At 42.5% G+C, this 72,089-nt stretch overlaps 4 protein-coding genes across 6 annotated transcripts; 2 read left to right on the top strand and 2 right to left on the bottom strand.

The window, feature by feature from the left end:
* Positions 1-10,550: 10,550 nt before the first annotated feature.
* Positions 10,551-12,082, bottom strand: LOC143100085 (BPTI/Kunitz domain-containing protein-like). The gene is made up of 4 exons (XM_076263024.1): positions 12,058-12,082; positions 11,878-11,939; positions 11,336-11,503; positions 10,551-10,949 (listed from the first exon to the last, which is right to left on the bottom strand). The coding sequence occupies exons 2-4, from the start codon at positions 11,936-11,938 to the stop codon at positions 10,759-10,761; spliced, it is 420 nt and encodes a 139-aa protein (XP_076119139.1). The 5' UTR covers position 11,939; positions 12,058-12,082; the 3' UTR covers positions 10,551-10,758.
* Positions 12,083-27,554: 15,472 nt separating this feature from the next.
* LOC143100083 (GTPase IMAP family member 9-like) lies at positions 27,555-41,217 on the top strand. The gene is made up of 7 exons (XM_076263023.1): positions 27,555-27,610; positions 28,151-28,705; positions 34,811-35,518; positions 37,618-38,322; positions 38,769-39,425; positions 39,786-40,040; positions 40,328-41,217. The coding sequence occupies exons 4-7, from the start codon at positions 38,175-38,177 to the stop codon at positions 40,504-40,506; spliced, it is 1,239 nt and encodes a 412-aa protein (XP_076119138.1). The 5' UTR covers positions 27,555-27,610; positions 28,151-28,705; positions 34,811-35,518; positions 37,618-38,174; the 3' UTR covers positions 40,507-41,217.
* A 3,645-nt stretch (positions 41,218-44,862) lies between these two features.
* Positions 44,863-48,617, bottom strand: LOC143100082 (uncharacterized). Of its 3 annotated transcripts, none has more exons than XM_076263022.1 (10): positions 48,397-48,617; positions 48,140-48,283; positions 47,581-47,646; positions 46,838-47,456; positions 46,665-46,741; positions 46,352-46,538; positions 46,140-46,261; positions 45,758-45,984; positions 45,385-45,531; positions 44,863-45,224 (listed from the first exon to the last, which is right to left on the bottom strand). In XM_076263022.1, the coding sequence occupies exons 7-10, from the start codon at positions 46,151-46,153 to the stop codon at positions 44,968-44,970; spliced, it is 645 nt and encodes a 214-aa protein (XP_076119137.1). In that variant the 5' UTR covers positions 46,154-46,261; positions 46,352-46,538; positions 46,665-46,741; positions 46,838-47,456; positions 47,581-47,646; positions 48,140-48,283; positions 48,397-48,617; the 3' UTR covers positions 44,863-44,967. The 3 variants fall into 2 exon arrangements, 1 of the variants encoding a protein (XP_076119137.1); XR_012981826.1 differs by having other exon boundaries at positions 44,863-45,144.
* Positions 48,618-53,931: 5,314 nt separating this feature from the next.
* On the top strand, positions 53,932-60,266 carry LOC143099507 (E3 ubiquitin-protein ligase TRIM35-like). The gene is made up of 4 exons (XM_076262469.1): positions 53,932-54,330; positions 55,548-55,778; positions 57,022-57,121; positions 59,317-60,266. Exons 1-4 carry the CDS (start codon positions 53,932-53,934, stop codon positions 60,264-60,266), a joined length of 1,680 nt encoding a protein of 559 aa, XP_076118584.1.
* Positions 60,267-72,089: the final 11,823 nt, after the last annotated feature.

The raw sequence follows: 72,089 nt of genomic DNA, 5'->3' as shown, positions 1-72,089 counted from the left end.
AATTTCAGGGGATCCTCACCAAAATTGGCAGAGACGATCTTCAGACCATGCCTTATCAGTGTTGGTAAACCCTAATAGCAGCCATCCTTCAAGAACCTCTGAATTAGAAGTTGTGCAAAACACTAGGGATTGCAACATCTAGTCTAGTCAAGATTGCAACTTCTAGTGGGACAGTCCTGTTATCTTTTATGGACAGTAGGAACACTTGACCTTATCTCATCAGATAAGATGCTGCATCATGTTTGTGTGTCTGAATGTTGCTAAAAGGAGAACATGGCAAGTGTTGTGCAAATGAACCTTCTAATAGTCAGTTGAGTCTCTGCAATGTAGCTGGGAGGAACACAGACATCCTCCACGGCCAATTCCAGTTAGTGTTTGGTAGGCCTGAATCTTAGTTACTTGTCACATACAAATGGTAAGTTTAAAAACGCTAAGTTGATCGTTAAGAACGCTTCGTTGATCTGATTGGTTGATTTGGCCTGTCTATCACCAACATAGGTGGTGATAGACAGATGGTTTATCCAATCAGCTAACCAATATTTTCGCCCCTTCCCAAACGTTAGCATGATTCTGAAATGAGCACAGAGCTCTTTCACAAACATAAAATGTTTGAGCGGTCAAACAGCCCTGAGGGTCATCAGGTCATTACTGGCAACTTGTACAGTCACCAAGGCATTCAGAGTTTCTGCTTATCGCCTTTGCTTAACCTCGCCTTACAATATGCATGTGTTGTCCTCGGGGCCATTAACTTCTTGTCCCGTCTATTACTGAAATAATTTTAACCAACTTGCTGCAAATAGGGGTCAATGTTGGACTATCTACATGTTCATTTGGACACTCTGAAGGCCATACTCAATGTATGGTTACACTGCAAAAAAAAGCCTTTCCAAAAATAATAAAAAAATGATACAATTTTGGGAAAAAGTGACTTATTCTAAGCAAATTTATCTGCCAGCCAGCGCAGCAAGAAAATGGCACGTAATGGTTAAATTGACTTGAAACAAGAAAAAATATCTAGGAGCTCATGGACCTAAAAAGTATTGATTTAGGTAAATTATTGCTTATTTTAAGTATTCAGGTTAAAATATTTAAGTTAACTATATGTACCGCAGAGCGGTACAAAATATGACCGCCGCCCAGTCCGGCACATTTTTTCCACAAATAGATTTCACATGTAAAATACATTTTATACAACCCCACCCCCATCTTGCCTGTTCATAATTCTGAGAAATTGTTGAATTGTGTGCATGTGCGCGTATACGTGTTTATGTGTGTGTGTGTGCGTGCATGTGCTTGTGGGTGTGCCTGTGTGTATGCATGTGCATGCATGCATACATATATCTACTGTGTGTGTATGTGCCATATGTATGATTACTGTGAATGTATGTGTGTGTGTGAATATCTGTTTATGCACATGTGTGCATATGGAATTGGTTAACATGACCCCAGGAGGCAAACACATGCAAAAAATTGGTCATCCTAGGCCCTATGGTTCTCAAGATATTCACAGAAAACTCTGTTGGTGTACGGTCACTAAATGTACACATAAATGAATTTATTGTATGGCCCCGCATGAACGAAAATCCACGAAACTTGGCATGCATTCAGAGAGTGTCACCGACATTCCCAACACAACTCCACTCATTTAGGTCTTGCTTTAAAGCAGAGATTTCACAGAAGTCATCTATTTTTCAACTTGCCAAAATGCTGGTGGTAGATTATGACAGTGTAACATCCACATTCGGGGAAGTGTGTACTGCTCTCATGTTGTTTCTGACATTGCCTGTGACTGTGGCAACAGCTGAGCGATCTTTTTCCAAATGTTCAACAATTGCTGGTGTACAGGCTATAATCAATTAGCTAAATCATTTGTCCAGCCAAATTTTTTTCGTGTTACATTCAAACGCAAAAGGTGCTTTGATATCTTTTTTGTTTAAACGTCGGCAAGCAGGCATGCTGCGGTTGCAATGAATGAGGATAATTGGTTTTATCTGCGGTGTTATTTTTTGCATTTTGAATGCATTTTCGCTCCAGTCTCAACAGCACTTTTTTGCACGGTGCTTTCTTAAAGAAGCTGCACCATCTTACAACAATTGCATCTACATTTATATATTAGAATGTTTTGTCAAGTGTACACACACACAAGCACGCACACACACACACACACACACACACCCACACACACACTCACACACACACACACCCACACACATAACATAAACATAACACAAACAATCAAGAATTTCTCAGAATTATGAACAGGCAAGATGGAGGTGGGGTTGTATAAAATTAATTTTACATGTGAAATCTATGAACTAATCATGTTTTGGTACTTGTTGTCTAGCAGATACCAGTGAGAATTGAGTGTGGATAATGCAATTTAGTGAGACAGTTAGAATCATATAGGCCTTTCAGCATGATTTCTTTTTGTGGAAAAAATGTGCTGGACTGGGCGGCGGTCATATTTTGTACCGCTCTGCGGTACATCTAGTTTTTTTACAGATTTGTTTCCATAGGAGTTGGCATGACAGACTCCACCATGAATTCAGTCCAGGACAAACTAAGGAACACCATGGAGTACCTGAGCTCTGCCGACTTTAAGAAGTTCAAGCACCATTTGAAGGACATATACCAGATTCCATGGGCAAAACTTGAGAATGCAGATCTTTCAGACACTGTAGAGTTAATTGTGCAAACGTTCACTAAGGAACTTTCTGGTCCGACCGTGTTTAAAATCCTAAAGAAGATGAACCTAAACCAGATGGCCAACGACTTGGAGGACGAGCTAACGAGAGACAACTCTGGTATGGAAACATTCAACACAGGTTGGAATCCATTCTTCACTGACAGCTCGGAGGAACCACACCTCGTAAAACGTCATCAGAACACAACAAAGACTTCCTTCTTTTCCCCCTTCCCCTCTACACATATTGCCAGTTTCCCATACATGGACTAATACGGAGGGCCTAAAAGGAAAAAAAGTTTCTCATTCGTAAAGGAACTACTGTGGTGATTATCACAGAAATGTGTTAATGTTTATGACTCACCTAGAAGCATAAGCACATGCTTGAAGCATAAACACTGGACACATACTGATTTTTAGTTATGACCCCAACACTGCACACACATACTGATTTTTAGTTATGACCCTAACACTGCACACACTAAGGGCCCTATCATGACATTCTAAAGCGCATCGTCACTCGTCAAAAGTGTATTCAAATTTAGTAGGATGTCCAGTTCACATTGGGAGGGGTTTCGTTATCAAACGTGGAGCGCATGGCGCAACAAGGTGTTCCTAGGTTTTTTTAATCAGTCATATGGGTGTGTTTGGGGCGTAACATCATTTAAACCAATAAGAATGACATCTGTCATTCCCTTTAACGGTGCAAAGCGCGATATGTCAAATAAATGCATCGGTATTTTGGCATTCAACGGCGCATATTGAAGGAGGCTGCTTGCGAGACCGTATGGAATAGTCATTCCTAAACCATGCTTTACTAAAACCTAGCATAGCCTTCACACATTTGCACTCATCTATTATTTGAACTCATTGGCAAAGTGAAACTTCACCAAGGTGTCAGTCAACGACAAGACAGTTATATGCAGTTACTTTCACTATTGACTGACAATGGGTTACCATCGAAAACATAGGCTGGAAAAAGCAACACTTACCCTAATGTTGCTCAAATGACTAAATAAAACAACATTTATCCTGCAGAGGAGTTGCTTATATCTCGTGACAGTGCGTCTTCAGCTGTGCTCCATACGTGTCTCTCGCCTCTCCCCTAATCACTTTTAACTGTCATTACCAATTTGCAAATGATGGCGAATAACTACTCATCATGAGATGTACAGTATTTCGTAATATCTTTATTCTAATTATGTTTCCCATTGTAATCGTGCAATTTGTAATGTTTTGCATGGACGTGCGCTGGTGTGCGTTCATGAATGATAGAAGGTTGGTGCGTGCACCTGCCAATATGACTGTTGACAATGCGCTCTTAAAATAACATATAAACAACTCGCCATTGACTTCTGACCAGGTTTAGGTGGTGTATGATAGCGATTTTTAGACAATTTTTTTGACAATTTTTATGAACAAAAACATCTCTGTCAGTTCCATGCCGTTTTCAACAGCTATCAAAAACAAAGGTCATTTTTGGATGGATGGATTTTTTGTGAATGTTTCTTCTTCTACATAAGATTTTAGTCATCTTTAGTTCATGTAATACTTTATTGTCAATGCACAAATTAAGTAACAGTAGTCTGAAACGTAATTGTTAATGCACAAATTAAGTAACAGTAGTCTGAAACGAAATGCTGTTTTACATCTAACCAGTGGTGCAAATAACTGACATGTCCAAATGGGCCTTGATGAAATGCGTCGCTAGACTATTCGTACACATTTTAACGGGCCAAAGTTGAAGAGCTGTTGTCCGTTATTGTTCGTGCAAATATAGGCTGATTCATGTTCCCTTGCATTGTGTAACTGAGGTCCATGGCTAGTCTGGCTTTCACCAGACCAAGCTCAATCTTTTAAGAAATCAAAAAATAAATAGCGGGCAGATCAGGCTGGGTTCACCCAGCCTAGTCCATAGGTACCCGATATTGTTTAATTTTCCGATTGAGATATCCACGCTCTGGCTATTCTAAATGCAAAAATGCATCAGTGAGTTATGACAAAACTGTAACTAACAAACTAGATCCTAATAGAAAGCTGTTAGCTTCCCTAAGCTACAGGTAGGCTTATAAGGTAGGCCTATTTACAACATAAATTGTCAATGGCTATGCTGGCGACACAAATAAAATTTCCTTTGGAAACCAATGGCTTACGCCAATTACAGTATCAAGCGGACTTAAACTGCCATATCGTGGCGAAAAGTTGTAATACAATTCACACAGCTCCATGAGTTAAGGAAAGCGCGAATGAAGTAGCCACTTCTAAATGGGACCCACTACACAGTAGCTTAAGGTGTGTTGCTAAAGCAGCCATAATGAAATGAAGGTGTCATTGTTTGGATACTTCACACACACGTGCTTTTTAATTTCACAGACTACAACTACCAAGCTGGAATCAAAGCACATCGATTCCCCTCTCACACCCTGCACGCACTTAAAACAAAATAAACAGGCGTCTCAGTCTCACGCATGTATAGGCAAAACTGTATCAGACCGGTGTAACGTTGCACAGAATGATTTTTGTAGCACGTGCAACAAATGACAGTCGAAAGATACAATTACAGTGCTGCTATCAATTTGCTTGGTATAACCGCATTTATAGTTTTCTACAAATGCAATCAATCAAATTGGCCTCCATCACTCAACCAACGCTAAAGGTAACATTACCTAGGTCCTTATTGATATTATAAGATTAACGTACCTGCAGTAAAAACCAAGCATGTCCGATAAACATCCTCAGATTTATTTCGGCTTCAAGAAGAAATGGGAATTACATTTCATGTGAACATCGTCCTATCCTTATTAGACGTTCTCTGCGGTAAACTAGTCCTTGTAGGAAGCGTCCATTGTTTTTTCCAACCCACTTTTAACTTCCAACAAAATTACGTCTCACTGCAACGATGCGCCATCTAGTGGACAAACGACAACTTATCGCCAATACTGGAAATGCAGCCATGATGATGATGATGAATATTTATTTTGGCTTTCTTTTAATCCTACTGAATTTGTAATTATGTATCGGCCGTTCTAATACCGATAGTATGTGGGTGCCTGTGTGTGTGTGCATGTGTATATGTGTGCACCGCCATCTACAGGCCAATGAGTGTACAGTCACTAAATGTACACATAACCTAATTTTTTTTAGACCCCCCCATGGATGAAATTCTACGAAACTTGGCATACCCCCAGAGAATGCCAGGTCAAGTGGCCCCCGGGGACGAAACGAAATTTTTCCGTAAAAGTCTAGTGGGGCTACATACCCACCAAATTTCATGTGCCCCGGTGGTTCGGTGTCCCGGGTATCGTTGACCAAAAATTCAGGAAGTAGATGACGAAAAAAAAAAAAAAAAAAAAAAAAACTTTGACAATCCCTATATGATCGCTTCGCTGGCTTCGCTAGCGGCGGTCATAAATACTGGTATTGTTATACACATTGGACAATAACCTCCAGCATCATCAAACATTTTCTGAATGGCTTTTTAAAAAAATCTGATACTGCATGGCGTAGTCCACCTTACCGTGATCACAGTATTCCTAGCTTACCCACCTCTTATTTTACCACTACACCCCTGGATGGATGAGATTACAAGTGATGATACTCCAACATCCTCAAAGAGCATTTCACTGTTATTACTTCTCCTGCTGTTACACACCACCGTCAATAATAGCAGATTTTACCCTTTAGGCAAGTCCCTCCACTCGGCGGCCATATTGCAACACTTTTTGGGCACTCATCGGGCATCCATCTCGGCAGAAATGCGCGTGCGCAAGGCTTCACGACACCAATCTTGCTCCAGCGGCGAGTTCACAACACTTGGCACGATGTCTTCACAACACAGTGAACACACCATATGGAAGAGAGAGAGTTCACCGGAGCGACAAAGATGTGGAATTTAAGTATTTTTTATTTAAGGTCTCAACATAAGGACTAACGTTTCGACGTGTGCCACGTCTTCATCAGAGTCAAGTATGGAAGGCATAGGTGGTGGTACCTTATTAAGGTGATCAGGATCACCTTACAGGTGTATAGAGGGCTGTACCCCAACCTTGCGGCTACCATAGAAGTAGGCTACACTCAAAAAACCAGCCCTGAAAGTATATACAAAACAATTAATCATAATACCAGTATTTGAATACACAGACTATGTATAAAAATACACACAATTTATAAAAACACAGAGTAAATAGACATGGAAAATCAAGTACACAGTAACATTTAAAATTTAAATTGTATGGAGTCATTAAAGACAAGTGCAAAATGTTCATAAGATATCAGGCTACGCACATAGACCTACAAAAAGCTCTCTAGATCTTATGCTTCTAATAATTGAGAAAACTAAATGTGAAAAAGAAAAACTTAGTACTGAGATCAATCGCATTGAGACTGAAATGAAAAGTAAAATGGACGTGGAAACATTTAATGAAGTCATTGGTAACATCTCCACTACCCTGGCGCTATACGTTAAAGACATCCGAACCTATAAAATGAAAAAATATGAAAGAGACACTAAAGATTATGCGGATGGACATGTGTTTGAATGGCAAGGCAACAGACATAGGATCCCTCCACACCATCGTCCACCAAGAAATAACAAACATCTGACTCTCTCGACTGCAAGCGAGAGAGATTCTTCTGACGATGTGAGTGATGCTGGAGGTTCCACCAGATCCATGCCTTTTTTAGCCCAAGGCCACTCTCGACAGAGAAGAAGACAAGGCGGGGTACAAGGGGGAAGAGGAGGCCTACCCCCGCAACTCACACGTCGGTCTCCTCGTTACAACAAGATGAGACCGTGATCAACATTTCGGACCTCGAGCTTTCTGAAGATGAAAGATCAGTGCTTCAAAAAGGACTGTCCTTTGCTCCTTCTAACCACCATGACCCTTTCTCCCTTAAAGTGGACTGTTTCAAGTTTTTCAGACTTCTCCATCTTAAACACTTTTTTTCCAGACCTAATGTCTTATCCAACAGCGACATTGTCTGTAGAAACTATGATGCCACCAATGTTAGTAACATTGTTTTCAGAGAGGTGACTCCGTTTAAAAAGAAGTCACGGTTTCTACCCTCTTCCAATCTTAACCCTACAATCATGACTTTCAGTCAGTTAGTAGAACACGACTTGGCTAAGTTGAGCCGGTCAACTACTTCTAGAGCTAAGAAGAATATGAACAAACATGAAATAGAAACTCTACGAAATCTGGAGTTGAGACAAGACATCATCATTCGCCCTGCCGATAAGGGGGGCACTGTTGTTGTAATGAGTTTGGTGAACTATGAGTGTAGCATATTAAAACTATTGGAAGATGACAAACAATACAAGCCTTTGCCTTCTAACCCTACTTGTGACATAAAAAGTATGATTGACGTATTTATTGACACATCATTTAAAAGAGGTTGGATAACAGACAAGTTAAAGACCACCCGTTATGTCCAGTTTTTTATGGTTTGCCAAAGATCCATAAACGCTTAATTGATCCACCTTTACGTCCTATTGTGTCCAGCATAGACAGCCTTACTGAACCCTTGTCTCAGTTCGTTGATTTTTTCCTGAGAAAATATGTACATGATTTACCATCTTACCTTGGTGACACCAATGATATGTTGAATGCTATCAATAATTTAAAATGTGGAGATCGATCATGACTTTTTGGTGTCTCTGGATGTGACAAGCCTGTATACTTGCATACCGCACCACATCGGTGTACAAGCCGTGTCTTATTATCTTAAACAACGCCCTGCAGATATTCTACCTCCTTCTGACTTTCTGATAAACTTAGTCGAACTAATACTTTCTAATAACTTTTTTAAATATTCAGGAAAGTTCTACCTACAACTTCAAGGAACGGCGATGGGCAGCGCATTCGCGCCATCATATGCTTGTTTGGTAATGGGCCTTTGGGAAGACAAGTATATACTTACTAATCTCAATCCTTTCCATTCTAAGATCGCGCTATGGCGTAGATACATTGATGACATGACAGTGGATGAATTAAATTACTTTTTAATTTATGCCAACTCTAGCACTGACTATTTGTCTTTTACTATGGAGCATGACTCTCACTCGATTGACTTTCTAGACCTAACTATTGTGAAAGATGTTAACTAGATGTTGGGGGGGGGTGCACTTAGGCGGGTACAAGGTAGGATCGCCACTGAACGACACTACCGCCCCAACACTGCTAGGACACTGAGGGCCCTATCATGACATTCTAAAGTGCATCGTCACTTGTCAAAAGTCTATTCAAATTTAGTAGGATGTCCAGTTCACATTGGGAGGGTTTTCGTCCTCAAAAGTGGAGCGCATGGCGTAACAAGGTGTTCCTAGGTCTTTTAATCAGTCATATGGGTGTGTTTGGGGCGTAACATCATTTTAAACCAATGAGAATGACATCTGGCATTCCCTTTAACGGCGCAACGCGCGATATGTCAAATAAATGCATCGGTATTTTGGCATTCAACGACGCATTTGAAGGAGGCTGCTTGCGAGACCGTATGGAATAGTCATTCTTAAACCATGCTTTACTAAAACTTAGCATAGCCTTCACGCATTTGCACTCGTCTATTATTTGAACTCATTGGCAAAGTGAAAATAACTTCACCAAGGAGTCAGTCAACGACAAGACAGTTATATGCAGTTACTTTCACTATTGACTGACAACGGGTTACCATCGAAAACATAGGCTGGAAAAAGCAACACTTACCCTAATGTTGCTCAAATGAGTGAATAAAACAACATTTATCCTGCAGAGGAGTTGCTTATATCTCGTGACAGTGCGTCTTCAGCTGTGCTCCATACGTGTCTCTCGCCTCTCCCCTAATCACTTTTAACCGTCATTACCAATTTGCAAATGATGGTGAATAACTACTCATCATGAGATGTACAGTATTTCGTAATATCTTTATTCTAATTATGTTTCCCATTGTAATCGTGCAATTTGTAATGCTTTGCATGGACGTGCGCTGGTGTGCGTTCATGAATGATAGAAGGATGGTGCGTGCACCTGCCAATATGACTGTTGACATGCGCTCTTAAAATAGCATATGAACAACTCGCCATTGACTTCTGACCAGGTTTAGGTGGTGTATGATAGCGATTTTTAGACAACTGCGCCAGGGCCCGCCCTAGGTTGTTAATTGCCACACCCCTGGGCGCAATGCTTAAAAAATAAAGGTGCAAAATACCGAATTCAACTTCGCGCGACTGAAAAACGAACTGTACGCCATGCGCTGGTGCCCCAAAATATAGCCCTGAGAGTGTTTCCATGATGTAGTTGTCTGTAGTTCTGCCTGTTTATCAACATTCACTATGATGCTGAATTAGGGGTGTGCTTTGATAGCGTCAAAATACTTTTGTCCATTCTGAAATGTTTAAAGTGTTTCTATTAGTTCTTGGAAGATATACTGACTGGTCCAGATGCTCTGTGATCTGTGATGATAGAACTGTCCTGGTGTTTTCTGGCAGGTGTTTAACTGTTTTTTTTTTTACTTTGGGTTTTGCATCACTTGGCAACTCAAAGATTTCTCTACGCTCATCAGCTAGCTAGCTGGCAAATAAGCCAAGCTAATGTGACAGTATATGGTTCTTTGTCATCTGTGATTGAAGTGATTGAAGTTAAATGTTAATTTCGGTGGGAGCAAATAGGCACAATTTGCTTGTTTAATTTCTGAAAAGGGTTGTCCTCTGTAGATATTTATTTTTTAAATGATAAACACCAACATTATCATTTATAAAGAAAATCATTTTGCAGACCCCTTGACTATGAGTCACTGACTCATGACTATGGGTCCCTGGACCCCACTATGGGAACTACTGGCCTAGGTGATGTGACTTTAAAGTTAAGATCAACATTTTCACACATAACAGTGGTTTGATGCAACAGTGAATTTGTTTTATTTCTGTTATCATGATCACCTTGTCCCATGTTCCCACAATGCATTTGTGATGAGATATGAGATCCTATGGAATGTTACACAAACTCAACATTGTGCTTAAAAACACAAAACTTACGTCTGGTCACATTTTTTAAACAAATTTGTTGATTGTGTATACATCATCAATTCGTATTGACATAATTTTAAATCTTTTGCTGCAGTGCACTCAGGCAGGTGTCGGTGCACTCCTTCTCGGACCGGTAATTGTTGCGGTTGCCCAGGCAGCCTCCATACATGAACTGCTCACACTTGTTAGTCACAGCATTGTGAAACCAGCGGGGGATTAATGCGAGACAGGGGCCCGGATCCATCGGGGCCACACACTGATCTAGATCTATACAGTCGCATAAAATATACAATTACGAACAAAATATGCACACATTTATCATACATTGCACACACACACTCAAATACACATGAGTTACAAGAGTAGGGGATGGAGACAAATTGAAAAACAAAATGTATTTTTTGCAGAGAGAATGTGTTTTAGTTTTTTTGTTTTGATTAGGGACAGAAAAAGAGTGAGTGAGTGTATGAGTGTATGTGAGTGTGTGAGTGAGGGAGTGAATGAGTGAGTGGATGTGAGTGAGTGAGTGAGGGTGATGGGTGAGTGAATGAGGGTGATGGGTGAGTGTATGTGAGTGAGTGAGTGAGTGAATGAGTAAATGAGGGTGATGAGTGAGTGAGTGAGGGGCAGCATGTAGGACGTGGCTGAGGCACCTATGCAAGTGTCGGTGCACTCCTTCTCAGACCCGTAATTGTTGCGGTTGCCCTGGCAGCCTCCATAGATGAACTGCTCACACTTGTTAGTCACAGCATTGTGAAACCAGCGGGGGATTAATGCGAGACAGGGGCCCGGATCCATCGGGGCCACACACTGATCTAGATCTATACAGTCGCATAAAATATACAATTACGAACAAAATATGCACACATTTATCATACATTGCACACACACACTCAAATACACATGAGTTGCAAGAGTAGGGGATGGAGACAAGTTGAAAAACATTTTTTTTTTTGCGTAGTGAATGTGCATGACTGAACGGCGGTCATATTTTGTACCGCTATGCGATACATCTAGTTCTTTACATGGTTGCTAAGTCTTCTAAAGATAACATTAATACCAAAATATTTTCAGCTGCTGTATTAACAGCACCGTTTATGTACTGAAACACATTTGTTTTACTGATAAAAAAACTTACAGGTTGTATGTAAATATTACAATTCTACTTAACTACATACATTCTACATACACATACCATTAGGTGCAGCAAGTGTGATCCATGGCATCACAGCCAATAGAACAACCAGGCCTGTCATACTGGGAAAAAACACATACAGAACCATTGTAACCAGTGTGTGTGTGTGTGTGTTTGTGCGTGTGCGCTAGCAGTTATATGAACAGAACTACAGTATATGTCTGCATGATGCAGTCTTACCTCTCAGTGTTCTCCAGGTTTAGTTGAAGATGTAATTCACACACACGGGACACACATTTATATTGGCCTTATCACAGACAGGAAGTGACTGTGTCTGGGGCAGGGGATTGGGAGGAAGGATGTGTCTTGATACTCCGTGTTTGAATATTTACTGTGCTTTCATTAGTTGTGGTGTGGGGTTCTTGCCTGAGTACTCTCCCCTCAAGAACATTTGTAGTAAACATTTGAAGTAAACATTTGTAGTAAACATTTGTAGTGAAACCTGAATGGGTACATGTGAACGTTTCTTGGTGTTTTATACCCTCAAGGTTGTCTTCAAGGCAGCGCTCGTACATGAACGCATTTTGAGTAAAGAATGGACAAAATAAATAATAAATTATCATATGATATATATACCGACCATAAAGTTGTATCTAATCTAATACCTAATGCTTTAGTTGATGTGTTGTTCATGCTTGAGGTCATGAATGAGAGACTATGAAGTCATGGTAATTCCTGATGATTCATAAGATATAAAAGAATGAAGTAATGCATAAATCATGAATTAATTCATGCATGAAATCATGAATATTCATGTACCCTTATCGTAAAGTGTTACTCTAAAGATACATATGCATGGTATAGTGACACATTTTCCTAACACAAGACAATGCAATAATCTAGCTCCTTCTGGACTGAGTAGTCCTGTACTGCCCTACTGCCCTGTCAGTTTAAGCGACAATGATTAGAAAAAAAATCTGAATTCAGTCTGAATCTCTTTGAAAGAGCAATATGGCCTACTCATTTTTTTCCTTTTTCAGTATAGGCAACACGTTAGTAAAGTAATTTTAATTACTATAAACCACATTCTAATGCCACCTTAGAATTCATTCTCTTGGAATATGAGGATGATTGTGATATGAGCACAGAGTTGAACTACACAGTAAAAAATGTTTGAACTGTCATCATGAATCGGCATCAATGGCAACTTCATCAGTGTCATCTGATGATGAGAATAGCTGTGCTTATCGTTGCCTTTGCTCAACTGTACTTTATCTTGCAGCTCTGCATGTGGTAGATAAGGCCACTGTGTAATTTCTCCCAACCACAACCCAAGGACACAGGATATAGCTTCTTTATCTTTTCTTACTGAAATAAATGTACCATGTACAAAGAAATACTGTAATGTCAAACGGTCTTTTGAAATGTTGGATTATATCTACGCACCAAACGGATTCATACAGTGGGCAGTGCTTCGACTTGGCCAGCTTCACTCGCGGTCCGCGCGTGGGATCACGCGGTATTACGCGACTTTAATTTGTATTTTCCCAGTGAGACGCTGCAACAACCCAAACAACCGGTAGATGGCTCAAGTGAGCAGGGTGTCTCGTAAAAAGAAATGGAGCCTGGAAAACCCTACACAGACTTCACTACAGACTTTAGCAGACTGGTTTAGAAATAATTTAATAGCCAGAAATATGCCTGCCCTGCCCTAATAAAAAAATATTTGGTTAACTGCGAGTGAATCCCGTTTGCAGCCGTATAAGAAACGCAGGACAAATTAAACATTCTGGTTTTCTCCGAGTGCAACGATGATAGACAGACATCATTTGGACAAAATATAGAGCATATTAACCTCCGTTGCTCTGCCAAATAAACGATTTTTGATGGTCACAAGTTTACTTCATTAGCGGTTTATTTTTTTGATTATTAAAGAGTGTTTTTCATTTAAAGGTTTGACAAACGGTCTTTTGAAATGTTGGATTGTATCTACGCACCAAACGGATTCATATGTTGTAAAAGGGTCTCACTGTGGCCAGAGAACGTACTGGAAGATTTATATACAGCTTCAGTGCTATATCAAAGTCAAAAGTGCTATATATGCAGTCAGTTTATTGTTACCATTAAGCTATATTAAATGTAAATGTTACATTGCTTGATAATGCATGTACATACTGCACCATACATAGCAACTTTGTCTTGTTTTCATCTTCTTGCTGACTTGTTATTTCTAGACATCAATGTACCAATATAAGAATGAGAATCTAATTATTAACTTAAATATTTTAACCTGAATACTTAAAATAAGCAATAATTTACCTAAATCAATACTTTTTAGGTCCCTGAGCTCCTAGATATTTTTTCTTGTCTCAAGTAAATTTAACCATTAAGTGCCATTTTCTTGCTGCGCTGGCTGGCAGATAAATTTGCTTAGAATAAGTCACTTTTCCCCAAAATTGTATATATATTTTTCTTTTTTGGAAAGGCTTTTTTTTGCAGTATGGCCTTCAGAGTGCCCAAATGAACATGTAGATAGTCCAACATCTAACATCCAACAACTTTTTTGCAGCAAGTTGGTTAAAATGATTTCAGTAATAGCCCGGACAAGAAGTTAATGGCCCCGAGGACAACACATGCATATTGTAAGGCGAGGTTAAGCAAAGGTGATAAGCAGAAACTCTGAATGCCTTGGTGACTGTACAAGTTGCCAGTAATGACCTGATGACCCTCAGGGCTGTTTGACCGCTCAAACATTTTATGTTTGTGAAAGATCTCTGTGCTCATTTCAGAATCATGCTAACGTTTGGGAAGGGGCGAAAATATTGGTTAGCTGATTGGATAAACCATCTGTCTATCACCACCTATGTTGGTGATACACAGGCCAAATCAACCAATCAGATCAACGAAGCGTTCTTCTAATGCCATCTTTTAACATACAAGTTAGGTAAGTAGCTAACGTTAACGTTTTTAAACTTACCATTTTTATGTGACATGAACCTTATCAACGACAATCCCCACCAAGTTTTCATGGTAGGCTACGTTTCTGAAGAAAGCATATTCCTTCTTGTTAAGTAACTAAGATTCAGGGCTACCAAACACTAACTGGAATTGGCCGTGGAGGATGTCTGTGTCCTTCATTCCTCCCAGCTACATTGCAGAGACTCAGCTTCCCCAGGAGTACTCGAATATTCGGATAAAACTTCAACGATAGCTATGCTCATCTCATCCGTGGACGTCGCCATGTTGTTTAGATTAAACATTAGCTTCTCGTTGCGTCACACCTAAACCCGCCTCAAAACCAACGCTGATTGGACGTTCGTTTGGCGAACTGCTCCAAATTTTCTCTATCGGAGAGATGCCAGACTGATCTGCGAGTGAAAATCCGAAGCTTGCGAGATCAGGATGGTCTCACGAGGCTAGTTTTAAACCCCCACCGTCGACTTCAAGGCAGCGCTGTGACCGTCAACTTCAAGGCACCTAACCTTAACCCTAACCCTATAGTGCCTTCCATGCAGCGCAGCCTGGAAGACGACCTTGGGGGCTTAAAACACCAAAGACCTATACGGACGGGGAGGGATGTGGAAAACGATTAAGAGATTAAGAATTAAGTTAAAGTTATGTATGTATTTGCAAGCTAGTTTGGTTGTTCATAAGTTTACATTGTCCATGTAGGCTTATGCAGGTGGTTAACATAACTTTTCATAGTAGGCCTATCATCCCTGTTTACAGTATAACCTCAACTTAAGGGTAGGCTACTCTGCGAGAGCGCAGTTTTGCACATAGCAATATCTCGCAATGTTACTAAGAGTGTTTTTTTTCTTCAAAATCCTGTTTAACGTTAAATACAAACAAACAAACTGCCAAAAACTAATTATTTCAGCTAAACCCATAATCATAATGAGAGGTGAAGGAAAAACGAGTGCATGTGTCGCAGAAATTCCTAGAATGTTAGAGACGGCCATGCCTCAGCAAGACTTCACCACCACACATTGTGTACAGTCTGCAGTGCTAACGTAAAAACTTCCCACGTAATAAACCACCAACGTAATAGAAATCTGCATGTTTTAAACCCACCAACGGACTTGACAGTCAACAGCAAAAGGATGTCTCACTTGTGTGTGCGTGTGTGTGTGTTTGTTTGTTTGTATATTTGTATGTGTGTGTGTGTGTGTGTTTGTTTTGTGTGTGTGTCAGTTATGGTGTTTGGGAATCCATGTCGCGTGGTCAGCAACTTCCAGTCTGCGCACAACACCGATAAAAACCTGATTATGATGAGTACTACTCCGAAGATGGGGTACGAGCTAAGGAGAGCCACGACAGTGTGTGGTGAGTCCAACCAGTAATTAGAACAATAAAATCTAATCAAATATGATGCAAGATTGCAGTTGGGGTCGGTAAAGGATAGTAGCACAAATTTCAGGGGATCCTCACCAAAATTGGCAGAGACGATCTTCAGACCATGCCTTATCAGTGTTGGTAAACCCTAATAGCAGCCATCCTTCAAGAACCTCTGAATTAGAAGTTGTGCAAAACACTAGGGATTGCAACATCTAGTCTAGTCAAGATTGCAACTTCTAGTGGGACAGTCCTGTTATCTTTTATGGACAGTAGGAACACTTGACCTTATCTCATCAGATAAGATGCTGCATCATGTTTGTGTGTCTGAATGTTGCTAAAAGGAGAACATGGCAAGTGTTGTGCAAATGAACCTTCTAATAGTCAGTTGAGTCTCTGCAATGTAGCTGGGAGGAACACAGACATCCTCCACGGCCAATTCCAGTTAGTGTTTGGTAGGCCTGAATCTTAGTTACTTGTCACATACAAATGGTAAGTTTAAAAACGCTAAGTTGATCGTTAAGAACGCTTCGTTGATCTGATTGGTTGATTTGGCCTGTCTATCACCAACATAGGTGGTGATAGACAGATGGTTTATCCAATCAGCTAACCAATATTTTCGCCCCTTCCCAAACGTTAGCATGATTCTGAAATGAGCACAGAGCTCTTTCACAAACATAAAATGTTTGAGCGGTCAAACAGCCCTGAGGGTCATCAGGTCATTACTGGCAACTTGTACAGTCACCAAGGCATTCAGAGTTTCTGCTTATCGCCTTTGCTTAACCTCGCCTTACAATATGCATGTGTTGTCCTCGGGGCCATTAACTTCTTGTCCCGTCTATTACTGAAATAATTTTAACCAACTTGCTGCAAATAGGGGTCAATGTTGGACTATCTACATGTTCATTTGGACACTCTGAAGGCCATACTCAATGTATGGTTACACTGCAAAAAAAAGCCTTTCCAAAAATAATAAAAAAATGATACAATGTTGGGAAAAAGTGACTTATTCTAAGCAAATTTATCTGCCAGCCAGCGCAGCAAGAAAATGGCACGTAATGGTTAAATTGACTTGAAACAAGAAAAAATATCTAGGAGCTCATGGACCTAAAAAGTATTGATTTAGGTAAATTATTGCTTATTTTAAGTATTCAGGTTAAAATATTTAAGTTAACTATATGTACCGCAGAGCGGTACAAAATATGACCGCCGCCCAGTCCGGCACATTTTTTCCACAAATAGATTTCACATGTAAAATACATTTTATACAACCCCACCCCCATCTTGCCTGTTCATAATTCTGAGAAATTGTTGAATTGTGTGCATGTGCGCGTATACGTGTTTATGTGTGTGTGTGTGCGTGCATGTGCTTGTGGGTGTGCCTGTGTGTATGCATGTGCATGCATGCATACATATATCTACTGTGTGTGTATGTGCCATATGTATGATTACTGTGAATGTATGTGTGTGTGTGAATATCTGTTTATGCACATGTGTGCATATGTAATTGGTTAACATGACCCCAGGGGGCAAACACATGCAAAAAATTGGTCATCCTAGGCCCTATGGTTCTCAAGATATTCACAGAAAACTCTGTTGGTGTACGGTCACTAAATGTACACATAAATGAATTTATTGTATGGCCCCGCATGAACGAAAATCCACGAAACTTGGCATGCATTCAGAGAGTGTCACCGACATTCCCAACACAACTCCACTCATTTAGGTCTTGCTTTAAAGCAGAGATTTCACAGAAGTCATCTATTTTTCAACTTGCCAAAATGCTGGTGGTAGATTATGACAGTGTAACATCCACATTCGGGGAAGTGTGTACTGCTCTCATGTTGTTTCTGACATTGCCTGTGACTGTGGCAACAGCTGAGCGATCTTTTTCCAAATGTTCAACAATTGCTGGTGTACAGGCTATAATCAATTAGCTAAATCATTTGTCCAGCCAAATTTTTTTCGTGTTACATTCAAACGCAAAAGGTGCTTTGATATCTTTTTTGTTTAAACGTCGGCAAGCAGGCATGCTGCGGTTGCAATGAATGAGGATAATTGGTTTTATCTGCGGTGTTATTTTTTGCATTTTGAATGCATTTTCGCTCCAGTCTCAACAGCACTTTTTTGCACGGTGCTTTCTTAAAGAAGCTGCACCATCTTACAACAATTGCATCTACATTTATATATTAGAATGTTTTGTCAAGTGTACACACACACAAGCACGCACACACACACACACACACACACACCCACACACACACTCACACACACACACACCCACACACATAACATAAACATAACACAAACAATCAAGAATTTCTCAGAATTATGAACAGGCAAGATGGAGGTGGGGTTGTATAAAATTAATTTTACATGTGAAATCTATGAACTAATCATGTTTTGGTACTTGTTGTCTAGCAGATACCAGTGAGAATTGAGTGTGGATAATGCAATTTAGTGAGACAGTTAGAATCATATAGGCCTTTCAGCATGATTTCTTTTTGTGGAAAAAATGTGCTGGACTGGGCGGCGGTCATATTTTGTACCGCTCTGCGGTACATCTAGTTTTTTTACAGATTTGTTTCCATAGGAGTTGGCATGACAGACTCCACCATGAATTCAGTCCAGGACAAACTAAGGAACACCATGGAGTACCTGAGCTCTGCCGACTTTAAGAAGTTCAAGCACCATTTGAAGGACATATACCAGATTCCATGGGCAAAACTTGAGAATGCAGATCTTTCAGACACTGTAGAGTTAATTGTGCAAACGTTCACTAAGGAACTTTCTGGTCCGACCGTGTTTAAAATCCTAAAGAAGATGAACCTAAACCAGATGGCCAACGACTTGGAGGACGAGCTAACGAGAGACAACTCTGGTATGGAAACATTCAACACAGGTTGGAATCCATTCTTCACTGACAGCTCGGAGGAACCACACCTCGTAAAACGTCATCAGAACACAACAAAGACTTCCTTCTTTTCCCCCTTCCCCTCTACACATATTGCCAGTTTCCCATACATGGACTAATACGGAGGGCCTAAAAGGAAAAAAAGTTTCTCATTCGTAAAGGAACTACTGTGGTGATTATCACAGAAATGTGTTAATGTTTATGACTCACCTAGAAGCATAAGCACATGCTTGAAGCATAAACACTGGACACATACTGATTTTTAGTTATGACCCCAACACTGCACACACATACTGATTTTTAGTTATGACCCCAACACTGCACACACTAAGGGCCCTATCATGACATTCTAAAGCGCATCGTCACTCGTCAAAAGTGTATTCAAATTTAGTAGGATGTCCAGTTCACATTGGGAGGGGTTTCGTTATCAAACGTGGAGCGCATGGCGCAACAAGGTGTTCCTAGGTTTTTTTAATCAGTCATATGGGTGTGTTTGGGGCGTAACATCATTTAAACCAATAAGAATGACATCTGTCATTCCCTTTAACGGTGCAAAGCGCGATATGTCAAATAAATGCATCGGTATTTTGGCATTCAACGGCGCATATTGAAGGAGGCTGCTTGCGAGACCGTATGGAATAGTCATTCCTAAACCATGCTTTACTAAAACCTAGCATAGCCTTCACACATTTGCACTCATCTATTATTTGAACTCATTGGCAAAGTGAAACTTCACCAAGGTGTCAGTCAACGACAAGACAGTTATATGCAGTTACTTTCACTATTGACTGACAATGGGTTACCATCGAAAACATAGGCTGGAAAAAGCAACACTTACCCTAATGTTGCTCAAATGACTAAATAAAACAACATTTATCCTGCAGAGGAGTTGCTTATATCTCGTGACAGTGCGTCTTCAGCTGTGCTCCATACGTGTCTCTCGCCTCTCCCCTAATCACTTTTAACTGTCATTACCAATTTGCAAATGATGGCGAATAACTACTCATCATGAGATGTACAGTATTTCGTAATATCTTTATTCTAATTATGTTTCCCATTGTAATCGTGCAATTTGTAATGTTTTGCATGGACGTGCGCTGGTGTGCGTTCATGAATGATAGAAGGTTGGTGCGTGCACCTGCCAATATGACTGTTGACAATGCGCTCTTAAAATAACATATAAACAACTCGCCATTGACTTCTGACCAGGTTTAGGTGGTGTATGATAGCGATTTTTAGACAATTTTTTTGACAATTTTTATGAACAAAAACATCTCTGTCAGTTCCATGCCGTTTTCAACAGCTATCAAAAACAAAGGTCATTTTTGGATGGATGGATTTTTTGTGAATGTTTCTTCTTCTACATAAGATTTTAGTCATCTTTAGTTCATGTAATACTTTATTGTCAATGCACAAATTAAGTAACAGTAGTCTGAAACGTAATTGTTAATGCACAAATTAAGTAACAGTAGTCTGAAACGAAATGCTGTTTTACATCTAACCAGTGGTGCAAATAACTGACATGTCCAAATGGGCCTTGATGAAATGCGTCGCTAGACTATTCGTACACATTTTAACGGGCCAAAGTTGAAGAGCTGTTGTCCGTTATTGTTCGTGCAAATATAGGCTGATTCATGTTCCCTTGCATTGTGTAACTGAGGTCCATGGCTAGTCTGGCTTTCACCAGACCAAGCTCAATCTTTTAAGAAATCAAAAAATAAATAGCGGGCAGATCAGGCTGGGTTCACCCAGCCTAGTCCATAGGTACCCGATATTGTTTAATTTTCCGATTGAGATATCCACGCTCTGGCTATTCTAAATGCAAAAATGCATCAGTGAGTTATGACAAAACTGTAACTAACAAACTAGATCCTAATAGAAAGCTGTTAGCTTCCCTAAGCTACAGGTAGGCTTATAAGGTAGGCCTATTTACAACATAAATTGTCAATGGCTATGCTGGCGACACAAATAAAATTTCCTTTGGAAACCAATGGCTTACGCCAATTACAGTATCAAGCGGACTTAAACTGCCATATCGTGGCGAAAAGTTGTAATACAATTCACACAGCTCCATGAGTTAAGGAAAGCGCGAATGAAGTAGCCACTTCTAAATGGGACCCACTACACAGTAGCTTAAGGTGTGTTGCTAAAGCAGCCATAATGAAATGAAGGTGTCATTGTTTGGATACTTCACACACACGTGCTTTTTAATTTCACAGACTACAACTACCAAGCTGGAATCAAAGCACATCGATTCCCCTCTCACACCCTGCACGCACTTAAAACAAAATAAACAGGCGTCTCAGTCTCACGCATGTATAGGCAAAACTGTATCAGACCGGTGTAACGTTGCACAGAATGATTTTTGTAGCACGTGCAACAAATGACAGTCGAAAGATACAATTACAGTGCTGCTATCAATTTGCTTGGTATAACCGCATTTATAGTTTTCTACAAATGCAATCAATCAAATTGGCCTCCATCACTCAACCAACGCTAAAGGTAACATTACCTAGGTCCTTATTGATATTATAAGATTAACGTACCTGCAGTAAAAACCAAGCATGTCCGATAAACATCCTCAGATTTATTTCGGCTTCAAGAAGAAATGGGAATTACATTTCATGTGAACATCGTCCTATCCTTATTAGACGTTCTCTGCGGTAAACTAGTCCTTGTAGGAAGCGTCCATTGTTTTTTCCAACCCACTTTTAACTTCCAACAAAATTACGTCTCACTGCAACGATGCGCCATCTAGTGGACAAACGACAACTTATCGCCAATACTGGAAATGCAGCCATGATGATGATGATGAATATTTATTTTGGCTTTCTTTTAATCCTACTGAATTTGTAATTATGTATCGGCCGTTCTAATACCGATAGTATGTGGGTGCCTGTGTGTGTGTGCATGTGTATATGTGTGCACCGCCATCTACAGGCCAATGAGTGTACAGTCACTAAATGTACACATAACCTAATTTTTTTTAGACCCCCCCATGGATGAAATTCTACGAAACTTGGCATACCCCCAGAGAATGCCAGGTCAAGTGGCCCCCGGGGACGAAACGAAATTTTTCCGTAAAAGTCTAGTGGGGCTACATACCCACCAAATTTCATGTGCCCCGGTGGTTCGGTGTCCCGGGTATCGTTGACCAAAAATTCAGGAAGTAGATGACGAAAAAAAAAAAAAAAAAAAAAAAAACTTTGACAATCCCTATATGATCGCTTCGCTGGCTTCGCTAGCGGCGGTCATAAATACTGGTATTGTTATACACATTGGACAATAACCTCCAGCATCATCAAACATTTTCTGAATGGCTTTTTAAAAAAATCTGATACTGCATGGCGTAGTCCACCTTACCGTGATCACAGTATTCCTAGCTTACCCACCTCTTATTTTACCACTACACCCCTGGATGGATGAGATTACAAGTGATGATACTCCAACATCCTCAAAGAGCATTTCACTGTTATTACTTCTCCTGCTGTTACACACCACCGTCAATAATAGCAGATTTTACCCTTTAGGCAAGTCCCTCCACTCGGCGGCCATATTGCAACACTTTTTGGGCACTCATCGGGCATCCATCTCGGCAGAAATGCGCGTGCGCAAGGCTTCACGACACCAATCTTGCTCCAGCGGCGAGTTCACAACACTTGGCACGATGTCTTCACAACACAGTGAACACACCATATGGAAGAGAGAGAGTTCACCGGAGCGACAAAGATGTGGAATTTAAGTATTTTTTATTTAAGGTCTCAACATAAGGACTAACGTTTCGACGTGTGCCACGTCTTCATCAGAGTCAAGTATGGAAGGCATAGGTGGTGGTACCTTATTAAGGTGATCAGGATCACCTTACAGGTGTATAGAGGGCTGTACCCCAACCTTGCGGCTACCATAGAAGTAGGCTACACTCAAAAAACCAGCCCTGAAAGTATATACAAAACAATTAATCATAATACCAGTATTTGAATACACAGACTATGTATAAAAATACACACAATTTATAAAAACACAGAGTAAATAGACATGGAAAATCAAGTACACAGTAACATTTAAAATTTAAATTGTATGGAGTCATTAAAGACAAGTGCAAAATGTTCATAAGATATCAGGCTACGCACATAGACCTACAAAAAGCTCTCTAGATCTTATGCTTCTAATAATTGAGAAAACTAAATGTGAAAAAGAAAAACTTAGTACTGAGATCAATCGCATTGAGACTGAAATGAAAAGTAAAATGGACGTGGAAACATTTAATGAAGTCATTGGTAACATCTCCACTACCCTGGCGCTATACGTTAAAGACATCCGAACCTATAAAATGAAAAAATATGAAAGAGACACTAAAGATTATGCGGATGGACATGTGTTTGAATGGCAAGGCAACAGACATAGGATCCCTCCACACCATCGTCCACCAAGAAATAACAAACATCTGACTCTCTCGACTGCAAGCGAGAGAGATTCTTCTGACGATGTGAGTGATGCTGGAGGTTCCACCAGATCCATGCCTTTTTTAGCCCAAGGCCACTCTCGACAGAGAAGAAGACAAGGCGGGGTACAAGGGGGAAGAGGAGGCCTACCCCCGCAACTCACACGTCGGTCTCCTCGTTACAACAAGATGAGACCGTGATCAACATTTCGGACCTCGAGCTTTCTGAAGATGAAAGATCAGTGCTTCAAAAAGGACTGTCCTTTGCTCCTTCTAACCACCATGACCCTTTCTCCCTTAAAGTGGACTGTTTCAAGTTTTTCAGACTTCTCCATCTTAAACACTTTTTTTCCAGACCTAATGTCTTATCCAACAGCGACATTGTCTGTAGAAACTATGATGCCACCAATGTTAGTAACATTGTTTTCAGAGAGGTGACTCCGTTTAAAAAGAAGTCACGGTTTCTACCCTCTTCCAATCTTAACCCTACAATCATGACTTTCAGTCAGTTAGTAGAACACGACTTGGCTAAGTTGAGCCGGTCAACTACTTCTAGAGCTAAGAAGAATATGAACAAACATGAAATAGAAACTCTACGAAATCTGGAGTTGAGACAAGACATCATCATTCGCCCTGCCGATAAGGGGGGCACTGTTGTTGTAATGAGTTTGGTGAACTATGAGTGTAGCATATTAAAACTATTGGAAGATGACAAACAATACAAGCCTTTGCCTTCTAACCCTACTTGTGACATAAAAAGTATGATTGACGTATTTATTGACACATCATTTAAAAGAGGTTGGATAACAGACAAAGTAAAAGCTTTTCTAGTTAAAGACCACCCGTTATGTCCAGTTTTTTATGGTTTGCCAAAGATCCATAAACGCTTAATTGATCCACCTTTACGTCCTATTGTGTCCAGCATAGACAGCCTTACTGAACCCTTGTCTCAGTTCGTTGATTTTTTCCTGAGAAAATATGTACATGATTTACCATCTTACCTTGGTGACACCAATGATATGTTGAATGCTATCAATAATTTAAAATGTGGAGATCATGACTTTTTGGTGTCTCTGGATGTGACAAGCCTGTATACTTGCATACCGCACCACATCGGTGTACAAGCCGTGTCTTATTATCTTAAACAACGCCCTGCAGATATTCTACCTCCTTCTGACTTTCTGATAAACTTAGTCGAACTAATACTTTCTAATAACTTTTTTAAATATTCAGGAAAGTTCTACCTACAACTTCAAGGAACGGCGATGGGCAGCGCATTCGCGCCATCATATGCTTGTTTGGTAATGGGCCTTTGGGAAGACAAGTATATACTTACTAATCTCAATCCTTTCCATTCTAAGATCGCGCTATGGCGTAGATACATTGATGACATGACAGTGGATGAATTAAATTACTTTTTAATTTATGCCAACTCTAGCACTGACTATTTGTCTTTTACTATGGAGCATGACTCTCACTCGATTGACTTTCTAGACCTAACTATTGTGAAAGATGTTAACTAGATGTACCGCAGAGCGGTACAAAATATGACCGCCGCCCAGTCCAGCACATTTTTTCCACAAAAATAAATCACGCTGAAAGGCCTATATGATTCTAACTGTCTCACTAAATTGCATTATCCACACTCAATTCTCACTGATATCTGCTAGACAACAAGTACCAAAACATGATTAGTTCATAGATTTCACATGTAAAATTAATTTTATACAACCCCACCTCCATCTTGCCTGTTCATAATTCTGAGAAATTCTTGATTGTTTGTGTTATGTTTATGTTATGTGTGTGGGTGTGTGTGTGTGTGAGTGTGTGTGTGTGTGTGTGTGCGTGTGCGTGTGTGTGTGTGTGCCTGCGTATGTGCCTGTGCATGCAAGTGTACATATGTCTACTGTGTGAGTATGTGTCATACGTATGATTACTGTGAATGTGTGAAGGTGTGATGAAAACACCTAATTTTTGCTTTTTAATTTTTAACTAGGTGGTGCTATACATGAAATAAGTGGTAATGGGATGGGTTGACATGCCCCCTTAAGACCAACATACATAAAAAAGGTGGACCTCCTAGGCCCTACGGTTCTCGAGATATTCACAGAAAACTGTCTCCGGCCACCTACAGGCCAGTTGGTGTATAGCAACATAAATTAATGTATTGTGTGGCCCCCCATGAACGGAATTCAACGAAACTTGGCGTGCATACAGAGGGTGTCATAATGATCCTACACTTCCAATTTCGTGCAGTTTTGACTATGTTAGGTCACAGATACCTGCGATTACAACACCTCATTTTTACTTTTTTGTGTTTAACTAGGTGGCGCTATACATGAAATGAGTGGTTATGGAATGGGTTGACATGCCCCCTTGAGATCAACATACAAAAAAAAATGGTCCTCCTAAACCCTTCGGTTCTCGAGATATTCACAGAAAACTGTGTCTGCCCTACTCTCCTTTTGGGGGGTACAGTCCAGCGGGGGGGCTACAGATCAAAACAAAAAACGATGGTTCCATGCTATCCATGTGGGGTTACATGCCCACCAAGTTTCGTGTACCCCGGTCAGTGTCCCGGGAATCCTTGACGGAAATTTGGGCATGCGAAAAAGAAAAAAAAAAGAAAGAAAAAAAAATTCTGTCCAAACCTATATGACCGCCGCTTCGTTGCGCGGCGGTCATAATAAATGAACATACAGAGTTTCGATGTACCTTTTGAAATAATGGCACAAATGTCTTGAAATGTCCAAACTGTAGAAATGCCCCTTGTATGAAAACGGAATGCCTCTGAAGACACATGACCACCGCACTGCTGTCTGCTTTGCAGCAGCCTGTTCTGAGTCATCGCTGCTCCAGTGCCCCCCCTGCTGGCAGTGCTGCAAGGGTAAAAAAGGCATCCGTGGCCTATCAGACTGGACTGAAGAGTGGCCGGGTAGATCCCTTCTTGATAGGAGAAATGTGGGTGGGAAAAGTGACTGAACAGCGCTCTCCCACATCCACTGCTCCACGGGCACTGGATTAAGGGCTGCCCACTGCTCCAGGTGTGTGTGGGATTAGGGCTGCCCACTGCTCCGGGTATGTGTGTGGGATTAAGGGCTGCTCACTGCTCCGGGTATGTGTGTGGGATTAAGGGCTGCCCACTGCTCCGGGTGTGTGTGTGGGATTAAGGGCTGCTCACTGCTCCAGGTGTGTGTGGGATTAAGGGCTGCTCACTGCTCCAGGTGTGTGTGGGATTAGGGCTGCCCACTGCTCCAGGTGTGTGTGGGATTAGGGCTGCCCACTGCTCCCTGAGTGTGTGTATATATGCGCAGGCTCCGAGTGAGCTCACAGCTCTAAGTATGTGTGTACCAGATTGAACATTTCCTACAGGACAAATAAAGTATAGCTTAAAACTAATTTAACTTGAGACCACACCAACCCAACCCATTTCTGACATAATAGAGAAGGAGCTAGGGTACAGGGTCTACAACACTGACATCTACTGGTCAACCACTGGAAGTCCATGTCACTGTTCTAAAATCAAACTCTTCATTTGCTTTGCTCATTTGTGAATAAAAAAACACCACCAAAAAGCCTATACTTCTTGACATCCCGCCAATGACATCCAACAGTGATGTTTAGAATAGGCTGAATTAGATTTACTTTCATTAATTGGACTGGCGGGGTCATAACCATTTCATAGCCTACCTTTCACAGTGAGTGTGTGTGTGTCTGTCTGTGTGTCTGTGTGTGCAAGTAAAATAATTAACAAAAAATGGACAAGCTAGTCAGTCTCCACATATGACTTCCTGTAAAGGGGAAGATTCGTTAGTCAACAATGTTGCTGGGCAACCATATGCTCTATGTGTTCTGAATGGATGATCACTGCTGATGATTAAAGGTCTTCAGAAAAAAAGAAATGGTTCCCAATATCAATGGGAATGTGCTAGAAAAACAACACCTTGCCCAGCAACAGATGTTCTTTCTCCCGGAGTCTAACTGGGTGAGCGAGTTAACATTACGGTCGGCCATTTGTCCTTCTGAAGACACAGGAGCTAGCAAGAGGAGGAGAACTCTGCTGATTTGTGAATAGATGTTGAGAACACAGTTCAGCCCTTCTGGTGAGTCTCATTTGTGCTACTGATTTCTCACAGATGGCATTGAGGAAGTGAGAGAAAGAATCACAAATCTCAGATGTGCTGCACACTTACAGTAAGGATATGTGACCTTGCATTACATCTGACTATAATACAGTGGATATGAATTGGTTGATTAAATTAAATTAAACATGTTGAGGTTAACTCACACTGAATATCTCCTCTCTCTCGGTTAAATCAGGTTATATTTACTGAACTAACAAAAGTGCTCAAAATGTTGTGCTGCACAGCAGTGTGTTGAAAAAACTAAATAATCAAACTGGTTTTGTGACATTTGTTCTCGTTGCATTTCCTCATGGTGTGATTGTTCCAAGCTGCAAGCAGGCAGAGTAGTCATCATTGTTGGGGGCGGGGCCAAGTAGATCCCCACATAAAGTGTAAACATACAGTACAAGCAATTTTCTTTTCCTTATGAATATGGAACTTTGAGAATCTAAGGTTGTGTGTACTGTGTAAGAAACCACTTTACAATTGACATTTTATTCCTACTGGGGTTTTTTTCAGACTTTTTTGCATATGAGTTGATATGGCAGGTGCCACTATGAACTCACTCCAAAACACACTGAGGAGAACGATGGAGAACCTCAGCCTGGCTGACTTCAAGAAGTTCAAGTATCATTTGAATGACATGGGCCAGGTTCCATGGTCAATGCTGGAAAGAGCAAATTGTGATGAAACCATAGATGTAATAGTGGAAACCTATTCAAAGGATGATTCTGGCCAGGTAGTGTCTCAAATCCTACAGAAGATGAACCTGCACCAGATGGCAAAAGACTTGGAGAAGGAACTAGCTGGAACCAGAAATAAGTCTGACTCGAAATCTGTCAGCACAGGTTGGAAACAATGTGTCAACTCTGATTAAATACACTGCATACCACACACTGGCCTAATAAACATATATTCTATTCTTCTTCTTCTCCTCCCTGTATTCCCTCTCTTCCTCCGGCTCCTCTCCCCTGTCTGAGTTTCCCTCCTCTCATCTGAAATGTGTGTCTTTCTCAGGGGGATGTAGAGGCAGCAGCTGCAGCAGTAACAACAGGCCTCTCCCTCTCATTGCAGGTGAGTGGTGGAAGAAACTGCCAATTGTGTCACAGTCATTTTGATAGCACAATAAAGATGGTAGATACACTAACACAGTCGTGGTAGATACATTAACACAGTCGTATCGATAACACAATAAAGATGGTAGATACAGACACATAAGACAAACATGTATAATCATAGATCAGTCAATTACTATCTGGCATGATAGAAATGAAACAGTTTGTAGCCTAATAGTTTGCAATGGTTTGCAAAGACAGGCATTGCCTGAAGTCAATTTAATTACTGAAGCACATTCATTCTCCAACCAATGTGAGAAATTCTCAATGGAGTGGTAACATTTTTCTGTCAAACAAATCTAAGATTCTTCTCTGCTGATTGTGCTGGCTGCAAACACTGGCTACTGAAGCTAACATATTGTAACAATCTGCAAGGTTGTCTCAAAATGGTCTTTAATGGTTACGCACCAAAAACACGAATGTCATTAAACAGGCAACACAAGGGAGGTCAATTAAACAAGCACGATACACAAACAGGGTAGTCACATACAATACACAGGGTAAACACATGAGGTACAACATAAAGAAAGACTATACCAGCTAACCATACATGACAAGGTAAACGCCATTACTCATACTAAACCAACATCAACATTACACACACACACACGCACAGCATTATGGGAGTACAGTGATAACAGCTAGGCTCAGATCATTACACAGCCCCCCGAGACTTGGTCCATGTCCCCTTGACTCAAGTCTTACCCTACGTCAGTCCATGAGCCTGGCTGGGACGCGACGCTGGCGTTGTGGGCGCCCCGCTGTCGCGGCGGTGACTTCCGGTGAAGGCTGCACGGTGATCGGTGTTAGAGCCACAGCTCCATTGTCACCAAGTTCCACAGAGTCAGTGTCAAAGTCTCCACGACCCTCAGCTGAGGCCAGGGGTCGATACGGGGCCAGTCGATCACGGTGGAGAGCCACAACTCTCCGACGCTTAATCAGTCTCACACGATAGACCACATCAGACAGCTTCTCTAAGACATCGCACGGCCCGACCCACTGGCTAGTGAGTTTCGGGGAAATGCCTTTCTTTCTCTCCGGGCAGTACACCCACACTTTATCGCCGGTCTGGAACTCCTGGCCGCGACAGCGCGTATCGTAAGCTCGCTTTTGACGTATTCCAGCTTCACTCATAGCCTGCCGGGCCAACTCATGTACTCCTTTGAGTCTCTCGCGTAGCTGCTTGTAGTATTCCAGCCCTGGCTTACCTCCAATCTCCGCTTCCGGAGGCGAACCGAACACCAAGTCCACCGGCGTGCGTAGCTCTCGCCCGAACATCAGAGCTGCCGGTGTGCATTTCGTTGACTCTTGCACCGCTGTGCGATATGCCCATAGCACCAGGGGCAAGTGTAAGTCCCAGTCCTTTTGTCGGCGGTCGGCCAATATGGCCAGCTGCACTGCTAGCGTCCGGTTAAACCGTTCGACCAGCCCGTCACTTTGTGGATGCAGAGGTGTCGTTCTCGTTTTCCGGATGCCCATGCGCTGGCAAACCTCAGCAAACACCTCCGCCTCGAAATTCCGCCCTTGGTCGCTGTGGAGCTCTTCCGGTGCCCCGAACCGGCAGAACATCTCAGTGACCAGTCTGTCCGCTGTCGTGTGGGCGCTCTGATCTGGCACTGCATACGCCTCCGGCCACTTAGTGAAATAGTCCATAGCTACGAGCACGTAGCGATTTCCCCGCTCTGTGACTGGCAGTGGGCCCATGATATCGACGGCTACCCGCTCCATGGGAGCCGCGACTGCGTATTGCTGCAGCGGAGCGTGCGAGCGTCGCGCGGGGCCCTTCTTCGCTGTGCAAGCGTCACAGCAGTGAACATGCAGTTCAACGTCCAGCCTGCATCCCGGCCAATAGAAGTGGCTTCTCAGCCGACGAAGAGTTTTTGCGATGCCGAAATGAGCCGCCCCCACAGCCCCATGTACCTGTTCCAGTACACGGGCTCGTAATCCAGCAGGAACCAGCAACTGGAAAATGTCAGATTGTCGATCGGGGGCTCGCCAGTGTCTATACAACAGTCCTTGACGTGCTACTATTCCCGGCCACTGTGAATAAATCGCTTTGGTCTCTGGATCGAGTGCTAATACGTCAGTCCATGGCGGTCGCTGACCGGCTTCGATCCATGACCACACTCGGCCAAGCGTGGCGTCCTCCGATTGCGCCTTCCGGATCTCCTCCCTCGACATCACGTCCACCGGCGACTGCGCGTCCATGGCCTCAGCTGCCGCTCTGCAGTGCTGTGTTGTGGCGTTGGGCTGCGGTGCGTTGTCTCTCTCGCTGGCGTGAAGCTGGCGAGCGGTGGCTCTCTTGATGGCGCGGCGCTGGCGAGCGTTGAGTCTCTCGCTGGCGTGCTGTTGGCGAGCGTTGACCCTCTCGTTGGCGCGACGCTGGTGGGCGTTGAAAACAGCGACTCTCTCTCTCTCTGCCAGCGGTGATGCAGCCTGTAGCCGACGAGCGGGCTCCGGTTGAGCCGCGGCCAGGCTCCTCTCCTCCCTCCGGTGGCAGTGCTGGCACTGGTCTGCTGCACACGGACGCCTGGACAGGGCGTCCACGTTGCCGTGAAGGCGACCCGCCCGGTGTCGAATCTCCATGTCGTAGTCCTGGAGTGCCTCCAGCCAGCGAGCCAGCTGGCCCTCTGGTTCTTTGAAGTTCAGCAGCCAGGTGAGCGATGCATGGTCCGTTCTCAGCAGGAACCGTTTGCCGTAGAGGTAGGTTCGGAAATGGCGCACTGCCACCACCACAGCCAACAGTTCTCTGCGGGTCACGCAGTAGTTCTTCTCCGCTCGGTCCAGTGAGCGGCTGAAGTATGCGACCACCTGCTCGCCCTGCTCGCCTGCTTGAGAGAGGACGGCGCCGACGCCCACGTCGCTGGCGTCGGTGTCCAGGATGAACGGCAGTTGAGGGTCAGGGAAAGCGAGCACTGGGGCCTCACATAGCGCCCTCCGCAGCCGCCGGAATGCCGCGTCGCACTCTCGCGTCCACTCGAAGAGCTGGCCTTTGTGCGTCAAACGATGCAGCGGGCTGGCGACTGTAGCAAAGTCCCGGATGAAACGCCGGTAATATGACGCCAGGCCCAGGAAGCTCCGCAGCTCAGCACCATCGCGCGGAACAGGCCAACGTCTCACCGTCTCCACCTTAGCTGGGTCGGTGGCCACTCCGGCGGCCCCCACGACATGGCCCAGGAATCCGGTTTGCCTCCGGAACAGGTGGCACTTTTTCGGGTGCAGTTTGAGCCCAGCACCCCGTATGGCATCGAACACCTTTTCCAGATGTCCTATGGCACCGGTGAAGTCTGTTGCATGACACAGGATGTCGTCCAGGTAAACCACGCAGCATGTTCGTGGAATGCCCGCCAGGACACGCTCCATCAGCCGCTCAAAGTTCGCTGGCCCGTTGCATAGGCCGAACGGAAGTACCCGGAACTGCCACAGCCCTTGCCCGATGGTAAACGCTGTCTTCGGCCGAGCTTCCGGGGCTAGTTCAATCTGCCAGTAGCCACTGCGCAAGTCCAGCGAGCTAAACCAGCAGGAGCCGGCAATGCTGTCCAGTGCATCGTCAATGCGGGGGAGCGGGTAGGAGTCTTTCCGGGTTACCTGGTTGAGGCGCCTGTAGTCAACACAGAACCGCCACGAGCCGTCCTTCTTCCGGACGAGTACAGCCGGCGCAGCCCAGGGACTACTGCTTGGCTCTATCACTCCTGCCGCGGCCATTTCCTTGATCTTTTCTTCAGCTGCTTGTCGTTTGGCGAACGGTAAGCGATGAGGCTGAAGTCGGATGGGCCGAGCATTTCCGGTGTCGATATCGTGTTGGACCAGGCTCGTTCGGGTGCAGTCCTCATCTCTTGCAGCGAAGATGTCGGCGTACGCTGCTAGTAGTCTCCGCACCTGGCTACCCTGTGCTTCACTCAGCCCCTCACAGCTACGAGTGCAGAGTTCATTTACGGCTTGCCTTGTCTCTACAGAGGGCCGCGCTCTCTGAGTGGAGAGTGGTGATTGCTCAACCCGCGCTCCTGGCTCCTCTCTAGTGGGCGTGAGCTGAGCAGTGGGGAACTCAGCAAGCGGACCTGGACGAGACCTGTTGTTTTCGCGGGCTTGAGTTTCGCGGGCTTGTGTGGGGAGGGGCGGAGTCTTGGATGGCGAGCACTCTTTGCGAGTTTGCTTCCTGCGGGCTTGTGTGGAGCGAGTTGGAGAGTTCTTCGTCGCGCCAGCTCTCCGCACTTCATGCTCTGTTTTCCCCGCCGTGTGCAACACTACGCTGCTCGTCCCTAAGTGTAGTGTGAACCGGGAAATGTCCACCACAGCCCCCCATTTCTCTAGCACGTCCAGGCCGAGAATGCAATCATCCTGAATGCTAGCCAACCAAAGCCGGCGGCTCGCCGTCTCACCGTTGATGCACACGCACACCACTTTTTGTCCATACAGTTCCGCTCGCTCTTCGGTAACTGTTGTGATGCGCGTTTTTGTCTTTTCCCAGCCTCTGGGTCTGGCTACCAGCGTGCCGGGTAAGAGACCGGGGCGCACAAGCGAGATGGTGGAGCCAGTATCGATCAAGGCGCGACACCGAGTCCCATCTAGCGTGCAGTCCACATACAGTCCTCTGGTTTGGCCGAGCCGGCCCAGCCGTATGCAATCCATAGCCCCTCCCGCCGTGCCACCTTCTTCTAGTAACTGGGGTGCGAGCGTGAGGGGTGCCGGGGCTGGGCAGTACCACGCGATGTGTCCCGGCTCGCCACACCGGTGGCATCCGTCTCCGCTGGCCGGCCTCTTCCACTCGCGTGGGCGCCGTTGTGGTGGCTGTGCCGTGGTCTGCCGCGTCACCTCCATCGATGTCTGGCGTACGCAATGCCGCGACTCTGTTGTGCGGAAGATGTTTTCCACCCGTTCGGCTTCCGCGAGCGCCACGGACAGCGAGCTGGGGGCGCTCAGGCGAAGATGTTCTTTTAGCCGCTCTGGGTGGATGCCTCGCACGAACGCTTCCAGTGCCATCTCTTCATGTAGACCCTGGCTGTACGTTGGGTAGCCCCGCCGGGCATACAGCTGCAGGTCAGCCGCGAACTTGCCCAGTCTCTCGTCCTTGTGTCGCCGTCTGGAAGCGAGTTGTTCTCTGGCATCGCTGATGAAGATTCTCTGGCCGAATCGTCGTTGCAGAGCTGCTTCGATTGCAGTCCAGCTTACTTGCTCCGCCGGTGGCAGATCTTCTAATACTTGTAGCGCTTCCCCCTCCAGGGCCAACGCCACCTGTACGCCCGTTCTCTCCGCCGACCAGCCATTCAGCTCTGCTGCCAGCCGGACCTGTACCAGGTATGTCGCCAGCGGCCTTTCGCCATTGTAGTGGGGCAACTTTACGCTGGGGCGCCCTTCTACCGCCGCCGTCGCACCGAGGACCGGCCGGTTTCCATCGCTCCCGTGTGGAGCGGGTTCAAGTGGCGGGATGCTGCCATCAGCCCGGTTCGTTTCCTCCTGTGGCCGGGGGCGGGTCTCTTCATCACGGTCACGCTGCAGGCTGGCTCAGTCTGCTGGGCTCAGCAGGTGGCCATGGGCGAGCGTGCTGTCGAAGAGCCGTCTTGGCAGGAAACTCATCATCGTCAGGTAATCAGTTGCAGCTTTCTCCTCCCGTCCAGTAGGGGTCGTCATCCCACTTCTGACACCAATGTAACAATCTGCAAGGTTGTCTCAAAATGGTCTTTAATGGTTACGCACCAAAAACACGAACGTCATTAAACAGGCAACACAAGGGAGGTCAATTAAACAAGCACGATACACAAACAGGGTAGTCACATACAATACACAGGGTAAACACATGAGGTACAACATAAAGAAAGACTATACCAGCTAACCATACATGACAAGGTAAACGCCATTACTCATACTAAACCAACATCAACATTACACACACACACACGCACAGCATTATGGGAGTACAGTGATAACAGCTAGGCTCAGATCATTACAATATGTTGACATATCACAGCATATACATATCATGTTCAGTAATGTTGCTTGAATTAGTACCACATTAGACGTAGTGCCTCCATGTTTGACTGAGTTTCATATTTTTTGTTTAAACCAGATGATTCACCACTTATCCCAGACTTGCGGATTCTCCTGCTGGGATACAGAGGATCTGGGAAGAGTTCATCTGGGAACACGATCCTGGGCCGACAGGAGTTTGAAACATCTGTGAGAACATCTCCATGTGCGAAGAGACACGGAGAAGTAGCGGGGTGGAAGGTCACATTAGTGGAGCCGCCTGGCTGGTGGAGGAACAAAACTCTACAGAATATTTTAGAATTTGACAGAAGGGAGATTATCCTGAGTGTGTCTTTGTGTGCTCCTGGACCTCATGCTGTCCTTCTTGTCATCGATATGAATCGTTCATTCATAGAACAATACAGACAATCCATAGTAGAGCATCTGAAGCTATTTGGGGACAGAATCTGGAGGAACATTATACTGCTGTTCACCTATGGAGACTGGCTGGGAAACACTACTATTGAGCAGCACATTGAGAGTGAGGGAAAAGCCTTGCAATGGCTTGTTGCTAAATGTGGGAGAAGGTACCATGCTCTCAACAATGTTGACCAACAGGATGAAGGTCAAGTGAAGGAGTTGCTAAAGAAGATAGAATTGATGGTAGTAGGTAGCAACAGTGCTTATTTCGAGTTTGACAGCAGGACTTTGCGCGAACTGAAGGAGAAGCAAGAGGAAGATGATAGAAGAGCAAAAGGCAGGATGATGAGAGTGAAGGCTCACAGAGAGAACCTGAGAGGAGCAGCAGGTAAGATCTCATACTTCAGAACACACTTGGACACACAGACCCAGACACAGGGGCGTCACTAGACCTTATTCACTGGGGCACGTGCCTTAGTAAAAGTCTCCAGTGCCCCAGTAAAATTCTAGCGCGGCTCTAGCTGGAAACGACATTCATGAGCGCATCTCGGTGCCTGCTTTAATCATGGCTCGAGCCTGTCACTTACCAGCCAATAAAAAAAAAACAAGGAATAAAGAAAGGGGCCATAATAGCCAATCAGGAAATAGCACCTCTGTAGCTGGGTAAGATTGAACGCAACAACCAATGAAAATCGTTCACATGATTCTTCCGAGTGTTTCGTTGTACTGCACATACACTGTGGAATCCGCTGGAGCTCTTACATCACTTTGAGCACAGAGTAAGTCGTCCCCTGTTTAATGTTACAACAAATTCACAACTTGTTTGACAGAAAAAATGACAAGTTGATCGCTGTTAGAGAGTGTTACCCACATAACTAGCATCTGTTTTTCAATGCTTAGCGTCATTGTATCCTAAATTTAGCAACAGTTTACCAGCTAGTAAGTGCTCTCTCACACACACACACACTCACACCATGCGTAGGCTGCATGCACACATGCGGACAATTAATAAGGATTTATACGTATACTGTAGAGAGAGTCCTGTAAAAGTAGCCTATACTGTTTGTGAAGCTGTCCTACTGTAAAACTAAACATAGCCTTCTGATAAACTATTCAGAGATGGACATCAGAAAGTTCTTCCTGAACAGAGGCAGAGGGAGAGAGGAACAGTGAGGAGGATGAGGGAGGTATGATAATTTTGCCCACATTAACGGTAACATTAACATAGCTGGTAATAGCCAGTGCTGTGATTTGATCAATGGTTTAATGGCAAACTTAAATAAGTTTGCTGTATTTGCAAATGTAGCCTATAATAATATACAGAATCAGAGTAGCCATCTGTGTAGATTATTATAGGCTACATTTGCAAATTATCACCAAAAGTCAGTATGAAGGCTTTAGTAGGCTATTTAAGCTACAAAGAACTGCAGTATTGCCAGGATGTCTATAGGACCCTTGCCTGGGAGGGAAGTATATCTCAATTTTGACTAAAAATAAGCTTCCCTTGTGTTAGTAGGAAAGCCTATTAAATTCATGCAGTGAGTATAGGCCTACTTATGCCTGTGTTTGGATGTTTCTGGATAGTTGCTGCTACAACAATTGAGGGAGAGAGTGCTGGAGGAGGAGGAGGAGAAGAAGGTCGAAGAGAAGGAGAAGAGAGGGGAGAAATAGCACAGGCTGGGCAGTCCAGTACCAGGCAGGGGGAGGAGGAGGAGGAGAGAGACAGGCAAGAAACGGATGAGGACATGATGGGGGCTAGACGTAAAACTATTCAGAGTATGGAGGAGGATGTCTGTGACCTAGGGGAGATATGTGATGGTCCATATCAGGCTAGCCATTTATTTCATATTGCGCGCACAGTTATTTATTTTTTTTATGTATTGGGAGTTGGGGGCCTGTGCCCCAGCAAAGCTCTAGGTCTAGAATCGCCCCTGCCCAGACACCAATGCAATGCATTACTTCACCATTACCCAAATACCAATTACACGCATGCTTTCTAAATGGGAATTGCATGATTAGCCCAGAGTACCCCAGAAAGCTGGTAAGCCATGGGATGGTGTGGTGGTAGGGGTGGTGTTAGTGTAATGTTTAGGGAGCTTGGCTAGCTTGCAGTAGCCACAAAAGTCATGGGTTCATTGATGGCCCCTTGAGCAAGGCACTTAACTTGAGTTGCTTCAGGGAGACTGGTCCCTGCAATTGGTATCTACTAGTCATCTACTAGTAAATGCATAGCGTTACAAGATGCATCAATACAAAAAGGTTACAGTGGTTAAATGTAACAATAGCCCATGTGATTAGTAGCCTACTGATTCTTTAAGAATGACATTTTAATCAGGTTTTAATAAAAGTTGTATTTGTCATTTGAATTTTACTTGCTTCTAGTTACTTTTCTAACTGATGTTTAAAGTAACACAATGAAAGAATTGCCCTTTTCATCCATTGTCAACATATTAAGTAACCATTTAGCTACATTCATTTTTTGTGCAGGTGGTGTTCCACACATATCAGACCTGAGGATTGTGCTGGTGGGATACAGAGTAGGTGGGAAGAGTACGGTGGGAAACCTCATTCTGGGGAGACAGGAGTTTGACACCTCAAAGAGGACGGCTGGCTGTGTGAAGAGAGAAAGGGATGTTGGTGGAAGGAAGGTCACCTTGGTGGAAGCGCCTGGCTGGTGGAAAGGTTACAGTGTCAAGGACACCCCAGACCGTGATAAGCGGGAGATCGTCCTCAGTGTGTCTCTGTGTCCTCCAGGACCTCATGCTGTGCTGTTGGTTCTAGACGTATCAGATCCATTTACGGAAGAATACAAAAATGCGGTACAACAACACTTGGAGCTTCTCGGTGAGCAAGTATGGAGTCACACCATGGTGGTGTTCACAAGGGGGGGCTGGCTGGGAAGCACTCCCATCGAGCAGTACATTGACAGTGACAAGAAAAGCCTGCAGTGGCTTGTTGAGCAGTGTGGGAACCGATATCATGTTCTGTGCAAGTACAGGCAAGAGGGAGTCCAAGTCACTTAGCTGCTCAAGAAGATAGAGGAAATGGTCGCAGGCAACTCTGGCAAGCATTTTCACATTGAGAGTAAGATGTTGCAGGAATTGGAAGAGAGGAAAACAGAAGATGAGAGCAGAGCAGAGGAGAGGTGGATGAAGGTACAGAGGCAGAGGGAGGTCCTTAGATCATCAGCAGGTGAGACGCAATTATGTTTAGTAGACAGAATCCAAAAGGCATGGCCATTTAATGAGAAACATATTTAGGGCATAGGGCTGTCAAGCAATTACAAGCTTTTTGATTGATTAATTTCAAATTAATTGAATAACCTAGTAGTGAATAACATTTAAAAAATGCCAGTTTTGCCACTGATATTACTGTAATTTTCCAACTATTAGCCAAGGTTTATATATTGATTTTGCAGAATGTCTTCACTATGAGGTTAATACGGGGGGCGGGCTATGCATGCATTTGTCTCCCTCATTATTTATGATTAAAACACAATATTATTCTGATTCATTGGGCACTGTGGTTAAAACACAGGTGTGGTTAATGCATTATTTTATTTATTTATTTTATTAATTTTGCAAAAAACACTGACCTGCATTTTGTTTTTCAAGTTAAATTATCTTTACATCTCACAGGGAGTCTCCCAAATGTGTCAGACCTGAGGATTGTGCTGCTGGGATACAGAGGATCTGGAAAGGGTTCATCAGGAAACACCATCCTGGGCAGGCCGGAGTTCATCACGTCGTCAAGAACAGCTCCGTGTGTGAAGAGACAAGGACGAGCAGCAGGGAGGAAGGTCACCCTGGTTGAGGCAGTGGGATGGGTGTTGTATCACTCTGTGGAGAATACCCCTGCTCGAGATCAACAGGAGCTCATCGGTAGCCTTTCTCTCTTTCCACCTGGACCCCATGCTCTGCTCCTAGTCATTAGTATAAGCCTCACCTTTAACGAAGAGCATAGAAGAGCTCTCCAGGAACACCTGGAGCTTCTTGGAGAGGGTGTCTGGGGTCACACCCTGGTGCTGTTCACCAGGGGCGACTGGCTGGGTGACACAACCCTCGAGCAGCACATTGAGAGTGGGGGAGAGGCTCTGAAGTGGGTGGTAGAGAAATGTGGGAACAGGTATCATATTCTCAACAATCTGAACCGGCAAGATCGAGACCAGGTCTCCGACCTACTGGACAAAGTAGTGGAAATGGTGGCAGGAAACAATAACCTCCCTTTCAGTGCTGAGAGAAGTATGGATTGTGGAAGTATGGATTGTGGAAGTATGGATTGTGTACAACCTAAGCGTAAGTGTTTTTCTTTTCTCACAACGTTCATCTCCTTGTAAACTCTCAGGCATTGAGGCACACTAATATACCTCACGGTGTCACCTGTGTCACCCCACAGGGAGTCACCTCAGGCTACATTATTGTACCCCTTAACCAGAACATTAAAACCAGCGCAATTCCAGCCTGCGGTCCGATAACATCCCATACCTTTCTCACACTTGATTTCTTGTACACTTCACTTGCAAATGCAAAATGCAAAAAGCCCCGAAAACAAACTTTTAAAAATAACAGTAAATATTTGTTTTGGTGAATCAATAAAAAATGACCACCATGTCCTCTCCTCTTTAACTCTTCTATACCTAATGTGTTGTCACACAGTGAGAGAACAGTTAGTAAGTTCCCCAAACACCAGAGCAGATGGAACTAAAGTACCAGAACCTAAAGATGGAGCTAAAGTACCAGAACCCAAAGATGGCGCTAAAGCACCAGAACCTAAAGATGAAACTAAAGAACCGGAACCTAAAGATGGAACTAAAGTCCCAGAACCTAAAGAAGTACCAGAATCTGAAGAGGAGCTGACAATCAAGGTTACACAGGAGCACAGCAGATACACAACAGATCAAATAGACAAAGGTGAGTGGAATGATGGGTGGTTTGTTATGTATTGCCAGTAGTGAATGAGTAGAGAATGATGACATCAATGAAGACTAGTTGCTTACAAAAGTTTGTGTGATTCTAATCTAGACACATTACAGTGAGCACACAGCCTTGATACCTGTTAGTTATCTGTTGTTTAATATTGTGCTGACTCAAATGTTGATGCTAGCACACAGCTTTGATTAAAATTATATTCAAAATCAAATGTTATAATAGTTTAGATCATTAACATCTTGATCACATTGAATTGGAATTTTTTTTAGCCCTCCAAAAGAAAATTTCTTTTGTGGACCCAAGCAAAATAACGGTATGCTCTGAAAGCCAAATTGGAAGTGGAGCCTTCGAGAAAGTTTACATGGGACAATATCAGGGTACTCCAGCTGCAGTTAAGATAATGGAGGTTGAAGATGGACCCATGACAGAATGCTTTGTACCAATGTAAGTGCATACCTTATCATCGGAGCGTGCCTGCTATGAAGTTGTTGTTTTTTTTTTCAAAATGAAGCAGTTACACCTTTGGGTCATCAGTCAGAATGGGAAAACACACAGCACACACTTTCGCATGCTTGCTATTGTCAGAATGCGAAAACACACATCACACACACTTTAGCATGCTTGCTAATGGCAGTTTAGAAGGTGCAAGAATAGGAAGTGACACAGGAAGAAATGATACACCATAATGATGATGACCGTTACATGTGTCAAAAGGAGAAACCATGCATTAAGCACATCTCCAAACCATCTTGTATGGTTTAAGTAGTCTTAGATGCAATGTATGAGTTATGAAATGTCTTGACCTTCTCTGAATAATTGTTTAGGTAAACCAATAATCTGGAACAACATGCCAAAGACTCTCACTTGCGGCAAAATGATTTATATACCAAATGCTAAAGTGTAGTGCTGTTGAGCTGGTAGTGCAGAACTCTTCATGTGCTGAAAACAAAGAATTTGTGTGATTGGCTGTCTGTCTTACTAGTGAATGGTAAAGAGATACGAAATGTGACTTCCACAATGCTTTTATTCTGTTTTACACCTGCATGTGCTTGTGATTGTTCTGCTTTGAATTGAGTTGTTGCTACATTTACGTGTTGATGTTTTTAGACAGTTTATTTTGGGTAGGTGTAGGTGTTATTACGATGTAATGACTTGAATGCAAGCAGAGGAGATGGCATCCATGACTACAAATGACTTTTTTTTTAAATAAAAAATGGCATGGTGTATTGTTTTTCTATTTTTTCTACTGTTATGCATTATAAAACATACATTCCATATATTATACCAATAACTATTTCAAATGTAGGATAGATATCCCCTAGGAGAAATGCACTGTCACACATTCCAGTACATCACATGTTATCATCTCCTCCAGAGATTTGAGAGAACCCATGAACAATATTATTTGTCTATTAAAATGGCATTGCTTACATTTGATATTAAACATTGTAATTAGAGATGTCCGATAATATCGGCCCACCGATATTATCGGCCCGATATTAGCATAAAAATGTAATATCTGTTAATATCGTTATCGGATTTTTTTTGCCTTAAAACCGATAAAATAATGCTTGTGTTACACCCAAATAGTGCCTATGCGCTCCTGAAGCGTTTACCGGCGCACAGATGATGACCTCATCAAGCTGCGTCTTGAAGCATACAAACAAGCGTGGATGGCTGCAGTAACAAACTTGCTCGCTCTGTTTCAACATTATGTCTGTGGTTTGGAATTGGCCATGGCCGTCGTAGCCCCTTGAGTTGGCCGTGACGCCCCTTTGAAAATCAGAGGTTTACAGGCCACGGTGGCCTTGGTGCCCCCTTTAAATATTCTGCTTTGCGTCCTACTAATAGCGATATATATTTAGCCTATGGCCAAATTACGCAGTGGAGAAAGTGACAGCGCAAGAAAGTGCGTCCAAATTAACCCATTCTTCTCAGTTGAACTACTCGCGAAGTAGCCTACTCATCACACAGACATCACAAGTATCACATGAAAGAGCTTTTTCTCAGCTTTTAAGATGTTAGATCCTAATTGCTGTGGTGAACGTTCGCGAGAAAAGTAAATAATATCATTCAATCATAAATTCTACTGAAGGTTTTGCGTCCATCTCCCTACCCATTCATCTCGGTGGAATACTTCAGAACCCTTCGTTTAACATATGACAAACCATATATCAGAATAAACAGCAGACCTTACCGAACAGAAAGGTGTAAATCAGTCCCCTGTACAGTTAGCCGTTCCAGACTAATCCCGTTTTGAATTTGCAGTAAATTTCAACATACATGGATGTCTCCAAATTTGGGATTTAAGTTTTACACTGTGTTTAAATTGTTCCACATTATTTCATAACGGGCCAAATACAAAACAAATATTACAAATGTCACCTAGATATCGGTAAATCAGAGGACAGCTGACTGTAAGAGTTTGTGAAAGTAGCCTTAATGATCACAAAATGCTAAGCATGCATCTAGGCTATTTGAGTTTCTTGCTGAGCTGTGCTTAAATTGTTCAATACATGATTTCATAACAGGCCAAATATAAAATAAATGTTAAATATAGCCTAGATATCTGAAAATATTAGATGATCAGATGATTTACAGTTATATGTAATATGTCATGTTTTATGTTTTTGTATACAGTGATGCAGGTCTACTGCAGTGAATACAACTTTGATCATTTTTATAGCCTACTACTGTATAGTTAACTTTGGCCTTGGTGCCCTGACATGTGGCCTTTGTGCCCCCCACCAAATATGCCCAACTGAAGGCCAAGTGGCCTTGCCCCTAAAATGGTGAAATTCCAAGCCTGATTGTGGGTATGGCCCGTTATGTACTTCACCTCAAGCCTGAAGTATTTTTTGTAGCTCAAACAAATGTTTTCAAAATTGTGCAGTATAGTTGCTTGCCACATTGTAATTGACTCATATTTGTGCATTCATTCAATTAAGGTGATTGAGTTTTAGTTAAAGAAACAGTTCATGAAGCATCCTACAAATGCAGGCTCATTTAACACAGAAAAAGGGTAGCCTGTCATACACTATGCCTGTTATTTTAGTTGGCTTTACATTCTGCTATGTTGCACATAGTTGTTCAGGTACAATGTTTTATCATTTGTGAAGAAGTCAAATTTGCCCTATTTGTTGTGGGCATTGTCAAGATTATCTCAGGGAGAGTGTAATCCAAACTGTTGTTTGAGACAATTAAAAAATAAAAAATAAACATGGCACTTTTTCCCTAAATTAAGTTGAAGTATTTTTCTTATTTTGCACAGACAATGTTAACATTTGGAAAGCCTTGTTGCATTCAAGAATGCATCCAGTGGGGCATCACAATAACATTAAAGGAGAATTCCGGTGTGATTTTTACCTAAAGTGTTTTGAAACATGACGCCGAGTGTGAACTTATGTCTCATAGCCCATCTCGGCTTGTCCCCTGCACTCCGAAATCTGGCGCTAGTTAGCCGATGCTACCAACAAGCCAGGCAATGCTGGTACCTCGGGCATCGGCCTAGCCATGCAAATAAATCACTGTTTTACACCATTTACAAGGCTCAACATATCTCCACACTTCATTGGTAGTGGATACTTTCCAAGGCCCTGACATTTAAAACGAGACATTGAGAACTTGTAGCACTGGTAGTTTACTTACAAGACGATTTATACAGACAGTGTCTTCACGAAGTTTAGCGTTTGCAGCCATCTTGAATTTAGTCACGATAAGTCGAGCGACGAGCAGGAGCGAAACTACAGCTGATAAGTCATGTGAAAACTCGCCTTAGTTGTGGACTGGAGTTAGTGCAAACAGTTGGCAACTAGGCTATTGCAAGGATGTCGGATGATGAAGCTACGGAGTTTTATGAAGACTTTGAAGACGAGGAGGAAACATTTGAGTTTGATGGTCGTCCTTATTTATTTGAGCCTGAATATACGGAGGAAGAGCTGCGTGAGCGCCGTGAAAGGAGAGAGATTGAGAGACAGCGTGCGGAGCAAGCAGCTGTAAGCACAGCCACAACACAGCCTCGTATCACGGGGAAATGGTGGTGTTCCTGCGATGCTGTGAGATAATGCCTACCGATATGGAGTGTTTTTGTTGCAAAGAGTGGGACCTTTTGCACCATCGCACTCAAGACGCACGCTGCGTGACATTAGCGCAAGGCTTTTCTTCCCTTCTGGACTTGTGGGTATTGGAAGCCTTTTTCCATGTCCCAAAATTAAACTGGACACGAAGACCCACGCCGGAGGGGTAAGATGGACATTTATCTACTGAGTAAGAACTCTGCACACTTGGGTTTTATTGCTTTTGATCAATCCAATAGTTACTGTATTTGTAGTTTGAATTGGCAGCTAAGTTACTTGATTATGATAATGATATGATATAACAATGATAATGACCGAAGTGTCACCTTTTCTTGCCTCTCCCCCTCCCCTCCCCTCCCCTCCCCTCCCAGACAGTGCAGACTTGTGGCTTACCGGGTTTTCCTTGAGTGGGTGCTTCAAGGAGAGAAACTGGGACGAGGGGAAAGACAAGTTCTGCCAAGCTGTGTGGTTACAGCAATAAGAAAAAAATACCCCTCTACCAGTGGAGTATACCATGGATTCCAGGAGGCAGAAGACGCTTCCAGGATCATCTAGTTACCAATTACTAAAATGTGTTACTTTGTTAATATTATTTGTATTGCAATGTGAGGGGGTAATATTGTTCATACTCATTTGAAATAACAACAATATAAAAACACATTTTCTTGGTTTTCATTCCAAACTACAATATTTATTTACAGACAAACAACGAAGATGTAGACCACACATAGAACATGAAATAAACACAAAAGGAAAAACAAACTATGTACATTATAAATAAAAAATACAAAGGAAACGATACTCTAAAAGAACAAAAGAAATGTCACTACAAGTCAGAGTTGCTTGAACCGCGACAGCCTTTGGGCCACCAACTCAGACGGGTCTGGCCTCGGCACTGGTGCAATATTTTGCAGCAACCTTCTTGGGCGAGGAGGAGGACGGGGCCAAGGTTCCAGGCTTTTCTCCTCCCTCAACTTCAAGACGTCCTCCATCAGGTCTTTTCTAAAGTCCTGAGAGGTGGGCTCATACACTGGCTTAGCCACCCACTGCTGTGTCGTCTTTGTGTACATGTACTTGTACTGTGGTTTTCCTATCCCACAGACAAAATAAGTCGTTGATTATGTAGGCTACTATAACACCGTTTAGCTATGTGTGTCATGGTAAAATAAGTCCGAAATCAAGTTAGTTATTCTACTAATTACTGTACTGTTCAGAACACACAAAATTTGGACGCAAAGCCGTTTCCTTACCCTCAAGTGTTGTTTTTTGTTCCCTTCCAATATTGATATTGTGATCTATGATGGCCAATTCTGTGCGGGCTCTCATTGAGTCGTATGTAAAGTGAAGTCGCTTTGGTGCGTACTTCAGGGTGACGTTGTGAAAGACTTCAAGAGATCCTGCAAAATATGTCCAATTGAAATATATCAATCAATATCAGTCATGTAAAGTGATAATTGCTGGTGTTGAAAAGTTAAGATTTATCAGGAATGCTGACAGTCTTATGCTGTCTGAGGTTACAAATGACAACAGTGTGACTAGATAATAAACAGCTGTTCGCTTCCTCTTTTTAATAACAAAGATAATGCAATTCTAAGAAACTAATTTCAATGACTGAAGGCATACCAGTGTGCTTGAACAGAGCCATCTGTCTCAGGTCACGCAGGAGGGTTTTATCCTCAACCAACTCTTTGAGAGCACGGAAAGCTGGGGAGTCATGTTCCAGCCACCTTTTTTTCTCCTGATCCTCCTCTGAGAGAGGTGGGTGAGCACATTGGTACTCCCGCCCATTCTCTTCCCATCTGTGGATGCCACGAATATAGTGAAGAACAGATGTCCACCGTCGCACACTCCTGAAAAACGACATAAAATACAACCCTTAGAAATTATGGAGAATACTTTTGTGAGTTCATGTGTCAACACTGTCTTGGGTTATACATTTTTTAACTAAAATATTTTTTTTTCCTAATGTGCGTCATAAAATAATGATTCATAATTTCATGGTTACCTGTTCATCACCATGGCTGGAACTGCATGCCCAGTATAAGTGATTGCTGATAGACCTCAGCCATGGTCGAAGCTCTCTGTAATTTTTTTAATTAGAGACAGACACCAGCTTCTTCTTGAGACCTATGGAGAGTTCAAAAACAATATGAGCTTCTATTTCACCAGCAACAACCAGTCACACACGTGTGGATATCTAGTAAATATGATGCATACTCTTGTTCACATGCCAAGGGTCATATTTGTGACGAATGTTGCCATAGCTTTCCCTCATTAGTTTTCTTATTGATGGCGATCTGTCGGTCGCCATCACCCCAATGTCCAGCCTGAGATCGAGGAGGTGATTTAGGCCTCTCTGAAAGCCCATTGCCTCCATTGCCACTGAACTCGATGCTTCTGTAACCTAATAACATAGTAAAAATACCAGTTTGTTATTTCACATGTGCATGTACATAGTCCCAACTTATTGCCTTGACAGCAACTGTACGCTTATTTCACATAACAACAACAGGCATCTATGCTTGTTTACCTGTACAAGTTCAAAATGAAGAATTTCTTTTGTTGCATCATCTTGAAAAGAATAGGTGCTGTACTTGCAGCTGTAGCCTTTTGGAAAAACAAACATGTCTGTGATTTTGAAAAAAAAAAAGGAATTGTGTATATTTGAAAGTCAACCAAAATCTGACGAATAACAATGCTTACCAGGGCTATCACACCTCGCATCACCACACATTTCCAGTTTTTGCCCCGAAGCAGAAAGTTGAGAAATCCTCTCCAGAATTTTTTGTTGTTGTCCCTTGTATGCATGATTTATTACAGGGATGAGGTATTTGGATTGAACGGCGTAAAACTGAGTCTTGCCTGGTAGCTGCAGGTTGATTAGTTCTGCCCATTCTTTGATGTCCGAGTAGGTGGCTCCGGTGAAAAATGTTGCAGCACATGCCAAGAGGTTGTTGCGGGCCATATTCCTTTGGTCAGTGCATGATGCCCATTCCCCGGTGTGTCCCTTCAAACACGTCCAGTGTATTCTGATCTGGCTGGCACGTGTGGCTACTCGTTTTTCCTCAATGGCCACACCACACTGAGTGCATGTTCTAAAAAGCTCCATCAGCTTGGCCTCATCAACTAGCCACTTTCTTCCTGCCCATCCATTTGTGCTGCCAGAGCTGGAGACAGAGCCAGAGCTTGGGCTGGATGAGGTGGTGTCACTCAGGGGCACAAAACTGGTGTCTTTAGGGTCCAAATCCATTTCCCCAAAGCTAATGCTCATATCTTGCACAGATGTGTCTGAAGCACCTGCAACACCTTCCTCTACATCTTCCTGTTGATCAAAGGACAGATGAATAATGTCATTGTTGGAAATTATTACACATTTACTTCTAAATGGAGCATCAGTGTAGCACATTATCACCAGAACCATATATGAAATTAAAAATTCAACTCACTGATTGTGTCACTCCACTGGCTTCCCTCGAGGGACTCCACAATGAGGGGGGTGTTTCAGTCCTTTCCTTCAAATTTATAAAAAAAAATGACACATAGCTACTTCAGTGGTGACCAAGGTGTTGCAGACATTACAGTGAAAAGTAGAAGTAGTAGTAGCACCCCCATACTATGCTCCTATGGGGAGCCTCAGCAACATAGGCACATAGACACATGGAAGACAACGGGGGGGGGGGGGGTGCATCCTTTTCTGCAGCCATGGTCAGCGCTGTTCCAGACCCGCTTGTCAGACTGGGAGTAAGAAGCGGCGAATGCATGGGATGGGGAGTAGGGGGTGTACGTGTGTAAAGATGTGTGTGTGTGTGTGTGTGTATGTGTATAGAGTTCATAGTCTGTTTGCAGGTGGGGTGAAGGGATACAAAGAATGTCTCATTGCAGTTATCTTCTGGGGGAGATCCAAGGCCAGTGCTGGATAAGGGGAGCCAAAAAGTAGATACTATTCTAGACTATTCTATGGTCCATGTGAACTCCGGCTGACTGTCAACACAATACATGGCTTACCTGTGGGTATTGCCATGATGCGGGTCTGGGAGTGTATTGTCCAGATGATGATGGCCTAGTTCGTGGCCTTACTGAGGGCTGTTGTGTCACACCACTGGCTTCCCTCGAGGGACTCAACAATGATGAGGGTGTTTCAGTCCTTTCCTTCAAATTTATAAAAAAAATTCCACATTGATACTTCAATTGTGACCAAGGTGTTGCAGACATTACAGTGAAATGTGAACACTGGCTGACTGTCAACACAATACATGGCTTACCTGTGGGTATTGCCATGATGCAGGTCGTGCAGTGTATTGTCCAGATGCTGATGGCCTAGTTTGTGGCCTTACTGATGGCTGTTTGGGGCTTGAAATGGTAAAACTGAGGCTAGTGGACCAATCAGACCTCCTGTGTTGCAGTTGTCTATGGGTTTTTTTAGGCGTGGACTGGGGGGCAGCAGCCATTTCAGAGGGAAACATTGCCGGGTCCTCAGAGGTACTGGCCTAAGAAAATACATACACACAAAGTAAGTTTATTTATTTATATTGTTGTCATGGGCTTAAAGAACTATAACTGTGGTATATTGGAATTACTAAATGATGAAAAACACTACCAACCCCTTCCCTCTAATCCTACTTCTAGGATAAAAGAGTCGATTTATGAATATATTGATGCATCTCATAAAAAAGGTTGGATTACCGATAAAGAAAAGGCTTTTCTATTAAGTGATCACCCCCGATGTCCAGTATTTTATGGTCTACCTAAAATTCACAAACGACTCATTGACCCCCCTCTACGGCCCATTGTATCTGGCATAGGGAGCCTCACTGAGCCTCTCACAATTTGTTGATTTCTTTTTAAGACCGTATGTTCACAATCTACCATCATACCTTGGGGATACAACAGATGTTTTAAATCTTATAAATAATTGGAACTGTGAAAGCACTGATATCCTTGTATCTTTGGATGTACAAAGTCTTTATACATGCATACCCCACCACGTAGGTCTACAAGCAATGTCATTTTATCTTGCCAAACGTAGTGTTGATGTGTTGCCGCCATCAGAATTTCTTATAAATCTGATCGAGATTATTCTTTCGAATAATTTCTTTAAATACTCTGATCAATTCTATCTACAGCTACAAGGGACTGCAATGGGTAGTGCCTTTGCACCTTCATATGCCTGCCTAGTGATGGGTTATTGGGAAGAAAAATGTATCCACAATACTGAAAACCCTTTCTACTCCAAAATATCATTATGGCGCAGATACATTGATGATGTCCTTCTGATATGGAAGGGCACAATCAATGAGCTAAATAGTTTTTTGATCTATGCCAATTCCACTACAGATTATCTTGCTTTCACACTGGAGAATAACAACAAGTTCATTGATTTTTTAGACCTTACTATATCTAAGGACGAGAGCTACACCCTACAATCCACAATTTACCGCAAACCACTTAGTCGGAATACTTTGTTAAGAGCGGACAGTAATCACCCGCCTCATTTAATTCGCAACATACCAGTGGGTCAGTTCTTGCGACTTAGAAGAAATTGTAGTACAACGACTGATTTCAATTTAAAAGCAGCCAATCTAGCGCATCGCTTTGCACAACGCGGTTATGACCAGACTGATATTAACAAAGCTTGGGGCAGGGCTTTGAATACAGATCGCGCCTTACTGCTAAAGAAAAGAAAGAAGCCACAAACAACATCTAGGCTATCTTTTTCCACTTGCTACACTCCAGCAGCGGGACACATAAAAAACATTATTCGCAAACACTGGCATGTACTTAAAAGTGACCCGACACTAAAGGATATTTGCGCTGAGCCACCCAGATTTATATTTAGGCGCGCTCGTAATATCCGCGATCGATTGGTCCACTCGGACATGACCACCTCAGCTCCTTACACTTGGCTATCCTGCCCACCACAAGGTTTTCATAAATGTGGTAATTGTGCACAATGCTCAAATTCGTCCAACACAAAGTACTTCTCTCACCCTCGCACTGGCAAGAAATTTCGTATCTCTTCATTTATAAACTGCAACACCACACACGTAATCTATCTTCTAAAATGTCCCTGTGGACTGGCTTAGGGCAAACAAAACGGCAACTTAAAATACGGGTATCTGAACATAAGACCGCCATTCGCACCCAAAACCTAACATATGCCATGGCACGACATTACAAGGAGGCCAATCATGGTTCTCCGGCATCTTTGAGATTCTGGGGAATAGAGAAAATCACAGCCCCACCAAGAGGTGGTGACATTATTAAAAAGCTCCTATATAGGGAAGCTTATTGGATACATGCACTTGGCACTTTACCTTTAGGCCTTAATGATGAATTAAATCTATCATGCTTTCTGTAAATGTAAAACTGTTGATGTTAAATGTTTTTGTATTGTGAACTATATGCTTGTGTATACGGTTGCCTGTTCGAACATTTTAATTACTTCTCTGGTTTATGGCAAATTTGCCTTTAATGACTTAATGTTGTGAGTGTAGCTCCTTGGAAGCTGTGGGTGTATCTTCAGGTAGCCAACGCCCCCTTTATGCTCAATCACACCTGTAGGTAATCCTTATCAGGGCTTTACCCCCCATTCCTTCCAAGGACTCTGATGAAGATGTGACTACATCGAAACGTTAGTCTTGTTCTGCACCTTGTATCGAATAAATTAAAATTAAGAAGACATCTGAGCTGCACCGGCGTCTCTCCGTCTCTTTAAGTTTATTTATTCATTGGTTTATAGAACACTCAGATGCACACAGCAGCACATCTGTTTTGCAATCCATCCAAAGTGGCCCCACTCTGTTCATTGACCATCACTTGCTACTTTTAGGTACTCTAACTACCTGGAAAGTTCTAACACTTCAAACTGTGAGGAATGTACTCCCCAACACCCACCCCCCGCTAATACTTTAGACCATTACGCATAACAATGCAACTGAATGCAGCATAGCAAACCCATCCCCCAAACACCTTAGCGGACCCCAATCACGGTCAGCCAGGTTAGCGTACATGGCAAGTTTTATATTGTAACGTATTTATCAAAAATATCAGAACAAACCACACCACTCCGTCCCTCTCCAGCAACATTTCTGATGGTGGGCTAAATAATGAATGTAGCATAATCTGCCTCATTTCTCTTTCTGGAATACAAAACTACGTGAATTTGTAGCAAACACAATGTTCAGTGCTGCACACGATTTATACATGCTAACATGGTTCACACAATTTACAGTCTAATAACCAAATAAATTCATACCTCCGGAGAAAGTTGTGTCGCTTTCGGAGAAAGTTGTTGTATTTCGGGATGGCAGATTTCTTCAGACGCATTCGTTGTCGAGGGTTAGAGCCTATTATAATGAAGTCGTCTGGATCAAAATGTGCACTACATAATCCTTCTGTTTTAGTATATGGATAGGTGTCTCGACATCGACTTGCAAAACAACAAGCCACTGCTTCCAAGTTGACTCGTGTAGAGGTAGCCTGTGAAAACTTTCTGGAACATAGCTTCTCATCTGCTTGCCGCAACCTGGAAAAGCACAAACGCGAACCATTCTGTCTTCTCTTCCTTTTCTCTTATCCTTCGTAATGCCATCTGAAGCTGCAATCAGTAGGCTATATAGTATGCACACCTGGCCACTCCTTCTTCACGTGTAGCCTACAGCACGTCTTCCTTCAACAACATACTATAGATGCAAGATTCACGTCACTGAGTAGTAAAACATTTATGCCATTTGTTGTAAGGTGCTCTTCGTTGTCATGTACATCGTCAATACATAATTTAAGCAGCAACTGGAATGCATGCATTTCCACGGGATTATTTTTGCAATCTGATCCCTTATCCTGTTCATTCCTGCTCGTAGCTCGACTTATCGTGACTAAATTCAAGATGGCTGCAAACGCTAAACTTCGTGAAGACACTGTCTGTATAAATCGTCTTGTAAGTAAACTACCAGTGCTTTTTCAAAGTTCTCAATGTCTCGTTTTAAATGTCAGGGCCTTGGAAAGTATACCAATGAAGTGTGGAGATATGTTGAGCCTTGTAAATGGTGTAAAACAGTGATTTATTTGCATGGCTAGGCCGATGCCCGAGGTACCAGCATTGCCTGGCTTGTTGGTAGCATCGGCTAACTAGCGCCAGATTTCGGAGTGCAGGGGACAAGCCGAGATGGGCTATGAGACATAAGTTCACACTCGGCGTCATGTTTCAAAACACTTTAGGTCAAAATCACACCGGAATTCTCCTTTAAGCATGTTGTGTTAATTCCACAACAGGAGATATGTGATGTTACCTAAATTAGTTTTGAGGAAAAATAACCCACATATCGACATCGGTATCGGCTGATATCGGAATCGAAATTTGAGAGTTGGACAATATCGGCATATCGGATATCGGCAAAAAAGCCAATATCGGACATCCCTAATTGTAATGTACATCATCTTACATACGTATGATTGAGTCTGCTCCTATGAACTAGGTAGAAATACAGGAAGGTTACACTGCATTTAATCACACTGCAGTACTGGGACATGAAATTAACCATTTGGAAATCGATGATGTGTCTTGAAAACACGGTTACATACTGACAAGGAATACCGGTATTAAGAACACTTAGGTTTCTTGTTGTACCAGTAGGTGGCGATGTGCTCTGCAGGCATAACCCGCCAAATAACAATCTAATGAAGAAGAAAGCTCAGATATTTCAAAATTCGAAAACCGACTGTCTCGTTTTGCTTCAAGTACGTTTTTAAGTGTACAGAAGAGTTTTTTAAAATAGAGCACATCATTTAGTCAAACGAGAATTGCGAGTGAAAAAGTTTGCCATTTATTCTACGCTCAGGGCATCGCATTCCCTAGCAAGCTGGCAAGACGCAAGACGCTGGTTGGGTTGTTTTGCTTTTCAAGTGCAACGTGTTAGCTAGCTAGGTATGAACAGAAGATTGAACGGAACGATTGGTATTGGTTAGTCGCTATAATTGCTACGCTACTTTTGATAAACTTGTTGCAGAGTAAGTTAATACTTCTTCATGCTTAGCCTAGGTTATGACCAATACTCACTGACTGAGCAATTTTTTAAAGAAGCTCTGTCTGTCAGCTGAGGAGTTGGGTCAGCTTGAGTGGGGTAAGGTAACGTTAATAACATAAGTCAGCATCTCCATACTTTAACAAGTTTTTGGTAAGCCTAGCCTTCTGAAAGACTGTAAGCTATCAGAGCAGTTTACTGTGTGTGGGAGTGAGTCAAACTTCTGTGCAAGTAGCCTTCACATACATTTATGTCGTAGTCTATATAGATTCCTTGAATTTCCCCTTGGGGATCAATAAAGTATCTAGACTTGCCAAGAGAAGCCAAGCCACAAAGCTCTTCAGACAGTCATTGGTGTTAGTCTTGCATAAAGTCATCTTCAGATGTCAGGATAAGATTCTGGAGTGTGCAGAATCCAAGTGTGGAACATCTGCAAATCCAAATGAAATCTGTTTGTATCACACAGCCCACCATTAATCTGATTTATTTAGAGATTTACATTCTGTGGATAAAATGTTTTGTAGAGCCTACACTATTCAAACTACTAAAAAAAATGCTTCAGTGTGAGAATAAGTGAATGGGTGTGTTTACATTAAGGGCTTGGACGAATAATAATTATTTAATTAGGCCTACTTTAATTTGTTTTGTAGATCTTAAGCTGGTTTGACGGATTTCCCATGAACCCCTTAGAGACTGGAAGAGAAGTGCAGGAAATAGAAAGTAGATCTGTTCTTTCCAGGAAGTGAACTTGACGTACCTCCAGTTCACTATCAGAAAATGGCCTCCAAGCGTCCTTTCTCTGAGGAGGACATCTCCTGTCCGGTGTGCCGTGACATCTTCAGGGACCCTGTGTTGCTGCTGTGCTCACACACCGCGTGTAAGGCCTGCCTGCAGCAGTTCTGGGTCACCAAGGGAGCCCGAGAGTGCCCCGTGTGCAGGAAGAGGTCCCAGACCAAGGAGCCTCCTCTCATTCTCATCCTTAAGAACCTGTGTGAGTCCTTCCTGGAGGACAGGCAGCAAAGGCAGAGAGCTGAGGCGATCTGCAACGTGCACAGCGAGCATCTGACGCTCTTCTGCAGAGACGACGAGCAGCCTGTGTGTGCGGCGTGTAAGGAGTCGGAAAAACACACACACCACAGCGTCTGTGCCATCACTGAGGCAGCGTCAGCATGTAAGGTAATGGCGTCAGCGTGTAAGGTAATGGCGTCAGCGTGTAAGGTAATGGCGTCAGCATGTAAGGTAATGGCGGACACTAGACATTAGCCCATGTGGATGTACATACAGTACGGTATCCGTGTAAGTGAAAAAGTAGTCAGCCAGGAAGTGAGCCTCAATTCCTGACACTAACAGTCAGACCCACTAGCGACAGATGCTATGCATGGGTTTTAGCCTACTTGTTATCAGACCCACTAGGAACAGATAGTATCCATGGGTTTTAGCCTACTTGTCATCAGACCCACTAGGAACAGATGCTAGTATCCATGGGTTTTAGCCTACTTGTTATCAGACCCACTAGGAACAGATAGTATCCATGGGTTTTAGCCTACTTGTTATCAGACCCACTAGGAACAGATGCTAGTATCCATGGGTTTTAGCCTACTTGTTATCAGACCCACTAGGAACAGATGCTATAGGAACAGATGCTAGTATCCATGGGTTTTAGCCTACTTGTTATCAGACCCACTAGCAACAGATGCTAATATCATGGGTTTTAGCCTACTACAAAACCTTTACAGTCTGAATTTGACGACAGCTTGAATTAGCTTAACATTGATCCAAAACACACGCATAGCATTCCAAGTTTCATTCAAATCCGTGGTGATGTGGTCCAAAAGTGTGATGATTTCACACGGAATGACCCAGTTGTCCCAAACTGGAAGTGGTCACAATATCAAGAATACTCACATGATTGCAGTTGTAGTATAATCAACACGCATTCATTTCAGGAGGAGCTCTTGGTAAAATTGGAGCCATTGCAGGAGAGATTGAACACTCTGACGAAACTCAAGGTGAACGACAGGAGGACAGAAAAACACATCAAGGTAAGGCTTGACTCATCAATCAGGGACTTCAAATAGAAGCCTAATTGGTAGCCTAATGGGGTTTTCTGAATCATTCCGACAATGATTGTCAATGATTGTAACATGATAATTATGATTATGATTGTTGATGATGATAATTGGTGATTTATGGTAATGATTGTTGATTTATGATGATGAGTGGTAGCAGTGATGATGATGACGATGATGATTGGTGATGTATTATTGGTGATTAATGATGATGTTTGGTGATTGATGATGATGATGTTTGGTGATTGGTGATGATGATGATGATGTTTGGTGATTGATGATGAGGATGAGGATGATGATGATGATGATTTGGTTATTATTCAGAAGCAGACAGAGCAAACGGAGAAGCAGATTAAGGAGGATTTTGAGAAGCTCCGTGGGTTTCTGCAGGAGGAGGAGGCAGCCAGGCTGGCGGCCCTGAGGAACGAAGAGAGGCAGAAGCTCCAGCTGCTGGTGAGGAAGACTGACAAGCAGGACAAAGAGATCTCCTCCCTCTCACAGATGATCCAAAGCATCCAGAAGGACATGGCAGCAGACAATATCTCATTTTTACGCGTAAGGACCTTTCAGATGATATCTCACTTTTAATCGCAAAGATCTTTCAGACAACATTCAGACGATATTGCATTTCGACCTTTCAGGCAATAGCTCATTTCTATGCGTAAGGAGTTTTCAGACTATATCCAATTTTTATGTGTAAGGAGCTTTCAAGCGATATCTAATTTTTACTCATAAGGAGTTTTCAGGCGAAATCTAATTTTTACTTGTAAGGAGCTTTCAGGCGATATCTAGTTTTTATGCATAAGGAGCTTTCAAGCAATATCGAATTTTTTCTCTTAACTGATTGAATGCCAAGCTGTTTTCGGAAGCTTTGTCCTAGAGTGCCAGCAATCTAGACCATTGTTGATGATTTTTGTACAGCCACAGCATATTCTGTGTTATAGCTATGAACACATACAATGGCTCGTTTGAAAGGTGAGACGTTAAGCTCTCAGTGGGTGCAAACGGTGTATTTCTACACGCTTCTGTTCCTGAGAAATCGCAAGCTAAACAGTGGCTAGTTTTCATCAAAATCACTGTTTTTTTTTCTATAAATGGAGATATAACGTCTCTCATGAAATATGAAATGTTGCCTGTAAAGTTTCCGGGAAGTGATCAGCGAGACCTGGCGAGACTGCCACCTAGTGATAGACCCACGAAAATGGCCTGGTTTTGAGCTGACGTGCATGCGTCACTGATTCGACCCAAAGCGGCAACCGAGTTATGATAAAATGTCCAGATAAAATGTCCAGATTGTGCATTTTCATGAGTTTTCGATCGTCATATATTGTATTTCATTTCCATTCATCACAGAGTTCCCAAAATCACATATAAGGTGTGTTAGAGTGTCTAGTTTCGTAATTTTAAAAAAAAGCTAAAAACGTAATATTACGTTTTTGGCACTCAACGCATGGTATACATGGCATAGCTTTACAATGAAAGTATTATGATTGCAATTGCAGTTGCAATTCACATTTTTATTACTTTTAATTTTTTTATTCATACTCGCATCTCTCTCTCATCCATGCAAACTGTACACACAGTGTGTTTGTGCTTTACCATTACCATGAGCTAAGTATTAGTCTGTTATAAGTAGTTCATAACAGAGCATTTATCTTTTTATCTTTCTATAGAAATACAAACAGATAAAGGAAAGGTGAGTGTTGCCTGCTGTCTCTCTCTTCTCTGTGGTTCTGAACCCAAACATACAGCAGCACTGACTCCTGAATGTTATTCCAGAGCCCAGTGCACACTGCAGGATCCAGAGAGGGTTTCAGGAGCTCTGATCAATGTAGCAAAGCACCTGGGCAACCTGAAGTTCAGAGTCTGGGAGAAGATGCAAGAGATTGTTCAATACAGTGAGTGTAGCTGAATTGTGAACTAATATTAGTTAGCACCATAGTGTTAGTGTTTTAATGGGTCCCTAAATGTTGTTGGAAGAATGTCTGTCCAATTTGACACCAATTTGGCTCTACCTTGAGAGTGCAGCCTGCTTAAAACTAGCCTGACGTAGCCAACTCAATTCTATTATGAGTCTGGCACTGCAGCACTGGGACGTGACTATTGGGCGTGTTTCAACTGAAACGGGAAAAATGCCTCTGCACACAATTGGATAGACCGAACCAATCAGAACTAGATGTACCGCAGAGCGGTACAAAATATGACCGCCGCCCAGTCCAGCACATTTTTTCCACAAAAAGAAATCACGCTGAAAGGCCTATATGATTCTGTCTCACTAAATTGCATTATCCACACTCAATTCTCACTGGTATCTGCTAGACAACAAGTACCAAAACATGATTAGTTCATAGATTTCACATGTAAAATTAATTGTATACAACCCCACCTCCATCTTGCCGGTTCATAATTCTGAGAAATTCTTGATTGTTTGTGTTATGTTTATGTTATGTGTGTGGGTGTGTGTGTGTGTGAGAGTGTGTGTGTGTGTGTGCGTGCTTGTGTGTGTGCCTGCGTATGTGCCTGTGCATGCAAGCGTACATATGTCTACTGTGTGAGTATGTGTCATACGTATGATTACTGTGAATGTATGTGTGTGTGTGTGTGTATCTGTTTGTGCACATGTGTGCACATGAAATGGGTTAACATGACCCCTGGAGGCAAACATACGGAAAAAAATGGTCATCCTAGGCCCTACAGTTCTCAAGATATTCACAGAGAACTGTGTCTGCCCTACCCTCTTTTCGGGGGGTCCAGTCCAGCGGGGGGGCTACAGATCAAAACGAAAAATGACGGTTCCATGCTATCTATGTGGGGGTACATGCCCACCAAGTTTTGTGTACCCTGGTCTTTCAGTGTCCCGGGAATCCTTGTTGGTGTACGTCACTAAATGTACACATAAATTATTTTATTGTAAGGCCCCCCATGAACGAAAGTACACAAAACTTGGCATGCATTCGGAGGGTGTCATAATGATCCTACACTTTTAATTTCGTGCAGTTTTGACCTTGTCAGCCAGAGATATTGTGATGAAAACACCTAATTTTTTGCTTTTTAATTTTTAACTAGGTGGCGCTATACATGAAATAAGTGGTAATGGGATGGGTTGACATGCCCCCTTAAGACCAACATACATAAAAAAGGTGGACCTCCTAGGCCCTATGGTTCTCGAGATATTCACAGAAAACTGTCTCCGGCCACCTACAGGCCAGTTGGTGTATAGTAACATAAATTAATTTATTGTGTGGCCCCCCATGAACGAAATTCCACAAAATTTGGCGTGCATACAGAGGGTGTAATAATGATCCTACACTTCCAATTTCGTGCAGTTTTGACTATGTTAGGTCACAGATACCTTCAATTACAACACCTAATTTTTACTTTTTTGTGTTTAACTAGGTGGCGCTATACATGAAATGAGTGGTTATGGAATGGGTTGACATGGCCCCTTGAGATCAACATACAAAAAAAAATGGTCCTCCTAAACCCTACAGTTTTCGAGATATTCACAGAAAACTGTGTCTGCCTTACCCTCCTTTCGGGGGTCCAGTCCAGCGGGGGGGCTACAGATCGGTTGGTTCCATGCTATCCATGTGGGGTTACATGCCCACCAAGTTTCGTGTACCCCGGTCTTTCAGTGTCCCGGGACTCATTGACGGAAATTTGGGCATGCGAAAAAGAAAAAAAAAAAAAAAATTCTGACTAAACCTATATGACCGCCGCTTCGCTGCGCGGCGGTCATAATAACGAACAGTCAAAACATCCTTCTCAACAAATGCCTTAATCAATGTTTTCTGTTTGTTTTTTAAAGTTATTGAGCTGTCTATATATTGTACAACAGACACGATGGCAACATCTAAACGTCTAGCTTCTTTAGCGACAAGCTTTTTGCTGCAAACACGGTCACGTGAATGAATAGGGACCTTTGCTCATTTGTCCATCACTGTGTGTGTGTGTGTGTGTGTGTGTGTGTGTGTGTGTGTGTGTGTGTGTGTGTGTGTGTGTGTGTGTGGCGTGTATGCGTGTGTGTGTGTGTGTGTGTGTGTGTGTGTGTGTGTGTGTGTGTGTTTGTGTTTGTGTTTTCCCCTCTCTCTAGCTCTAGTGATCCTGGATCCCAACACTGCACACCCTGGTCTCGTCCTGTCTAACGACCTGACCTCGCTGAGACGCGGCGACAGGCGGCCCCTTCCTGAGAACCCCGGGAGGTTGTGGAACACGGTGCTGGGCTCTGAGGGCTTCAACGGCGGGACTCACTGCTGGGATGTGGAGGTTAGGGACAGCACAAAATGGGCCCTGGGTGTGATGACGGAGTCTGCCAGGAGGAAAGGCTCACCTATGAACGAGGGCGTTTGGATGCTGTTTCACCTTCACCAGCAGTACGGCGCTGGGTATTGCGCCGGAGAGTCTGTACACATCATCATGAAGCAGAAGCCCCAGAGGATCAGAGTGCAGCTGGACTGGGACAGAGGAGAGCTGTCATTCTCTGACCCCGACAACAACACGCACCTCCACACCGTCACACACACGTTCACTGAGAGAGTGTTTCCGTTCTTCTCCCAGGCCTGTAAGCTGGTGCCTATGAAGGTCCTGCCTGTGAGGACGTCCGCTTCTGTAGAGCAGTGTAGGGCCATCACAGGGGAAGCGTGTCTAAGAGCAGAGCTAGAGCTGCTTTCTCCTCACTCAGACACGGCTGCAGCACAGACAATGACGACAGACGCAGAGGTAGAGCTGCTCTCTTCTCACTTAGACACGGCTGCAGCACAGACAATGACGACAGACGCAGACGCAGATGCAGAACTGCTCTCTCCTCACTCAGACACGGCTGCAGCACAGACAATGACGACAGACGCAGACGCAGATGCAGAACTGCTCTCTCCTCACTCAGACACGGCTGCAGCACAGACAATGACGACAGACGCAGATGCAGAACTGCTCTCTCCTCACTCAGACACGGCTGCAGCACAGACAGTGACGACAGACGGAGATGCAGAAGGCTCTCAGAGTTCGTGCCAGACTTCAGCTGGAGAACCAAGTCTCAATGGATGAGTGAGTGGAGTGAGTGTGTGTGTAAGTTGAGTGAGTGAGTGAGTGAGTGAGTGTGTGTGTGAGTTGAGTGAGTGAGTGAGTTGAGTTGAGTGAGTGAGGAGTGGAGTGTGAGTCACACACTTGTTCACTAAGATGGTGAGTGAGTGAGTTGAGTGCGAGTGAGTGAGTGAGTGAGTTAGTGAGTTGAGTGTGAGTGTGTGAGTTGAGTGAGTGAGTGAGTTGAGTGAGTGAGTGAGTGAGTGAGTTGAGTCAATGAGGAGTTGAGTGAGTGAGTGAGTGAGTGAGTTGAGTGAGAGTGAGTTGAGTGTGAGTCTGTGAGTTAAGTGAGTGAGTGAGTTGAGTGTGAGTGAGTGCATGAGTGAGTGAGTGAGTGAGTGAGTTGAGTGAGTGAGTGAGTTGAGTGAGTGAGTGCATGAGTGAGTGAGTGAGTTGAGTGAGTGAGTGAGTGAGTGAGTGAGTGAGTTGAGTGAGTTGAGCGAGTGAGTTGAGTGAGTGAGTTGAGTGAGTGAGTTGAGTCAGTGAGGTGTTGAGTGAGTGAGTTGAGTCAGTGAGGTGTTGAGTGAGTGAGTTGAGTGAGTGCATGAGTGAGTGAGTGAGTTGAGTGTGTGTTAGTAAGTGAGTGAGTGAGGTGTTGAGTGTCTGTGAATGGAGTGTGAGTGAGTGAGTCTATCCGTCTCTCCCTCCCTCCCAAGTGAACTCAGTTGATTCTCACACTGTTGATTTATGAGTCCGCTGCAGTAGAGCAGCAGGGCACACTTCCTGATTTCCTGGGTCAGTATTACCCAAGAGCAGCTGAGCATGTGGGTGCCATGTAGGTGCCATGTTGAACAGCAGTAACATGGTTATTCTGCGGCAGCTATAGCAGCATAAGTAAACCTGATGACCTCTCCATGGTTGTTCCTGCATAAGTAAACCTGATGACCTCTCCATGGTTCAGTAAACCTGATGACCTCTCCATGGTTGCTATAGCAACATAAGTAAACCTGATGACCTCTCCATGGTTGTTCCTGGTTATGTTCCTGTGTGGCAATTATCTGATTGTAATTTTACAAAAGGGCTTGTGTTATTATCTTGTGAAGTTTATGTTAAATTGTTATGTTCCTGTGTATGTTTCAGACTTATGTTCGGCCATCCCTCATGCTAGAGGTGTTTGACCCTCTACCTCTGCAGATTGATTTTGTATTCCTCTGGTCTGCCACTTTGTACAATAAAGTGACATTTTCAAGTTATGACGTGATTGACTCACTTTTCCCACAAGTAGCAGATCCAAAACTCCAAAGCTGCTTGCTGTCAGATTTGATTCCGAGGGCACAAGTTCAGTGTATCAACAACACTCAATAACAGTTTATTTGATGTGTTAATCAATTAAATTCCCAACAATTTCACAACAGCTAGTTCTGGAGTAGGCCATTCAACTAGCCCGCTTGCTTACGACGAGACTCAGGCTGCGCAGTCGGCACCCGCTTCCTTATTTGGGTTTTGGGTTGCCAGGTTTTAGCCTATGACAAAATGGTTGAAATTGAAACTAAGTGATCTTGTATGTGTAGGGTGTATTTCATACACAATCTGGCAACCTGGGAGATGTCAGACTAATAGAAAAAATAAATGGATTAATGATTTTAAATTGAAGTTTGATGGCCATGCAAATTACGGAAGTTTTCCGGGAGAAATAACAAACCGGATGGGTGCCGGGAGATGACCTTGAAATACGGGAGAACCCGGGAGCATGTCTCTCTGTCTATTGTGAGGTACACTAATCACTATTGCACCAACGTGAGATTACACTGCTGTGTCATGCTTCATGGGCATGACAGCAGGTTTTCCACTGAATGGAAAACCAGACCTGTGCGCTCCATCTTTATGATTTCAGGATGGATGACCATAGCCGCAGCCTGTAGGGCAAATTATTGAGCTAAAACATATAGGGGTTAAAGGCAGAGGAGATTGGAAAGGGATCCAGCACAAGCCAGTTATTCTGTCTCCTACTGACTGAATTTTCAGTAACCCTTTACTTGACGGGTGAGTTCATAACACATTCATAGCAGCTGTCATAAACTGCACATAAAGCATTCATGACTGTTTCATGAGACATGACTCAACATTCATACCAAACCTTTCATGAATGTGGAAGACAGAACGACAACAACTTGTCAAAATAAAAGTCAAACCATTAATTTAATCTCTCCAGCCTTTGTAAATATTTCATGAATATCTTATGAAGTCTACATTGAATGTCACTTTACTATACAAGTTGTGAAGTATTCGTAATTACTGAGTTTAACACTGGGAGGTAAACTAGCCTACATTCAGCTGACCCATATTTGTGTAACCTGGAATGGTTGGACATTCCCAGTGGCAAAAGATGAGAAATCATCTGCAAAGGTTACATCATAAAACAAATACATTTTTATGAAGCAAAAATTATTTGCTTGACCATGTTCTGTCTTTTTGGCACTGGAGTAGCCCATTGACTCAGATGTGACATGATCAGGTAAGAGGTTTGGACCAAAAACGGCAATGCTGCTTTGCGACTTTGGACTTTTATTTTGACAAGTTCTCGTTGTTCTGTCTTCCACATTCATGAACGGTTTGGTATGAATGTTGAGTCATGTCTCATGAAACAGTCATGAATGCTTTATGTTCACCTGACACAGGAACTGGCTGGACTTGTTCAAGCAACAATGGAACAGTCTGTTTTTCATATGCAGTGGTGTAAAAAACTGATCTTGACATGTATGTTTAATTCTCTTCAACTCAGACTTTGCTCTTTATCCGTTCTTTTTTTTTTTAAAGTACAAAAGTGTGTCTGAGGATATATGTCAAAGTGTCTGTCATGTCATGTATGTGTCTATGTGTACTCTAGGCTGTGTCTGGGCACGCATGTTTGTGTGTGTGTGTGTGTGTGTGTGTGTGTGTGTGTGTGTGTGTATGTGTGTGTGTGTTTGTGTGTGTGTGTGTGTGTTTGTGTTTGTTCGTGTGTGTGTTTGTGTGTGTGTGTGTGTGTGTGTGCGTGTGTGTGTGTGTGTGAATATCAGTATGTTGTGTAGAGTCTATAATAGAGATTGTTAAAATTGTTTATTTTCATCACTACTGCTGTGCGTGTGTGTGTGTTTAACGTAGCAAATGCTTGAGTAGAGCCAACAATGTATTTGGCTGCACATAGCTACGTAAATCCACCTGGGTCATTCCAAGTGAAAACAGCCAAAATCGGGGTATCATGTACATGGTACCTCTCAGATTTGGCTGAAAAGCGGTGGAAATATGCCTTATGTTACCAAACTGAGGAATCTGAAGTTTCAGGTCAATATCTCAAACGGTTTGCCCGTGCCGTCCATTTGAAATTCGAGTGCCACGGCCCTAATTGACACATTGGAATTTCACATTTCATCCTTTGCCTTTTTTGGAAGCCCATAATGTCTGTTGTAATAGTGGTAGAAGGCTGGAAACTGGTGTGGTAGTTCATTGTAGCCTGTACTACACTTCTGGAGGCAGAATCAACATTCCTTACTGTTTAGGTGAGAGGTGGGTCACCAAAGTCCTAAAAAATGTTGACGGCATGTGTGATTTTTCACTTTTTGGGTGGCCGTAGCACCACGATTAATGATCATATTTATTCTAAACAGGATTATTTGTTATGTTTGGGAACTTTGCTCTTTCCAAAATTAATTTGAGGGTTATGGTACCACTAGTGGGGGTTTTATGGGGGTCCAAAAACCCTCTCCGGCAAATGTGACTTTTTTGGGACCCCATATTTGGACCCCCAAATGACCATGTGGGCACTTGATGATCCTAATGGGATTTATACCAGATAAAGATACACATTCGTTCTTTCTTTTAATGAAATAAAAATGTTGACTATGAAGCTCCATAATATGAATTTTATTCTTCATAATGCACCATTTTGGACATTGTTTCCAGAAGTCTGGAATGTAGATCAGGGAGAATTTAGTGATGATAAAGCATGAAAATAGTGGAAATAACTTAGTATTATGCTCAGTGACGGCAAACAATTAAATACTGAGACTGTCACAGATTAACCCCTTATCCCCCATGAAAGAGACCCGCCATCAAACTTTCAAACTAAATAACAAGAATGTTACATAGTGTAAGAACACTACAAATAAAAGTGAGTTTTCCTTGCCCCTGTCACTCCAAATAAAATTAAATTGAAAATTAAATGGAATAGTGTCTTTAAGTATTATCCAAGAAATTGTGGAAGCAGTGGCATCATTTTGTCATGGTCATTTTGGTCAAGTTCGTTTTGGCGAGCACTGCGTCCATAGATGTCTGGCACACTGACACAACAAATGATATGTTGGAATGGCACCCAACAGGGGATCTGTCTTTGGTCCGATGGCCATGTGAGGATGTTGTTGACACACTTCATGAATTTCACAAAAATGTCACCATGTTCATCTGAACGTTCAACAATGTTTCCAATGTCTCCAGGCTACAATGACCTACCACACCAGTTTCCAGCCCTCTACCACTATTAGAACAGACATTATGGGCTTCCAAAAATGGCAAAGGATGAAATGTGAAATTCCAATGTGTCAATTAGGGCCGTGGCACCCGAATTTCAAATGGACGCCACGGGCAAACCGTTTAAGATATTGACCTGAAACTTCAGATTCCTCAGTTTGGTAACATAAGGCATATTGTCACCGCTTTTCAGCAAAATCTGAGAGGTGTCATGTACATGGGTGGCTGAGTTGACGTGGAATGACCCACCTCTCAAAAGAGTTTATTCACCAATTGCAATTTTTAACATTCAAAAATCACAATATGTGCACTCATCAACATTCTAAGAACCATTTAATAGCACTGGTATTATTATAAATATTGGACAATAACCTCCACCATCATCAAACATGTTCTGAATGCTTTCTTAAAAAATCCGATACCACATGGCACAGTCCACCTCACCGAGATCATATAATTTGTAGTTTACCCACCTCTTCTTTTACCACTACATCCCTGAGAACATTGTGACTGGTCACCACATAAGCTCACCAGATAAAACACGTCAGGCACAAAGAACAATCAATATGTTACTAAAGAAGAAATTCAATTAATCACAATAGTGTAGAATACCAGATATGCAGAGCTTCCCAGTCTCAAGACTATATCTTGAAGGACGAGAGGTGACGGAGGGTTGCCTCCTTAACCACACTTAGGTTGAAATATCGGTTACATGTCAATAAAAAATACACTGTTAATGAAATGGTGCGTGTGTGTGTGTTCACTTTATTAGATCTAAAACACATGGACCAATCTCTCCAAAAGAGGACTGCATTGGTGATCGACCCAACTCCAGCAGTAGGTTATCAGCTTTCATCTTCACTAACTCATACATCAGTCCAGTTTACTTCGATCATTGCTGTAGAAAGAGCAGAGATTAAGGAAGCACAAATTACTGTATGTATCATAGCCTGATTTCAATTATTATTATTCATTATTATTATTTTATTTATAATACTATTAGTAATACCAAATAATAACAATATTTATTATTATTATTATTATTATTATTATTATTATTATTTTATTTAAAAAGTGTAGTGTGTATTCAACACACCTGAGCTGTGCTTGCACATAAAGAGCCAATAGATAGAAAAAGTGAACAACTTTGGTAGGATGGCAAAAATAAATGTAAGGTTCAATATAACAATGGTTCTCTGAAGGAAAATACCGGTTAGGCCCTGTGAAGTGTAGCATTCTCGTAAACGGAGGTTTTAAATGCAGTTGTTTACTCAATTCCAAAGAAATACACGTCCATGCCGAAGCAGCGATTGTATTTGCATGTCCGTATTTTAGGGACATTGGAAATGGGCTTTAATGGTGTCTTTGGTTTATATGGGTATTCCCAGGCTAGAAAAGTTATGCTGAAAGGATATGTCTATGAAGTCATGATGCCTCTCATGCTTTTCTACATGTTTGGTGGCGTAGTGACACTCCACTTCACTGCAAAAGACTGGTTGTTGCCTCATTAAGCTGAAAACTCGAGCTAGATAGCACAGATTTTGTTTGTTTGTTTTTTGTGCTCTGTGACCTAAAGAAACAGAGATCTGTGCAAAAGATTGCCGGAGTTATCTTCTATGTCTAATTTGTTAAATCTTTTGATGAACAGGCGACAGCCTACTGAGGAGAGTTATAAAGAAACATAAAGCCAGTTTAAAGAGGAAATTTGAGAACATATCTGAAGGCACCATCACATCAGGAGCTAAGACGCTCCTGAGTAAAGTCTACACCAAACTCTATATCACTGAGGGAGAAAGTGAGGGGGTGAATAAGGAACATGAGGTATGGCAGGTAGAGTCAACATCCAGAGCACAAACTACAGAAGACACACCAATAGACTGCAATTACATCTTTAAGCCCTTACCTGGACAGGAGAAACTCATCAAAACTGTGATGACCAAAGGTGTTGCTGGAATTGGGAAAACAGTCTCTGTGCAGAAGTTCATTCTTGATTGGATAGATGTGGTGGCCAACAAGGATGTAGACTTTATGTTTCCCCTTCCTTTCCGTGAGCTGAATTTGATCAGGCATGATCAGTATAGTCTTCACAGGCTCCTGCTTGACTTCCACCCTGAGTTGAAGGAGCTGAAGGATGCTGAAGAATATAAAAGTTGCCAGGTTGTGTTCATTTTTGATGGTTTAGATGAAAGTCGATTACCTCTAAATTTTGAAGCAAGCAAGACGTTGTATGTAGAACAAACATCATCAGTGGATGTTCTGATGACAAGCCTCATAAAGGGACATTTGCTTCCATCTGCACACATCTGGATAACATCACTGCCAGCTGCAGCCGGTCAAATTCCTACTCAGTACATCAACCAGGTGACAGAAGTGAATGTGTGCTTCACCAGAATAAGGTGTACAGCTTTGTGCATCTGAGCATCCAGGAGTTTATGGCAGCTATGTTTGTGTTTCACTCCTTTGTGACTAAAAACCTTGACCCACTGCAATGCATCCTCGGTGAGAAACAGAGAAATGACCCCAGGTCATATCATCAATCGGTGCAAAACTTAAAACCACAAGATATTCATGTGTTGCTGAACAAGACAGTGGATGAGGCTTTGAGAAGCAGGAATGGACATTTGGACCTTTTCCTTTGCTTCCTAACAGGCATTTCTCTGGAGAGCAATCAGAGACTTCAGCAGGGTTTGCTGACCCAAACATACAGCACTTCCAGCAGCATCAAGAAAACATGTCAGTACATTAAGATCTTTCTCCTGAAAGATGCATTAATCTTTTCCACTGCTTGTTAGAAATGAATGATCATTCCATGCAAAAGGAAATTCAGAAATACCTGAAATCTAATAATGGCACGAAGCAGAAATTATCTCCAGCTCACTGTTCAGCACTGGCCCACATGCTTTTGATGTCTGAAGAAGACCTCGACACGTTTGACATGGGGGCCTACAACACATCATTTGAGGGACGCAGGAGATTGATCCCAGCTATGAGGGGCTTCAAAAAGGCTAGGTGAGTTTGATGTAAAGATTCTTGACAATATTGAAAAACAAACTGAAACAATGCACTGAAATTACACACGCCCAATCAGCTTTGTTGGCTAGGACAGTGGTTCTGAAATGGGGGTACGCGTACCCCCCGGGGTACGTGAAGGCATTCCAGGGAGTATGTGAGATTTTAAAATATACATACATTTATTGATATTTATCAGTTCCAAAGTTTAATAAACTAGACACTGATGGCACAGTGCTCTGTTTTAAGTCTTTTTTTCTTAACTAAAAATGCTTTGCGCTGGTTAGGGGGTACTTGGCTGAAAAAATATTTCACAGGGGGTACATCACTGAAAAAAGGTTGAGAACCACTGGGCTAGGACATCTTGAATTATCTTCAGTAGCTACACACTCTTTACTCGTCACGTCGCCTTCATTAGCATTCAGCAAATTAATGACGTGCACTGTTTTAGGGGACCAGTTGTTAGATATTATGTTCATCTGAGAAACAGCCCGGTGTTTCTGCAGTGAAATACTGTAGTGAAATACCAACCTTCCCAACACTGCACGCGAGAAATACAAAGAAAAAAAAAGTTCTGTAACCATCACACCAAGGGTGACATCACTTTGCTCTGAATAAAACTTTAATTCCGGTTTGTAGTCATTTCCTCTTCTCTAGTGAGTTTCCTTAAACATCTATATATACGCAGTAGAATCCGGAGCATTGCATTAACTCTTTAAGAGCACATTTAAACACTATTTCTGAGCATATGGTCCCATTCAATTTAGTGATAACATTACTCCATTAATAGCGTTGAATGTGCAGTGTTATTTTTACACTGAAAAGTGTAAGAAACTTACTCTACTAGTGTAAACAACTGCACTCAACATTATTGGTTTTATTTAACACTTGTTTTGCCATTTTTAACTCTCCTAAGTGTAACACATTAAATGCTCACCAGTGATTGCTTGCTTTGTGCACATGCTTACATCAATTTAATGCCCACTATATCCTTCTATATTCTATACAATGTAATTATTTGATTAAATAAGACATTAATACACACACATACACAGAAGTAGATGTCTTTCATCATTTATTTATCAAATCATTACACAATATGGTACAACAAATAGCTGATGATCAGGTCTGTGTATGATTTGTTCATTTGCTTTACCATTTAAACTCTCTGGAGTCTATATCCCCCCGTGGGGATTTGATCGTTTTTTGTATAGTTGTGTTTACACTGAATTCTAATAAAAACTAATTTCATTATGTGACCTACGGGAGTCATATGACAAAGGTCTTGACTCTAGGGTGCTCGACAAATAATGGTTTCAATGGATCAACTGTTTGGGAGAGGTTACCAGCCCTGGAAGAGAGCTTTAACACTCTGTTTCTGAGGGGAGAAGGAAAGATTTGTGTTGCTATTAAGCCTAACCGACTGGGTCAGGAATAAGCAAAGCTAGATGTTAGCATTACCACCATACCACATCACCAAAGCAAATTACTGGGGCAGCCAATACCACACCTAATAGTGGCACAAAGAGGGAGGGGTGGGCAAATAAGAGAACCAACCACACCTATGTTTAGGCCAGATCAAATGGGCATACAAAATACCAAAATAAAGTAAACTAAATGAGGCAAGAGCTACAATTAAATTAGATTCACAGGAGGCAAAGCAGCAGTGACAATCTTTCTGAAGCGACAAACAAACACAGTTAAAATCCATTGCTTACGGGAAATACAGCCAAAACCAGTATCAATCAATGATAGTTGATACATGGACAATAACCAAGACTTCATTTTACCTCTAGGAAAACAACACTCAACATAAATGCAAATGGGACTCCAGTATGCAAACCTACATGAAATCACACACAAGCATAGTTTACATACAAAATAGCCCATCATGCTTTAAGGTTATTGGTTAGTCACATCCCAATGATTTACAGTGAAACATGGTCATATTATAGTAGATCAAATTACTATAAACATACATGCAAACACATTACATGGCAAACATTACTCTACTGCTGTGAGCCAGGGAGTCAAATTTGATGTTGATGTCATGGTGTATGGTAGGTTTAGCTGGGAGGACCAGCAGTTGAGTTTTTGAGAGGTTCAGCTGGAGGTGATGTGCCTTCATCCATGTAAATATGTCTGAGAGGCAATCCGAGATCCCTACTGAAACCAAGGGGTCATCAGGTGGAAAGGACAGATAGAGCTGTGTGTCGTCTGCATAGCAGTGGTATGAGAAGCCATGCGAACGGATAATCTGTCCCAAGGAGGTGGTGTAGATAGCAAAGAGAAGGCAAACACACAGCTGGCTAAAATAACATGTTTGCAGTAGAAATGGAGTGTTGACACACCTTTCATAGGGGACAGGACAGCGAATACAGTGTGAGGAGGACATACGAGCCGAGGGATTACTCAGTGGTCCACCCGATGTGCCGGTTTTATACAAATTCCCATTGACACAAATGAATGACTAGCCACCTCCAAGCTAACTGGAGGGCGTGACTGAGGGGAGAAGGGATATGGTGAGAACAAAAGGACAAACAGGTTACAATTACATCACTTTACTCTCATATCATAACCAGACGTGCCACTTTTGCATAGATGTTTTTAGTTAGATGAAAGACTTAAAAACGTCAAGGTGTAGCAGACTGCCTCAAAATGTCCCCGGACCTCTGAGTGTTAAAACCATCAATCAAAAAACTAAAATGCACTTCTTTTTTCCATAGTTTCTAAAACCAAAATGAAAAACACAGATAGTGAGTCGGTTTTTTATTTTACGATTTTGTACCCAAAACAAAAATAACAAGACAAGCTCTCACATTCCTTCATTCATTTTGTTTACTTGCCAGAACACAATCGGGGTGAGCCGGAAGTCACCATTGTCCTCAAATAGGAAGTAAAATTACACCAGTGAATCATTTTCTCCTGTATTCAATTTGTTTTCTGAGTCTAAATGCTCACAATCTCCATTTGACTGAGATTGAAGTTAGACACAGGTGCTCAGGGTGGCTTGTTCGTATTTTACAGTAACCTATTTAACACAAATTTACAATAGACTATTTCAATAACAATTGTCCATGCATTTTAGTCCATTTCCTCTTTGGGTAGTTTTCAAATAATATATAAACTGCATGTAAAGGTATTCTAGTAAAGTATAATACTGAATCACACTGCACCACTGCATGAAGGGAGAAACACTGAATGAATAATGTATTGAATTATTTTGATCTTTTCGCAAAACAGTGGACAATAAGACAATAGACGAAGATGGTGATAATTACATTGATGACCCATGTCATACCCATATAACTGTAATAAAGCTGTTAAATATGATGTCTTAGAGATGACAATCAGTGTTGGGAGTAATGCATTAATGTAATTACAGTAATGCATTGCTTTTTGCTGTAATGCAGTAATGTTAGGCATTACCAATACAATTTCAGTAATATTTTACTCGGTACAATTCTCAGTAACTGAAGTTACTTTGCTTTTTAATCAAAAATTAAGAAATGCTCAATTGGCACCAGAGAAGATTATCCAAGAATAAAAAAAAAGTAATCTATGCTGGTCCTGGAATTTGATTGCCTTGTTTAGATGACTGTAGAAAGGGAATTTCAGTTATCTCTATGTCAACAACTGGGGCTTGTTCTGGGAGAGGCCCAGTATGCTGAAGCGTGATGGTCTCCACCCAAACCAACATGGAGCCAGGCTACTCTCTGACAACATAGCGTCCACACTGAGGCATTGACATTCTGTAGTAAATATTACAGATTCACGCCCCCCAGGTATTGATTCGAATGGCTTTATACATGTGGATGGGTCTGAGAATGTTTTCTGCAGGGTAACATACAATACTACTACCATAGATCAAGCTGCTTCATGAAATAGCATGACTTATGCTTATAGTTCTATTCCAACGTTGATTTCTACCAAACGTATAGTAAAAAGAAAAGACAAATTTAAAACTAGAAACCTAACAAATATTCTTTCCATACCTCAGCATATTCCTCAAAAGCCAGAGGCATTTTCAGCTAACATGGGTTTACTGAATATAGGTGCACTTACTACCAAAACCTTTGCAATCAATGATTTTATTAGTGAAAAACAATTGGATTTTCTGTTTCTTGTTGAAACCTGGCTGACTTCAGACAGCAAAGCTGTTCTTGTTGAAACTTGTCCCCCAAAATATAATTTCTTCCACTCAATTAGACAAGGCAAACGAGGTGGTGGAATTGCCTCCATTCTCTCAAACAAATATAGTTGCACTAGAGTCAACTTTAGTGAATTCGCTTCCTTTGAGTACATTGCCCTCACTCTGAAGGCTGACCCAGC

The sequence above is a fragment of the Alosa pseudoharengus genome, unplaced genomic scaffold (genome assembly GCF_046254945.1).
Source record: "Alosa pseudoharengus isolate Yale_2024_CS ecotype anadromous, Long Island Sound unplaced genomic scaffold, YU_APseudo_1.1 YU_APseudo_1.1_scf_3, whole genome shotgun sequence".
Taxonomy (NCBI): domain Eukaryota; kingdom Metazoa; phylum Chordata; class Actinopteri; order Clupeiformes; family Clupeidae; genus Alosa; species Alosa pseudoharengus.
Note: the sequence above shows the minus strand (reverse complement) of the source record. Positions and strands in the feature narration are given on the sequence as shown.

Bases quoted from the DNA above. Each gene is read 5' to 3' on its own strand.
- LOC143099507 (XM_076262469.1), top strand. From the start codon at position 53,932: ATGGCCTCCAAGCGTCCTTTCTCTGAGGAGGACATCTCCTGTCCGGTG. The intron at 54,331-55,547 runs GTAATGGCGTCA...GTTATTATTCAG, and splicing joins AGGCAGCGTCAGCATGTAAG to AAGCAGACAGAGCAAACGGA. The intron at 57,122-59,316 runs GTGAGTGTAGCT...CCCTCTCTCTAG, and splicing joins GCAAGAGATTGTTCAATACA to CTCTAGTGATCCTGGATCCC.
- LOC143100082 (XM_076263022.1), bottom strand. The intron at 45,532-45,757 runs GTATGCCTTCAG...CATATTTTGCAG, and splicing joins GGCTCTGTTCAAGCACACTG to GATCTCTTGAAGTCTTTCAC. The intron at 45,225-45,384 runs GTAAGGAAACGG...TCTGTGGGATAG, and splicing joins ACAAAAAACAACACTTGAGG to GAAAACCACAGTACAAGTAC.
- LOC143100085 (XM_076263024.1), bottom strand. From the start codon at position 11,938: ATGACAGGCCTGGTTGTTCTATTGGCTGTGATGCCATGGATCACACTT. The intron at 11,504-11,877 runs GTATGTGTATGT...GCGACTGTATAG, and splicing joins CACACTTGCTGCACCTAATG to ATCTAGATCAGTGTGTGGCC. The intron at 10,950-11,335 runs GTGCCTCAGCCA...GCGACTGTATAG, and splicing joins GTGCACCGACACTTGCATAG to ATCTAGATCAGTGTGTGGCC.
- LOC143100083 (XM_076263023.1), top strand. From the start codon at position 38,175: ATGGTCGCAGGCAACTCTGGCAAGCATTTTCACATTGAGAGTAAGATG. The intron at 39,426-39,785 runs GTAAGTGTTTTT...GTTGTCACACAG, and splicing joins GGATTGTGTACAACCTAAGC to TGAGAGAACAGTTAGTAAGT. The intron at 40,041-40,327 runs GTGAGTGGAATG...AATTTTTTTTAG, and splicing joins AACAGATCAAATAGACAAAG to CCCTCCAAAAGAAAATTTCT.